The following is a 69,158-nucleotide window of genomic DNA, read 5'->3' as shown; positions in this document are numbered from 1 at the left end:
GTACCCATTTAAGCACTCCCTTATGTGCCTAGTGTTTTACTGTGGCTACTGTTTTACTGTGGGGAAATGCACGGAGCCAGACAGTCTCCCAGCCTGCTCCTGCGCATCCTCCCTAGCTTTCGTCAGGCCCTGCAGAGGCTCGTCTGCACAGCCTGCCCGGCTCCGTGAAAGACCGCCTCCCCGCCAAACGGCGCTCAGGAGAAGCACGGCCTACAACAAACAGCCGGTGGCACTGAGGTCACACCTGTGCAGGGTGACTGGGAAGGAGCTGGCAGGCCGCGCGCACGCTCAGCGGCCCATTGTGAGGAGCTCCTGACACCTTCACAAGGTCTGCACGCCCGCCGGCGATGTCACAGCACCGCCAGGGCAACCCAGGGCCCCGTTGCCGGGCAGGCCTCATTTGCGCACACAGCTTTGGGAGTACCAGCAGACATGGCTGGCTGCTCTGCCTTGGTGTGCCTTCTCCTGTGTACTCTCCTTGTACACGGGGTCCCCATACCTGGGGAAAGAGAGGCTTCGGTGCTGTCTGAAGGTACATACTCCGACGCAAGACCTCCTCTCCCCCACTAACATTGTCTAAGGGTGAATCTCCAGGGGCAAGGCAGCGCTCCCACGGGCCCCTACCAGCACCTGGGGGCACAGGCAGAATAGGGGGCTCCCTTCCAAAGCTGAGAACACTTGAGGAGGAGCTCTTCTGCAGAGACGCGGCTTTCCACAGCCTTCTGCGCCGCCCTCCTGCGCTGCCCGCCCTGGGCACACACAAGCATCTGCCGAGCCTCGGCCCAGCACAAGAGTGGGTCTCGCTCGTGACAGCAGGCTCCTGCTTCCCTTTCTCCCAGCGCAGGAAGGAGGGGGTGTGAGAGGAGGAGCAACACCACCAAAAGCAACAGGGGGGAGAAGAGAAGAATGGGGCGTTTTCTCAATGCACGGCACCAAACTAGGATACCACATGGCATCCCGCACGTGCTGGGACGCCACGTCCCCACGGCCGTAACGCGTGTGCTGCTGCGCTTGGGCTCTTCACGCTTCAGCCCTCCCCTTCCTACCTTTCACCTACCACAGCATGCACGTTTTTATTAAACGCTGATCTCTGGCCACTGTTTTGCAGTACTCTCCCCCAAGGGTCCTGCAGAGGCTGACCCCAGCCCTCCAAAACACAAAATCGTCATCATCGTTGCCAACACTTTAACGCTCGTCGTTTTGATCATCTTCTTCGCATTTTGTGTTTGGCTTTACTACCGACTCAAGACCAGGAAAGAAAGGTAACGTTTAAAATTCACATCCCTTACAAAGCGATACCTTGCAAAGCAGCTCCCAGTGCGGGCACGGCCCTAGCTTTAGCCTCTCGCAGGAGGAGTCAGGGTCCACCCAGAGCAACTCCCTTCTAGCCCTGACCCACAGCCCTCCAACCCTCCTGCTCCACAGCTGGCAGACAGCAGAAAGATGGGCAGAAAGCGACAGCCAAGTGCTGACCTGAGCCCAGGACTCGGACACCACTTGCGCGGGCAGGGAAATCTACAGCTGCACTCCACAGGCTGCCAAGACAGATGCTGAAGGACTTCTGGGCATCACTTCTAAATGGGTTAAATCCAACTAACCAGCCCCCTTCTTGGGGGTCCTCTCTTGCCAATCTGCTCTCAGGGCCAGGCAGAAGGAACAGCACACCTGCAAGGCAGCCATTACACAGCTGCACAAAGTGCTTACCTGAAGCCCACAGGTACTCTCAAGGCTTCCCAGAAAGCTCCCAGGCCAGCATTTTAACCCTTTCCAAAGGCGGCAGACCTGACCAAAGACGCAGAGCCCTGCTAGTCTCCGAGGGGCTTTCCCTGGCAAATGGAACAGAGCACAAGTTCCCTACTAGGCAGCGCGCTTCCTTTCAAAAGGACAACTAAAAATCCTTTACCATACCTCTCGGTACGATTCCTAGGTCTCCAGAGGACGATGCCGAGGCATCCGCTTGCCAGACCCGCTGCCACTCTGGAGAGGTGAGTTCTGTCCTGCCTCCAGGACAAAAAGCTCCATCCGAGCAAGTCCCTTCAAACCTTCCCCTCTTCAAACTCGCACCAACACAAAGTTCATCTGCTAATGCATTATTTCCAGCATCCCGCCAGCCTGCAGTGTACCTGCTCCAGGTGTGCTTCTCCAAGCGCTGCAAGCTTAGAGTTCGGCAGCAACACAAGCAACGGAGACGAATATCTCTATGGCGGCCTCCTTCTTCCACCCTGGCCTCCCACACCAGGCTTGGGAGGGTTCAGCAGAAGCTCTTCCAGGGACAGGTAATCACCACCACAGAAGCAGAAGACACCTTGCTCAGGCTACGCTGCGCCCCTTTCAAGGGCGGGCTTGCTTTGGGGCGGCTTAAGGGCATATTCTCCTGCTCCCTTTCCCTTGGGGCTGGCCAGTGTGCCCTTCAGAGAGTTACTGCACACAACCCCGGCTTCCATTTCAGTGCCACCACGCAGGAGGAGAACACTGCAGATGCAGGTGCGCCTGGCACGGGCAGGCTCGAAGCACTGACCAGCGACGAGGCCTGAGCAGGCAGCACGCTGGGCTAGGCACACCGACACCGAGCCAGACTGGGGCCGTGCGGTGGGAGACGGGCACCGGGGCCACTGAGGCACGACGAGAGCGACGCCGATGCTCGGACACGTCAGCCAGAGCCCAGCAGAGCCCTGGCGAAGCACCGGCCCGTGCGCCCACAAACTCACCTCCCCGCGTGCCCACAACTCTGTTGCCCAAAGCGCAGAGAGTCTGCGGCCGCTGCCCCAGGCCTGCGCCTGCTCCAGAGCGTGCCCGCAAAGCCACAGCCGGCCCCGACACCAGGCCACGGCACCGTCCCTCCGCCCAGCCTGCCCGCACCGTGCTCCTCCGTCTCGGGCCGGCGCCATCATTGCGCACGGCCACCCGCACGAGGAGGCCCCTGGGCAATAAAGACAGAGAGGAGGCAGAGCTCACGCAATGCCAGAGTGGTGTTTCCTTAGAGCAGCTCGCGGGGGCCGGGGGTGGGGGGGATCTCTCCCACCCACAGGCCTTGGGGCACAGAGCTCCTCCACTCGCACGCGCTCCAGCACCAACACGGCTGGGCCTGAGGGCTTTGGCCAGGAGCGCTCCCGTGCGAGAGGGAGCGTGGGGGACGCCAGCTACAAGAGCCAGACACAGGGCCGTGGGCCCGCAGCCCCGCGTTCGCTCCCCGCGCTTTCGCGCCGGCTCCCGGCCACAACTCACTCGTGCCCACCCAGCAGGGCCGGGAAGCGCCACAACCCTGCTGGCGGCTCATGGCCTGTCTGTGCTCCGCACTGCCCGCGGCTGCGCCGGCGGCACTCTTGAATGGGTTAAATCCAACTAACTAGGATTTCTAAATCCAGCTAACTAGGATTTCTAAATCCAAGTAATGGGGCTTTCCAACGCGGGGCTGCAGAGCGTCCCGGTGGCCAGGCCTCGGGGCCTCGGCAGCAGCCGTGCGGGCACAGCCGGAGCCCGGCCGCGGCGCCGGGGCTGGAGGCGGCGGGCGCTCTGTCCCACTGCCCCGTGCAGCAAAGCCCCCTCCCCGCCACAGCCACCACCTGCGCCCTAGCGGCGCCCGGCGCTCGGGCAGCCTGCTGCCCTCCTCTGCCGCTCCGCGCGCCCTGACACGCGCACGCAGCTCCCACAGGCGCCCCAGCTCCACCACCCCACGCCCACGACCCCTTCCCAGCGCTCCTCCGCCATGCCCGTGGGGCAACTGCTCCAAAGCCCCTTTCCCGCACAGCAGCCTGCGGCAAGGCGCAAACCGCGCCGACAGCCCTGGCGACACCCCCCGCGACGCGCTGGGCTGCTCCTGCTCTGAGAAGCGCGGTCTCATCACCTCCTGCAGAAACCTCGGCCCGCCAGCTCTTCACAGCCACACGATGGCAGAATAACCACAGACCGCTGCAGAGTGCTTCAAAAAGAGCTGCTGCACGCGCACAGGGCCCCTGCATCTCCTGCGGAGAACCGCCGCCGTTCTCACGTGACTCTCGCAGGCGCTTCGGGAGCCGGGCCCCTTCGAGACGAGCGGGACAAAGCCGCACGGCTCGTCAGCGCCTCCGGGGCTTCTCCACCAGGAGCTCGCGGCTTCGCTGCTCCCTGTGCCAGCTCGCGCATCACACCAGCAAAGAGGCCAAACCGCACACCACAGCCCACACGGTCTCCACACAGTCCAGTGACCGCAAGGCCACAAAGAGGAAATGCCAGCTTTTCCCAGACCTGGGCAGTTGGAGACACGACTGCACGAGGCCCCGAGCTGCCCGGGTGAATTAGACCCGCTTTGGGCATGCCAGCGCATTCAGGGGCCTCCAGGCAGCCCTTCCAACCTCAACTGCTCCTGGGTTTGAGGTCTTCCAGCACAACCTTCATGGGCACTTCTGCTCCAGCAGCTCCGCACCCTCTTCCTTGCGGCAACCAGGCCTCACACAAGCTGCTCCACAAACAACACAGCTACTCAGCCTGCATCGCAGCCCCAGTGCGACTGAGGGGCTCAGGGTAGCTGCTTATGACACAAACCAGCTGAAAAGCCCGAGCGCGGCACTCACAGGCTGCAAGAACATCTCTCTTCCCTCAAGCAGCTCACCTCCAGCCAGCAGCAACTCCACAAGCAGCAAACCAACTACTGCCCAGGTCTTCACAAGACACCACCTCCAACCCAGAGCTGCAAGCGCTCAGACTAACAAGACCGCCTTCAGGCCACCGAGACATGAACAATAACCCACCGCTGCCCACCACCAGGCAGCACAGATCCCAGGAGGAGGACACAAATGCATCTACACCCACTTCCTACACCCCAAACGCCACCACATCCACAAAAGCGTGCCTTAACCACATCCCGGTTCAGTTGCACCTTGCTCCAGAGACAACGGGCTCGACCCTCAGCCCCCGCCGGACACACCATGGCACAAGCAGCATCAGCCTGTGGCCCCAGGCACCGTGGTGCAGCTGATCCTTTCTCTTCTGCTGTGCCACTGCCACTTCTCTTGAGGCACAGCAAGCACTGCCTGCACGCACCGCTCTTCCTCAAAAGCCTGCCTAACTGCCAACACCACAAGCACAGGTGCAGGACAGCGACGCCATGCTTGAAAGGCACCCAGCAGACTCCCCGGACTTCAGAAGACTTCCTACCAGTGAAGGTGCCTCCCGACGTAGCTCTCACTCACCCTCCGTTAGCAATCCCCGCTTACAGGGCAGCGGACCCCATGGAAAAATGGCCTTCAGACCCCAGCAGAAGGGATTCTGGGCCACGCTCGAGCCCTGCGGGTACCATTCTCTCCAGAGACGCTCCCCGTCTCTGCCCACCCCTGCCAGAGACACGGCTCTGAGCGCACAACCGCACTCACTGCCGACTCTACAGGGCACACGCAGCTCCTTCCCGCTTGGGCCACATGTGGGACACAAACAGGGGAAGCTGCGTTTTAAGGACAAGCTCCTTCAGAAAGCACAGTCCCCCCTACAGCACCCGCGAGCTGCTTCAGCTCCCACCAAACCCAGACTCGAAGCCTACCAGCTCCCTCACAACCTAGGAAGCTCCAGTCAGACTTGCTTTGCTTCCTCTCTGTGGGGCCGGGCCTGGCTGAGACGGGGCTTCCGCTGCCTTGCCGGGGCAGCGTGTCAGCCCAAGAAGCAAGGGGAGGGTCACAGCCACCTCCCTTTCTTCGGGGAAAGGAAAGCCTCTGCCTGTCGTGGGGTCTAAAGCAGACGTACCCATTTAAGCACTCCCTTATGTGCCTAGTGTTTTACTGTGGCTACTGTTTTACTGTGGGGAAATGCACGGAGCCAGACAGTCTCCCAGCCTGCTCCTGCGCATCCTCCCTAGCTTTCGTCAGGCCCTGCAGAGGCTCGTCTGCACAGCCTGCCCGGCTCCGTGAAAGACCGCCTCCCCGCCAAACGGCGCTCAGGAGAAGCACGGCCTACAACAAACAGCCGGTGGCACTGAGGTCACGCCTGTGCAGGGTGACTGGGAAGGAGCTGGCAGGCCGCGCGCACGCTCAGCGGCCCATTGTGAGGAGCTCCTGACACCTTCACAAGGTCTGCACGCCCGCCGGCGATGTCACAGCACCGCCAGGGCAACCCAGGGCCCCGTTGCCGGGCAGGCCTCATTTGCGCACACAGCTTTGGGAGTACCAGCAGACATGGCTGGCTGCTCTGCCTTGGTGTGCCTTCTCCTGTGTACTCTCCTTGTACACGGGGTCCCCATACCTGGGGAAAGAGAGGCTTCGGTGCTGTCTGAAGGTACATACTCCGACGCAAGACCTCCTCTCCCCCACTAACATTGTCTAAGGGTGAATCTCCAGGGGCAAGGCAGCGCTCCCACGGGCCCCTACCAGCACCTGGGGGCACAGGCAGAATAGGGGGCTCCCTTCCAAAGCTGAGAACACTTGAGGAGGAGCTCTTCTGCAGAGACGCGGCTTTCCACAGCCTTCTGCGCCGCCCTCCTGCGCTGCCCGCCCTGGGCACACACAAGCATCTGCCGAGCCTCGGCCCAGCACAAGAGTGGGTCTCGCTCGTGACAGCAGGCTCCTGCTTCCCTTTCTCCCAGCGCAGGAAGGAGGGGGTGTGAGAGGAGGAGCAACACCACCAAAAGCAACAGGGGGGAGAAGAGAAGAATGGGGCGTTTTCTCAATGCACGGCACCAAACTAGGATACCACATGGCATCCCGCACGTGCTGGGACGCCACGTCCCCACGGCCGTAACGCGTGTGCTGCTGCGCTTGGGCTCTTCACGCTTCAGCCCTCCCCTTCCTACCTTTCACCTACCACAGCATGCACGTTTTTATTAAACGCTGATCTCTGGCCACTGTTTTGCAGTACTCTCCCCCAAGGGTCCTGCAGAGGCTGACCCCAGCCCTCCAAAACACAAAATCGTCATCATCGTTGCCAACACTTTAACGCTCGTCGTTTTGATCATCTTCTTCGCATTTTGTGTTTGGCTTTACTACCGACTCAAGACCAGGAAAGAAAGGTAACGTTTAAAATTCACATCCCTTACAAAGCGATACCTTGCAAAGCAGCTCCCAGTGCGGGCACGGCCCTAGCTTTAGCCTCTCGCAGGAGGAGTCAGGGTCCACCCAGAGCAACTCCCTTCTAGCCCTGACCCACAGCCCTCCAACCCTCCTGCTCCACAGCTGGCAGACAGCAGAAAGATGGGCAGAAAGCGACAGCCAAGTGCTGACCTGAGCCCAGGACTCGGACACCACTTGCGCGGGCAGGGAAATCTACAGCTGCACTCCACAGGCTGCCAAGACAGATGCTGAAGGACTTCTGGGCATCACTTCTAAATGGGTTAAATCCAACTAACCAGCCCCCTTCTTGGGGGTCCTCTCTTGCCAATCTGCTCTCAGGGCCAGGCAGAAGGAACAGCACACCTGCAAGGCAGCCATTACACAGCTGCACAAAGTGCTTACCTGAAGCCCACAGGTACTCTCAAGGCTTCCCAGAAAGCTCCCAGGCCGGCATTTTAACCCTTTCCAAAGGCGGCAGACCTGACCAAAGACGCAGAGCCCTGCTAGTCTCCGAGGGGCTTTCCCTGGCAAATGGAACAGAGCACAAGTTCCCTACTAGGCAGCGCGCTTCCTTTCAAAAGGACAACTAAAAATCCTTTACCATACCTCTCGGTACGATTCCTAGGTCTCCAGAGGACGATGCCGAGGCATCCGCTTGCCAGACCCGCTGCCACTCTGGAGAGGTGAGTTCTGTCCTGCCTCCAGGACAAAAAGCTCCATCCGAGCAAGTCCCTTCAAACCTTCCCCTCTTCAAACTCGCACCAACACAAAGTTCATCTGCTAATGCATTATTTCCAGCATCCCGCCAGCCTGCAGTGTACCTGCTCCAGGTGTGCTTCTCCAAGCGCTGCAAGCTTAGAGTTCGGCAGCAACACAAGCAACGGAGACGAATATCTCTATGGCGGCCTCCTTCTTCCACCCTGGCCTCCCACACCAGGCTTGGGAGGGTTCAGCAGAAGCTCTTCCAGGGACAGGTAATCACCACCACAGAAGCAGAAGACACCTTGCTCAGGCTACGCTGCGCCCCTTTCAAGGGCGGGCTTGCTTTGGGGCGGCTTAAGGGCATATTCTCCTGCTCCCTTTCCCTTGGGGCTGGCCAGTGTGCCCTTCAGAGAGTTACTGCACACAACCCCGGCTTCCATTTCAGTGCCACCACGCAGGAGGAGAACACTGCAGATGCAGGTGCGCCTGGCACGGGCAGGCTCGAAGCACTGACCAGCGACGAGGCCTGAGCGGGCAGCACGCTGGGCTAGGCACACCGACACCGAGCCAGACTGGGGCCGTGCGGTGGGAGACGGGCACCGGGGCCACTGAGGCACGACGAGAGCGACGCCGATGCTCGGACACGTCAGCCAGAGCCCAGCAGAGCCCTGGCGAAGCACCGGCCCGTGCGCCCACAAACTCACCTCCCCGCGTGCCCACAACTCTGTTGCCCAAAGCGCAGAGAGTCTGCGGCCGCTGCCCCAGGCCTGCGCCTGCTCCAGAGCGTGCCCGCAAAGCCACAGCCGGCCCCGACACCAGGCCACGGCACCGTCCCTCCGCCCAGCCTGCCCGCACCGTGCTCCTCCATCTCGGGCCGGCGCCATCATTGCGCACGGCCACCCGCACGAGGAGGCCCCTGGGCAATAAAGACAGAGAGGAGGCAGAGCTCACGCAATGCCAGAGTGGTGTTTCCTTAGAGCAGCTCGCGGGGGCCGGGGGTGGGGGGGATCTCTCCCACCCACAGGCCTTGGGGCACAGAGCTCCTCCACTCGCACGCGCTCCAGCACCAACACGGCTGGGCCTGAGGGCTTTGGCCAGGAGCGCTCCCGTGCGAGAGGGAGCGTGGGGGACGCCAGCTACAAGAGCCAGACACAGGGCCGTGGGCCCGCAGCCCCGCGTTCGCTCCCCGCGCTTTCGCGCCGGCTCCCGGCCACAACTCACTCGTGCCCACCCAGCAGGGCCGGGAAGCGCCACAACCCTGCTGGCGGCTCATGGCCTGTCTGTGCTCCGCACTGCCCGCGGCTGCGCCGGCGGCACTCTTGAATGGGTTAAATCCAACTAACTAGGATTTCTAAATCCAGCTAACTAGGATTTCTAAATCCAAGTAATGGGGCTTTCCAACGCGGGGCTGCAGAGCGTCCCGGTGGCCAGGCCTCGGGGCCTCGGCAGCAGCCGTGCGGGCACAGCCGGAGCCCGGCCACGGCGCCGGGGCTGGAGGCGGCGGGCGCTCTGTCCCACTGCCCCGTGCAGCAAAGCCCCCTCCCCGCCACAGCCACCACCTGCGCCCTAGCGGCGCCCGGCGCTCGGGCAGCCTGCTGCCCTCCTCTGCCGCTCCGCGCGCCCTGACACGCGCACGCAGCTCCCACAGGCGCCCCAGCTCCACCACCCCACGCCCACGACCCCTTCCCAGCGCTCCTCCGCCATGCCCGTGGGGCAACTGCTCCAAAGCCCCTTTCCCGCACAGCAGCCTGCGGCAAGGCGCAAACCGCGCCGACAGCCCTGGCGACACCCCCCGCGACGCGCTGGGCTGCTCCTGCTCTGAGAAGCGCGGTCTCATCACCTCCTGCAGAAACCTCGGCCCGCCAGCTCTTCACAGCCACACGATGGCAGAATAACCACAGACCGCTGCAGAGTGCTTCAAAAAGAGCTGCTGCACGCGCACAGGGCCCCTGCATCTCCTGCGGAGAACCGCCGCCGTTCTCACGTGACTCTCGCAGGCGCTTCGGGAGCCGGGCCCCTTCGAGACGAGCGGGACAAAGCCGCACGGCTCGTCAGCGCCTCCGGGGCTTCTCCACCAGGAGCTCGCGGCTTCGCTGCTCCCTGTGCCAGCTCGCGCATCACACCAGCAAAGAGGCCAAACCGCACACCACAGCCCACACGGTCTCCACACAGTCCAGTGACCGCAAGGCCACAAAGAGGAAATGCCAGCTTTTCCCAGACCTGGGCAGTTGGAGACACGACTGCACGAGGCCCCGAGCTGCCCGGGTGAATTAGACCCGCTTTGGGCATGCCAGCGCATTCAGGGGCCTCCAGGCAGCCCTTCCAACCTCAACTGCTCCTGGGTTTGAGGTCTTCCAGCACAACCTTCATGGGCACTTCTGCTCCAGCAGCTCCGCACCCTCTTCCTTGCGGCAACCAGGCCTCACACAAGCTGCTCCACAAACAACACAGCTACTCAGCCTGCATCGCAGCCCCAGTGCGACTGAGGGGCTCAGGGTAGCTGCTTATGACACAAACCAGCTGAAAAGCCCGAGCGCGGCACTCACAGGCTGCAAGAACATCTCTCTTCCCTCAAGCAGCTCACCTCCAGCCAGCAGCAACTCCACAAGCAGCAAACCAACTACTGCCCAGGTCTTCACAAGACACCACCTCCAACCCAGAGCTGCAAGCGCTCAGACTAACAAGACCGCCTTCAGGCCACCGAGACATGAACAATAACCCACCGCTGCCCACCACCAGGCAGCACAGATCCCAGGAGGAGGACACAAATGCATCTACACCCACTTCCTACACCCCAAACGCCACCACATCCACAAAAGCGTGCCTTAACCACATCCCGGTTCAGTTGCACCTTGCTCCAGAGACAACGGGCTCGACCCTCAGCCCCCGCCGGACACACCATGGCACAAGCAGCATCAGCCTGTGGCCCCAGGCACCGTGGTGCAGCTGATCCTTTCTCTTCTGCTGTGCCACTGCCACTTCTCTTGAGGCACAGCAAGCACTGCCTGCACGCACCGCTCTTCCTCAAAAGCCTGCCTAACTGCCAACACCACAAGCACAGGTGCAGGACAGCGACGCCATGCTTGAAAGGCACCCAGCAGACTCCCCGGACTTCAGAAGACTTCCTACCAGTGAAGGTGCCTCCCGACGTAGCTCTCACTCGCCCTCCGTTAGCAATCCCCGCTTACAGGGCAGCGGACCCCATGGAAAAATGGCCTTCAGACCCCAGCAGAAGGGATTCTGGGCCACGCTCGAGCCCTGCGGGTACCATTCTCTCCAGAGACGCTCCCCGTCTCTGCCCACCCCTGCCAGAGACACGGCTCTGAGCGCACAACCGCACTCACTGCCGACTCTACAGGGCACACGCAGCTCCTTCCCGCTTGGGCCACATGTGGGACACAAACAGGGGAAGCTGCGTTTTAAGGACAAGCTCCTTCAGAAAGCACAGTCCCCCCTACAGCACCCGCGAGCTGCTTCAGCTCCCACCAAACCCAGACTCGAAGCCTACCAGCTCCCTCACAACCTAGGAAGCTCCAGTCAGACTTGCTTTGCTTCCTCTCTGTGGGGCCGGGCCTGGCTGAGACGGGGCTTCCGCTGCCTTGCCGGGGCAGCGTGTCAGCCCAAGAAGCAAGGGGAGGGTCACAGCCACCTCCCTTTCTTCGGGGAAAGGAAAGCCTCTGCCTGTCGTGGGGTCTAAAGCAGACGTACCCATTTAAGCACTCCCTTATGTGCCTAGTGTTTTACTGTGGCTACTGTTTTACTGTGGGGAAATGCACGGAGCCAGACAGTCTCCCAGCCTGCTCCTGCGCATCCTCCCTAGCTTTCGTCAGGCCCTGCAGAGGCTCGTCTGCACAGCCTGCCCGGCTCCGTGAAAGACCGCCTCCCCGCCAAACGGCGCTCAGGAGAAGCACGGCCTACAACAAACAGCCGGTGGCACTGAGGTCACGCCTGTGCAGGGTGACTGGGAAGGAGCTGGCAGGCCGCGCGCACGCTCAGCGGCCCATTGTGAGGAGCTCCTGACACCTTCACAAGGTCTGCACGCCCGCCGGCGATGTCACAGCACCGCCAGGGCAACCCAGGGCCCCGTTGCCGGGCAGGCCTCATTTGCGCACACAGCTTTGGGAGTACCAGCAGACATGGCTGGCTGCTCTGCCTTGGTGTGCCTTCTCCTGTGTACTCTCCTTGTACACGGGGTCCCCATACCTGGGGAAAGAGAGGCTTCGGTGCTGTCTGAAGGTACGTACTCCGACGCAAGACCTCCTCTCCCCCACTAACATTGTCTAAGGGTGAATCTCCAGGGGCAAGGCAGCGCTCCCACGGGCCCCTACCAGCACCTGGGGGCACAGGCAGAATAGGGGGCTCCCTTCCAAAGCTGAGAACACTTGAGGAGGAGCTCTTCTGCAGAGACGCGGCTTTCCACAGCCTTCTGCGCCGCCCTCCTGCGCTGCCCGCCCTGGGCACACACAAGCATCTGCCGAGCCTCGGCCCAGCACAAGAGTGGGTCTCGCTCGTGACAGCAGGCTCCTGCTTCCCTTTCTCCCAGCGCAGGAAGGAGGGGGTGTGAGAGGAGGAGCAACACCACCAAAAGCAACAGGGGGGAGAAGAGAAGAATGGGGCGTTTTCTCAATGCACGGCACCAAACTAGGATACCACATGGCATCCCGCACGTGCTGGGACGCCACGTCCCCACGGCCGTAACGCGTGTGCTGCTGCGCTTGGGCTCTTCACGCTTCAGCCCTCCCCTTCCTACCTTTCACCTACCACAGCATGCACGTTTTTATTAAACGCTGATCTCTGGCCACTGTTTTGCAGTACTCTCCCCCAAGGGTCCTGCAGAGGCTGACCCCAGCCCTCCAAAACACAAAATCGTCATCATCGTTGCCAACACTTTAACGCTCGTCGTTTTGATCATCTTCTTCGCATTTTGTGTTTGGCTTTACTACCGACTCAAGACCAGGAAAGAAAGGTAACGTTTAAAATTCACATCCCTTACAAAGCGATACCTTGCAAAGCAGCTCCCAGTGCGGGCACGGCCCTAGCTTTAGCCTCTCGCAGGAGGAGTCAGGGTCCACCCAGAGCAACTCCCTTCTAGCCCTGACCCACAGCCCTCCAACCCTCCTGCTCCACAGCTGGCAGACAGCAGAAAGATGGGCAGAAAGCGACAGCCAAGTGCTGACCTGAGCCCAGGACTCGGACACCACTTGCGCGGGCAGGGAAATCTACAGCTGCACTCCACAGGCTGCCAAGACAGATGCTGAAGGACTTCTGGGCATCACTTCTAAATGGGTTAAATCCAACTAACCAGCCCCCTTCTTGGGGGTCCTCTCTTGCCAATCTGCTCTCAGGGCCAGGCAGAAGGAACAGCACACCTGCAAGGCAGCCATTACACAGCTGCACAAAGTGCTTACCTGAAGCCCACAGGTACTCTCAAGGCTTCCCAGAAAGCTCCCAGGCCAGCATTTTAACCCTTTCCAAAGGCGGCAGACCTGACCAAAGACGCAGAGCCCTGCTAGTCTCCGAGGGGCTTTCCCTGGCAAATGGAACAGAGCACAAGTTCCCTACTAGGCAGCGCGCTTCCTTTCAAAAGGACAACTAAAAATCCTTTACCATACCTCTCGGTACGATTCCTAGGTCTCCAGAGGACGATGCCGAGGCATCCGCTTGCCAGACCCGCTGCCACTCTGGAGAGGTGAGTTCTGTCCTGCCTCCAGGACAAAAAGCTCCATCCGAGCAAGTCCCTTCAAACCTTCCCCTCTTCAAACTCGCACCAACACAAAGTTCATCTGCTAATGCATTATTTCCAGCATCCCGCCAGCCTGCAGTGTACCTGCTCCAGGTGTGCTTCTCCAAGCGCTGCAAGCTTAGAGTTCGGCAGCAACACAAGCAACGGAGACGAATATCTCTATGGCGGCCTCCTTCTTCCACCCTGGCCTCCCACACCAGGCTTGGGAGGGTTCAGCAGAAGCTCTTCCAGGGACAGGTAATCACCACCACAGAAGCAGAAGACACCTTGCTCAGGCTACGCTGCGCCCCTTTCAAGGGCGGGCTTGCTTTGGGGCGGCTTAAGGGCATATTCTCCTGCTCCCTTTCCCTTGGGGCTGGCCAGTGTGCCCTTCAGAGAGTTACTGCACACAACCCCGGCTTCCATTTCAGTGCCACCACGCAGGAGGAGAACACTGCAGATGCAGGTGCGCCTGGCACGGGCAGGCTCGAAGCACTGACCAGCGACGAGGCCTGAGCGGGCAGCACGCTGGGCTAGGCACACCGACACCGAGCCAGACTGGGGCCGTGCGGTGGGAGACGGGCACCGGGGCCACTGAGGCACGACGAGAGCGACGCCGATGCTCGGACACGTCAGCCAGAGCCCAGCAGAGCCCTGGCGAAGCACCGGCCCGTGCGCCCACAAACTCACCTCCCCGCGTGCCCACAACTCTGTTGCCCAAAGCGCAGAGAGTCTGCGGCCGCTGCCCCAGGCCTGCGCCTGCTCCAGAGCGTGCCCGCAAAGCCACAGCCGGCCCCGACACCAGGCCACGGCACCGTCCCTCCGCCCAGCCTGCCCGCACCGTGCTCCTCCGTCTCGGGCCGGCGCCATCATTGCGCACGGCCACCCGCACGAGGAGGCCCCTGGGCAATAAAGACAGAGAGGAGGCAGAGCTCACGCAATGCCAGAGTGGTGTTTCCTTAGAGCAGCTCGCGGGGGCCGGGGGTGGGGGGGGATCTCTCCCACCCACAGGCCTTGGGGCACAGAGCTCCTCCACTCGCACGCGCTCCAGCACCAACACGGCTGGGCCTGAGGGCTTTGGCCAGGAGCGCTCCCGTGCGAGAGGGAGCGTGGGGGACGCCAGCTACAAGAGCCAGACACAGGGCCGTGGGCCCGCAGCCCCGCGTTCGCTCCCCGCGCTTTCGCGCCGGCTCCCGGCCACAACTCACTCGTGCCCACCCAGCAGGGCCGGGAAGCGCCACAACCCTGCTGGCGGCTCATGGCCTGTCTGTGCTCCGCACTGCCCGCGGCTGCGCCGGCGGCACTCTTGAATGGGTTAAATCCAACTAACTAGGATTTCTAAATCCAGCTAACTAGGATTTCTAAATCCAAGTAATGGGGCTTTCCAACGCGGGGCTGCAGAGCGTCCCGGTGGCCAGGCCTCGGGGCCTCGGCAGCAGCCGTGCGGGCACAGCCGGAGCCCGGCCGCGGCGCCGGGGCTGGAGGCGGCGGGCGCTCTGTCCCACTGCCCCGTGCAGCAAAGCCCCCTCCCCGCCACAGCCACCACCTGCGCCCTAGCGGCGCCCGGCGCTCGGGCAGCCTGCTGCCCTCCTCTGCCGCTCCGCGCGCCCTGACACGCGCACGCAGCTCCCACAGGCGCCCCAGCTCCACCACCCCACGCCCACGACCCCTTCCCAGCGCTCCTCCGCCATGCCCGTGGGGCAACTGCTCCAAAGCCCCTTTCCCGCACAGCAGCCTGCGGCAAGGCGCAAACCGCGCCGACAGCCCTGGCGACACCCCCCGCGACGCGCTGGGCTGCTCCTGCTCTGAGAAGCGCGGTCTCATCACCTCCTGCAGAAACCTCGGCCCGCCAGCTCTTCACAGCCACACGATGGCAGAATAACCACAGACCGCTGCAGAGTGCTTCAAAAAGAGCTGCTGCACGCGCACAGGGCCCCTGCATCTCCTGCGGAGAACCGCCGCCGTTCTCACGTGACTCTCGCAGGCGCTTCGGGAGCCGGGCCCCTTCGAGACGAGCGGGACAAAGCCGCACGGCTCGTCAGCGCCTCCGGGGCTTCTCCACCAGGAGCTCGCGGCTTCGCTGCTCCCTGTGCCAGCTCGCGCATCACACCAGCAAAGAGGCCAAACCGCACACCACAGCCCACACGGTCTCCACACAGTCCAGTGACCGCAAGGCCACAAAGAGGAAATGCCAGCTTTTCCCAGACCTGGGCAGTTGGAGACACGACTGCACGAGGCCCCGAGCTGCCCGGGTGAATTAGACCCGCTTTGGGCATGCCAGCGCATTCAGGGGCCTCCAGGCAGCCCTTCCAACCTCAACTGCTCCTGGGTTTGAGGTCTTCCAGCACAACCTTCATGGGCACTTCTGCTCCAGCAGCTCCGCACCCTCTTCCTTGCGGCAACCAGGCCTCACACAAGCTGCTCCACAAACAACACAGCTACTCAGCCTGCATCGCAGCCCCAGTGCGACTGAGGGGCTCAGGGTAGCTGCTTATGACACAAACCAGCTGAAAAGCCCGAGCGCGGCACTCACAGGCTGCAAGAACATCTCTCTTCCCTCAAGCAGCTCACCTCCAGCCAGCAGCAACTCCACAAGCAGCAAACCAACTACTGCCCAGGTCTTCACAAGACACCACCTCCAACCCAGAGCTGCAAGCGCTCAGACTAACAAGACCGCCTTCAGGCCACCGAGACATGAACGATAACCCACCGCTGCCCACCACCAGGCAGCACAGATCCCAGGAGGAGGACACAAATGCATCTACACCCACTTCCTACACCCCAAACGCCACCACATCCACAAAAGCGTGCCTTAACCACATCCCGGTTCAGTTGCACCTTGCTCCAGAGACAACGGGCTCGACCCTCAGCCCCCGCCGGACACACCATGGCACAAGCAGCATCAGCCTGTGGCCCCAGGCACCGTGGTGCAGCTGATCCTTTCTCTTCTGCTGTGCCACTGCCACTTCTCTTGAGGCACAGCAAGCACTGCCTGCACGCACCGCTCTTCCTCAAAAGCCTGCCTAACTGCCAACACCACAAGCACAGGTGCAGGACAGCGACGCCATGCTTGAAAGGCACCCAGCAGACTCCCCGGACTTCAGAAGACTTCCTACCAGTGAAGGTGCCTCCCGACGTAGCTCTCACTCACCCTCCGTTAGCAATCCCCGCTTACAGGGCAGCGGACCCCATGGAAAAATGGCCTTCAGACCCCAGCAGAAGGGATTCTGGGCCACGCTCGAGCCCTGCGGGTACCATTCTCTCCAGAGACGCTCCCCGTCTCTGCCCACCCCTGCCAGAGACACGGCTCTGAGCGCACAACCGCACTCACTGCCGACTCTACAGGGCACACGCAGCTCCTTCCCGCTTGGGCCACATGTGGGACACAAACAGGGGAAGCTGCGTTTTAAGGACAAGCTCCTTCAGAAAGCACAGTCCCCCCTACAGCACCCGCGAGCTGCTTCAGCTCCCACCAAACCCAGACTCGAAGCCTACCAGCTCCCTCACAACCTAGGAAGCTCCAGTCAGACTTGCTTTGCTTCCTCTCTGTGGGGCCGGGCCTGGCTGAGACGGGGCTTCCGCTGCCTTGCCGGGGCAGCGTGTCAGCCCAAGAAGCAAGGGGAGGGTCACAGCCACCTCCCTTTCTTCGGGGAAAGGAAAGCCTCTGCCTGTCGTGGGGTCTAAAGCAGACGTACCCATTTAAGCACTCCCTTATGTGCCTAGTGTTTTACTGTGGCTACTGTTTTACTGTGGGGAAATGCACGGAGCCAGACAGTCTCCCAGCCTGCTCCTGCGCATCCTCCCTAGCTTTCGTCAGGCCCTGCAGAGGCTCGTCTGCACAGCCTGCCCGGCTCCGTGAAAGACCGCCTCCCCGCCAAACGGCGCTCAGGAGAAGCACGGCCTACAACAAACAGCCGGTGGCACTGAGGTCACGCCTGTGCAGGGTGACTGGGAAGGAGCTGGCAGGCCGCGCGCACGCTCAGCGGCCCATTGTGAGGAGCTCCTGACACCTTCACAAGGTCTGCACGCCCGCCGGCGATGTCACAGCACCGCCAGGGCAACCCAGGGCCCCGTTGCCGGGCAGGCCTCATTTGCGCACACAGCTTTGGGAGTACCAGCAGACATGGCTGGCTGCTCTGCCTTGGTGTGCCTTCTCCTGTGTACTCTCCTTGTACACGGGGTCCCCATACCTGGGGAAAGAGAGGCTTCGGTGCTGTCTGAAGGTACATACTCCGACGCAAGACCTCCTCTCCCCCACTAACATTGTCTAAGGGTGAATCTCCAGGGGCAAGGCAGCGCTCCCACGGGCCCCTACCAGCACCTGGGGGCACAGGCAGAATAGGGGGCTCCCTTCCAAAGCTGAGAACACTTGAGGAGGAGCTCTTCTGCAGAGACGCGGCTTTCCACAGCCTTCTGCGCCGCCCTCCTGCGCTGCCCGCCCTGGGCACACACAAGCATCTGCCGAGCCTCGGCCCAGCACAAGAGTGGGTCTCGCTCGTGACAGCAGGCTCCTGCTTCCCTTTCTCCCAGCGCAGGAAGGAGGGGGTGTGAGAGGAGGAGCAACACCACCAAAAGCAACAGGGGGGAGAAGAGAAGAATGGGGCGTTTTCTCAATGCACGGCACCAAACTAGGATACCACATGGCATCCCGCACGTGCTGGGACGCCACGTCCCCACGGCCGTAACGCGTGTGCTGCTGCGCTTGGGCTCTTCACGCTTCAGCCCTCCCCTTCCTACCTTTCACCTACCACAGCATGCACGTTTTTATTAAACGCTGATCTCTGGCCACTGTTTTGCAGTACTCTCCCCCAAGGGTCCTGCAGAGGCTGACCCCAGCCCTCCAAAACACAAAATCGTCATCATCGTTGCCAACACTTTAACGCTCGTCGTTTTGATCATCTTCTTCGCATTTTGTGTTTGGCTTTACTACCGACTCAAGACCAGGAAAGAAAGGTAACGTTTAAAATTCACATCCCTTACAAAGCGATACCTTGCAAAGCAGCTCCCAGTGCGGGCACGGCCCTAGCTTTAGCCTCTCGCAGGAGGAGTCAGGGTCCACCCAGAGCAACTCCCTTCTAGCCCTGACCCACAGCCCTCCAACCCTCCTGCTCCACAGCTGGCAGACAGCAGAAAGATGGGCAGAAAGCGACAGCCAAGTGCTGACCTGAGCCCAGGACTCGGACACCACTTGCGCGGGCAGGGAAATCTACAGCTGCACTCCACAGGCTGCCAAGACAGATGCTGAAGGACTTCTGGGCATCACTTCTAAATGGGTTAAATCCAACTAACCAGCCCCCTTCTTGGGGGTCCTCTCTTGCCAATCTGCTCTCAGGGCCAGGCAGAAGGAACAGCACACCTGCAAGGCAGCCATTACACAGCTGCACAAAGTGCTTACCTGAAGCCCACAGGTACTCTCAAGGCTTCCCAGAAAGCTCCCAGGCCAGCATTTTAACCCTTTCCAAAGGCGGCAGACCTGACCAAAGACGCAGAGCCCTGCTAGTCTCCGAGGGGCTTTCCCTGGCAAATGGAACAGAGCACAAGTTCCCTACTAGGCAGCGCGCTTCCTTTCAAAAGGACAACTAAAAATCCTTTACCATACCTCTCGGTACGATTCCTAGGTCTCCAGAGGACGATGCCGAGGCATCCGCTTGCCAGACCCGCTGCCACTCTGGAGAGGTGAGTTCTGTCCTGCCTCCAGGACAAAAAGCTCCATCCGAGCAAGTCCCTTCAAACCTTCCCCTCTTCAAACTCGCACCAACACAAAGTTCATCTGCTAATGCATTATTTCCAGCATCCCGCCAGCCTGCAGTGTACCTGCTCCAGGTGTGCTTCTCCAAGCGCTGCAAGCTTAGAGTTCGGCAGCAACACAAGCAACGGAGACGAATATCTCTATGGCGGCCTCCTTCTTCCACCCTGGCCTCCCACACCAGGCTTGGGAGGGTTCAGCAGAAGCTCTTCCAGGGACAGGTAATCACCACCACAGAAGCAGAAGACACCTTGCTCAGGCTACGCTGCGCCCCTTTCAAGGGCGGGCTTGCTTTGGGGCGGCTTAAGGGCATATTCTCCTGCTCCCTTTCCCTTGGGGCTGGCCAGTGTGCCCTTCAGAGAGTTACTGCACACAACCCCGGCTTCCATTTCAGTGCCACCACGCAGGAGGAGAACACTGCAGATGCAGGTGCGCCTGGCACGGGCAGGCTCGAAGCACTGACCAGCGACGAGGCCTGAGCGGGCAGCACGCTGGGCTAGGCACACCGACACCGAGCCAGACTGGGGCCGTGCGGTGGGAGACGGGCACCGGGGCCACTGAGGCACGACGAGAGCGACGCCGATGCTCGGACACGTCAGCCAGAGCCCAGCAGAGCCCTGGCGAAGCACCGGCCCGTGCGCCCACAAACTCACCTCCCCGCGTGCCCACAACTCTGTTGCCCAAAGCGCAGAGAGTCTGCGGCCGCTGCCCCAGGCCTGCGCCTGCTCCAGAGCGTGCCCGCAAAGCCACAGCCGGCCCCGACACCAGGCCACGGCACCGTCCCTCCGCCCAGCCTGCCCGCACCGTGCTCCTCCGTCTCGGGCCGGCGCCATCATTGCGCACGGCCACCCGCACGAGGAGGCCCCTGGGCAATAAAGACAGAGAGGAGGCAGAGCTCACGCAATGCCAGAGTGGTGTTTCCTTAGAGCAGCTCGCGGGGGCCGGGGGTGGGGGGGATCTCTCCCACCCACAGGCCTTGGGGCACAGAGCTCCTCCACTCGCACGCGCTCCAGCACCAACACGGCTGGGCCTGAGGGCTTTGGCCAGGAGCGCTCCCGTGCGAGAGGGAGCGTGGGGGACGCCAGCTACAAGAGCCAGACACAGGGCCGTGGGCCCGCAGCCCCGCGTTCGCTCCCCGCGCTTTCGCGCCGGCTCCCGGCCACAACTCACTCGTGCCCACCCAGCAGGGCCGGGAAGCGCCACAACCCTGCTGGCGGCTCATGGCCTGTCTGTGCTCCGCACTGCCCGCGGCTGCGCCGGCGGCACTCTTGAATGGGTTAAATCCAACTAACTAGGATTTCTAAATCCAGCTAACTAGGATTTCTAAATCCAAGTAATGGGGCTTTCCAACGCGGGGCTGCAGAGCGTCCCGGTGGCCAGGCCTCGGGGCCTCGGCAGCAGCCGTGCGGGCACAGCCGGAGCCCGGCCGCGGCGCCGGGGCTGGAGGCGGCGGGCGCTCTGTCCCACTGCCCCGTGCAGCAAAGCCCCCTCCCCGCCACAGCCACCACCTGCGCCCTAGCGGCGCCCGGCGCTCGGGCAGCCTGCTGCCCTCCTCTGCCGCTCCGCGCGCCCTGACACGCGCACGCAGCTCCCACAGGCGCCCCAGCTCCACCACCCCACGCCCACGACCCCTTCCCAGCGCTCCTCCGCCATGCCCGTGGGGCAACTGCTCCAAAGCCCCTTTCCCGCACAGCAGCCTGCGGCAAGGCGCAAACCGCGCCGACAGCCCTGGCGACACCCCCCGCGACGCGCTGGGCTGCTCCTGCTCTGAGAAGCGCGGTCTCATCACCTCCTGCAGAAACCTCGGCCCGCCAGCTCTTCACAGCCACACGATGGCAGAATAACCACAGACCGCTGCAGAGTGCTTCAAAAAGAGCTGCTGCACGCGCACAGGGCCCCTGCATCTCCTGCGGAGAACCGCCGCCGTTCTCACGTGACTCTCGCAGGCGCTTCGGGAGCCGGGCCCCTTCGAGACGAGCGGGACAAAGCCGCACGGCTCGTCAGCGCCTCCGGGGCTTCTCCACCAGGAGCTCGCGGCTTCGCTGCTCCCTGTGCCAGCTCGCGCATCACACCAGCAAAGAGGCCAAACCGCACACCACAGCCCACACGGTCTCCACACAGTCCAGTGACCGCAAGGCCACAAAGAGGAAATGCCAGCTTTTCCCAGACCTGGGCAGTTGGAGACACGACTGCACGAGGCCCCGAGCTGCCCGGGTGAATTAGACCCGCTTTGGGCATGCCAGCGCATTCAGGGGCCTCCAGGCAGCCCTTCCAACCTCAACTGCTCCTGGGTTTGAGGTCTTCCAGCACAACCTTCATGGGCACTTCTGCTCCAGCAGCTCCGCACCCTCTTCCTTGCGGCAACCAGGCCTCACACAAGCTGCTCCACAAACAACACAGCTACTCAGCCTGCATCGCAGCCCCAGTGCGACTGAGGGGCTCAGGGTAGCTGCTTATGACACAAACCAGCTGAAAAGCCCGAGCGCGGCACTCACAGGCTGCAAGAACATCTCTCTTCCCTCAAGCAGCTCACCTCCAGCCAGCAGCAACTCCACAAGCAGCAAACCAACTACTGCCCAGGTCTTCACAAGACACCACCTCCAACCCAGAGCTGCAAGCGCTCAGACTAACAAGACCGCCTTCAGGCCACCGAGACATGAACGATAACCCACCGCTGCCCACCACCAGGCAGCACAGATCCCAGGAGGAGGACACAAATGCATCTACACCCACTTCCTACACCCCAAACGCCACCACATCCACAAAAGCGTGCCTTAACCACATCCCGGTTCAGTTGCACCTTGCTCCAGAGACAACGGGCTCGACCCTCAGCCCCCGCCGGACACACCATGGCACAAGCAGCATCAGCCTGTGGCCCCAGGCACCGTGGTGCAGCTGATCCTTTCTCTTCTGCTGTGCCACTGCCACTTCTCTTGAGGCACAGCAAGCACTGCCTGCACGCACCGCTCTTCCTCAAAAGCCTGCCTAACTGCCAACACCACAAGCACAGGTGCAGGACAGCGACGCCATGCTTGAAAGGCACCCAGCAGACTCCCCGGACTTCAGAAGACTTCCTACCAGTGAAGGTGCCTCCCGACGTAGCTCTCACTCGCCCTCCGTTAGCAATCCCCGCTTACAGGGCAGCGGACCCCATGGAAAAATGGCCTTCAGACCCCAGCAGAAGGGATTCTGGGCCACGCTCGAGCCCTGCGGGTACCATTCTCTCCAGAGACGCTCCCCGTCTCTGCCCACCCCTGCCAGAGACACGGCTCTGAGCGCACAACCGCACTCACTGCCGACTCTACAGGGCACACGCAGCTCCTTCCCGCTTGGGCCACATGTGGGACACAAACAGGGGAAGCTGCGTTTTAAGGACAAGCTCCTTCAGAAAGCACAGTCCCCCCTACAGCACCCGCGAGCTGCTTCAGCTCCCACCAAACCCAGACTCGAAGCCTACCAGCTCCCTCACAACCTAGGAAGCTCCAGTCAGACTTGCTTTGCTTCCTCTCTGTGGGGCCGGGCCTGGCTGAGACGGGGCTTCCGCTGCCTTGCCGGGGCAGCGTGTCAGCCCAAGAAGCAAGGGGAGGGTCACAGCCACCTCCCTTTCTTCGGGGAAAGGAAAGCCTCTGCCTGTCGTGGGGTCTAAAGCAGACGTACCCATTTAAGCACTCCCTTATGTGCCTAGTGTTTTACTGTGGCTACTGTTTTACTGTGGGGAAATGCACGGAGCCAGACAGTCTCCCAGCCTGCTCCTGCGCATCCTCCCTAGCTTTCGTCAGGCCCTGCAGAGGCTCGTCTGCACAGCCTGCCCGGCTCCGTGAAAGACCGCCTCCCCGCCAAACGGCGCTCAGGAGAAGCACGGCCTACAACAAACAGCCGGTGGCACTGAGGTCACGCCTGTGCAGGGTGACTGGGAAGGAGCTGGCAGGCCGCGCGCACGCTCAGCGGCCCATTGTGAGGAGCTCCTGACACCTTCACAAGGTCTGCACGCCCGCCGGCGATGTCACAGCACCGCCAGGGCAACCCAGGGCCCCGTTGCCGGGCAGGCCTCATTTGCGCACACAGCTTTGGGAGTACCAGCAGACATGGCTGGCTGCTCTGCCTTGGTGTGCCTTCTCCTGTGTACTCTCCTTGTACACGGGGTCCCCATACCTGGGGAAAGAGAGGCTTCGGTGCTGTCTGAAGGTACATACTCCGACGCAAGACCTCCTCTCCCCCACTAACATTGTCTAAGGGTGAATCTCCAGGGGCAAGGCAGCGCTCCCACGGGCCCCTACCAGCACCTGGGGGCACAGGCAGAATAGGGGGCTCCCTTCCAAAGCTGAGAACACTTGAGGAGGAGCTCTTCTGCAGAGACGCGGCTTTCCACAGCCTTCTGCGCCGCCCTCCTGCGCTGCCCGCCCTGGGCACACACAAGCATCTGCCGAGCCTCGGCCCAGCACAAGAGTGGGTCTCGCTCGTGACAGCAGGCTCCTGCTTCCCTTTCTCCCAGCGCAGGAAGGAGGGGGTGTGAGAGGAGGAGCAACACCACCAAAAGCAACAGGGGGGAGAAGAGAAGAATGGGGCGTTTTCTCAATGCACGGCACCAAACTAGGATACCACATGGCATCCCGCACGTGCTGGGACGCCACGTCCCCACGGCCGTAACGCGTGTGCTGCTGCGCTTGGGCTCTTCACGCTTCAGCCCTCCCCTTCCTACCTTTCACCTACCACAGCATGCACGTTTTTATTAAACGCTGATCTCTGGCCACTGTTTTGCAGTACTCTCCCCCAAGGGTCCTGCAGAGGCTGACCCCAGCCCTCCAAAACACAAAATCGTCATCATCGTTGCCAACACTTTAACGCTCGTCGTTTTGATCATCTTCTTCGCATTTTGTGTTTGGCTTTACTACCGACTCAAGACCAGGAAAGAAAGGTAACGTTTAAAATTCACATCCCTTACAAAGCGATACCTTGCAAAGCAGCTCCCAGTGCGGGCACGGCCCTAGCTTTAGCCTCTCGCAGGAGGAGTCAGGGTCCACCCAGAGCAACTCCCTTCTAGCCCTGACCCACAGCCCTCCAACCCTCCTGCTCCACAGCTGGCAGACAGCAGAAAGATGGGCAGAAAGCGACAGCCAAGTGCTGACCTGAGCCCAGGACTCGGACACCACTTGCGCGGGCAGGGAAATCTACAGCTGCACTCCACAGGCTGCCAAGACAGATGCTGAAGGACTTCTGGGCATCACTTCTAAATGGGTTAAATCCAACTAACCAGCCCCCTTCTTGGGGGTCCTCTCTTGCCAATCTGCTCTCAGGGCCAGGCAGAAGGAACAGCACACCTGCAAGGCAGCCATTACACAGCTGCACAAAGTGCTTACCTGAAGCCCACAGGTACTCTCAAGGCTTCCCAGAAAGCTCCCAGGCCAGCATTTTAACCCTTTCCAAAGGCGGCAGACCTGACCAAAGACGCAGAGCCCTGCTAGTCTCCGAGGGGCTTTCCCTGGCAAATGGAACAGAGCACAAGTTCCCTACTAGGCAGCGCGCTTCCTTTCAAAAGGACAACTAAAAATCCTTTACCATACCTCTCGGTACGATTCCTAGGTCTCCAGAGGACGATGCCGAGGCATCCGCTTGCCAGACCCGCTGCCACTCTGGAGAGGTGAGTTCTGTCCTGCCTCCAGGACAAAAAGCTCCATCCGAGCAAGTCCCTTCAAACCTTCCCCTCTTCAAACTCGCACCAACACAAAGTTCATCTGCTAATGCATTATTTCCAGCATCCCGCCAGCCTGCAGTGTACCTGCTCCAGGTGTGCTTCTCCAAGCGCTGCAAGCTTAGAGTTCGGCAGCAACACAAGCAACGGAGACGAATATCTCTATGGCGGCCTCCTTCTTCCACCCTGGCCTCCCACACCAGGCTTGGGAGGGTTCAGCAGAAGCTCTTCCAGGGACAGGTAATCACCACCACAGAAGCAGAAGACACCTTGCTCAGGCTACGCTGCGCCCCTTTCAAGGGCGGGCTTGCTTTGGGGCGGCTTAAGGGCATATTCTCCTGCTCCCTTTCCCTTGGGGCTGGCCAGTGTGCCCTTCAGAGAGTTACTGCACACAACCCCGGCTTCCATTTCAGTGCCACCACGCAGGAGGAGAACACTGCAGATGCAGGTGCGCCTGGCACGGGCAGGCTCGAAGCACTGACCAGCGACGAGGCCTGAGCGGGCAGCACGCTGGGCTAGGCACACCGACACCGAGCCAGACTGGGGCCGTGCGGTGGGAGACGGGCACCGGGGCCACTGAGGCACGACGAGAGCGACGCCGATGCTCGGACACGTCAGCCAGAGCCCAGCAGAGCCCTGGCGAAGCACCGGCCCGTGCGCCCACAAACTCACCTCCCCGCGTGCCCACAACTCTGTTGCCCAAAGCGCAGAGAGTCTGCGGCCGCTGCCCCAGGCCTGCGCCTGCTCCAGAGCGTGCCCGCAAAGCCACAGCCGGCCCCGACACCAGGCCACGGCACCGTCCCTCCGCCCAGCCTGCCCGCACCGTGCTCCTCCGTCTCGGGCCGGCGCCATCATTGCGCACGGCCACCCGCACGAGGAGGCCCCTGGGCAATAAAGACAGAGAGGAGGCAGAGCTCACGCAATGCCAGAGTGGTGTTTCCTTAGAGCAGCTCGCGGGGGCCGGGGGTGGGGGGGATCTCTCCCACCCACAGGCCTTGGGGCACAGAGCTCCTCCACTCGCACGCGCTCCAGCACCAACACGGCTGGGCCTGAGGGCTTTGGCCAGGAGCGCTCCCGTGCGAGAGGGAGCGTGGGGGACGCCAGCTACAAGAGCCAGACACAGGGCCGTGGGCCCGCAGCCCCGCGTTCGCTCCCCGCGCTTTCGCGCCGGCTCCCGGCCACAACTCACTCGTGCCCACCCAGCAGGGCCGGGAAGCGCCACAACCCTGCTGGCGGCTCATGGCCTGTCTGTGCTCCGCACTGCCCGCGGCTGCGCCGGCGGCACTCTTGAATGGGTTAAATCCAACTAACTAGGATTTCTAAATCCAGCTAACTAGGATTTCTAAATCCAAGTAATGGGGCTTTCCAACGCGGGGCTGCAGAGCGTCCCGGTGGCCAGGCCTCGGGGCCTCGGCAGCAGCCGTGCGGGCACAGCCGGAGCCCGGCCGCGGCGCCGGGGCTGGAGGCGGCGGGCGCTCTGTCCCACTGCCCCGTGCAGCAAAGCCCCCTCCCCGCCACAGCCACCACCTGCGCCCTAGCGGCGCCCGGCGCTCGGGCAGCCTGCTGCCCTCCTCTGCCGCTCCGCGCGCCCTGACACGCGCACGCAGCTCCCACAGGCGCCCCAGCTCCACCACCCCACGCCCACGACCCCTTCCCAGCGCTCCTCCGCCATGCCCGTGGGGCAACTGCTCCAAAGCCCCTTTCCCGCACAGCAGCCTGCGGCAAGGCGCAAACCGCGCCGACAGCCCTGGCGACACCCCCCGCGACGCGCTGGGCTGCTCCTGCTCTGAGAAGCGCGGTCTCATCACCTCCTGCAGAAACCTCGGCCCGCCAGCTCTTCACAGCCACACGATGGCAGAATAACCACAGACCGCTGCAGAGTGCTTCAAAAAGAGCTGCTGCACGCGCACAGGGCCCCTGCATCTCCTGCGGAGAACCGCCGCCGTTCTCACGTGACTCTCGCAGGCGCTTCGGGAGCCGGGCCCCTTCGAGACGAGCGGGGCAAAGCCGCACGGCTCGTCAGCGCCTCCGGGGCTTCTCCACCAGGAGCTCGCGGCTTCGCTGCTCCCTGTGCCAGCTCGCGCATCACACCAGCAAAGAGGCCAAACCGCACACCACAGCCCACACGGTCTCCACACAGTCCAGTGACCGCAAGGCCACAAAGAGGAAATGCCAGCTTTTCCCAGACCTGGGCAGTTGGAGACACGACTGCACGAGGCCCCGAGCTGCCCGGGTGAATTAGACCCGCTTTGGGCATGCCAGCGCATTCAGGGGCCTCCAGGCAGCCCTTCCAACCTCAACTGCTCCTGGGTTTGAGGTCTTCCAGCACAACCTTCATGGGCACTTCTGCTCCAGCAGCTCCGCACCCTCTTCCTTGCGGCAACCAGGCCTCACACAAGCTGCTCCACAAACAACACAGCTACTCAGCCTGCATCGCAGCCCCAGTGCGACTGAGGGGCTCAGGGTAGCTGCTTATGACACAAACCAGCTGAAAAGCCCGAGCGCGGCACTCACAGGCTGCAAGAACATCTCTCTTCCCTCAAGCAGCTCACCTCCAGCCAGCAGCAACTCCACAAGCAGCAAACCAACTACTGCCCAGGTCTTCACAAGACACCACCTCCAACCCAGAGCTGCAAGCGCTCAGACTAACAAGACCGCCTTCAGGCCACCGAGACATGAACAATAACCCACCGCTGCCCACCACCAGGCAGCACAGATCCCAGGAGGAGGACACAAATGCATCTACACCCACTTCCTACACCCCAAACGCCACCACATCCACAAAAGCGTGCCTTAACCACATCCCGGTTCAGTTGCACCTTGCTCCAGAGACAACGGGCTCGACCCTCAGCCCCCGCCGGACACACCATGGCACAAGCAGCATCAGCCTGTGGCCCCAGGCACCGTGGTGCAGCTGATCCTTTCTCTTCTGCTGTGCCACTGCCACTTCTCTTGAGGCACAGCAAGCACTGCCTGCACGCACCGCTCTTCCTCAAAAGCCTGCCTAACTGCCAACACCACAAGCACAGGTGCAGGACAGCGACGCCATGCTTGAAAGGCACCCAGCAGACTCCCCGGACTTCAGAAGACTTCCTACCAGTGAAGGTGCCTCCCGACGTAGCTCTCACTCGCCCTCCGTTAGCAATCCCCGCTTACAGGGCAGCGGACCCCATGGAAAAATGGCCTTCAGACCCCAGCAGAAGGGATTCTGGGCCACGCTCGAGCCCTGCGGGTACCATTCTCTCCAGAGACGCTCCCCGTCTCTGCCCACCCCTGCCAGAGACACGGCTCTGAGCGCACAACCGCACTCACTGCCGACTCTACAGGGCACACGCAGCTCCTTCCCGCTTGGGCCACATGTGGGACACAAACAGGGGAAGCTGCGTTTTAAGGACAAGCTCCTTCAGAAAGCACAGTCCCCCCTACAGCACCCGCGAGCTGCTTCAGCTCCCACCAAACCCAGACTCGAAGCCTACCAGCTCCCTCACAACCTAGGAAGCTCCAGTCAGACTTGCTTTGCTTCCTCTCTGTGGGGCCGGGCCTGGCTGAGACGGGGCTTCCGCTGCCTTGCCGGGGCAGCGTGTCAGCCCAAGAAGCAAGGGGAGGGTCACAGCCACCTCCCTTTCTTCGGGGAAAGGAAAGCCTCTGCCTGTCGTGGGGTCTAAAGCAGACGTACCCATTTAAGCACTCCCTTATGTGCCTAGTGTTTTACTGTGGCTACTGTTTTACTGTGGGGAAATGCACGGAGCCAGACAGTCTCCCAGCCTGCTCCTGCGCATCCTCCCTAGCTTTCGTCAGGCCCTGCAGAGGCTCGTCTGCACAGCCTGCCCGGCTCCGTGAAAGACCGCCTCCCCGCCAAACGGCGCTCAGGAGAAGCACGGCCTACAACAAACAGCCGGTGGCACTGAGGTCACGCCTGTGCAGGGTGACTGGGAAGGAGCTGGCAGGCCGCGCGCACGCTCAGCGGCCCATTGTGAGGAGCTCCTGACACCTTCACAAGGTCTGCACGCCCGCCGGCGATGTCACAGCACCGCCAGGGCAACCCAGGGCCCCGTTGCCGGGCAGGCCTCATTTGCGCACACAGCTTTGGGAGTACCAGCAGACATGGCTGGCTGCTCTGCCTTGGTGTGCCTTCTCCTGTGTACTCTCCTTGTACACGGGGTCCCCATACCTGGGGAAAGAGAGGCTTCGGTGCTGTCTGAAGGTACGTACTCCGACGCAAGACCTCCTCTCCCCCACTAACATTGTCTAAGGGTGAATCTCCAGGGGCAAGGCAGCGCTCCCACGGGCCCCTGCCAGCACCTGGGGGCACAGGCAGAACAGGGGGCTCCCTTCCAAAGCTGAGAACACTTGAGGAGGAGCTCTTCTGCAGAGACGCGGCTTTCCACAGCCTTCTGCGCCGCCCTCCTGCGCTGCCCGCCCTGGGCACACACAAGCATCTGCCGAGCCTCGGCCCAGCACAAGAGTGGGTCTCGCTCGTGACAGCAGGCTCCTGCTTCCCTTTCTCCCAGTGCAGGAAGGAGGGGGTGTGAGAGGAGGAGCAACACCACCAAAAGCAACAGGGGGGAGAAGAGAAGAATGGGGCATTTTCTCAATGCACGGCACCAAACTAGTATGTCACGTGGCATCCCGCACGTGCTGGGACGCCACGTCCCCACGGCCGTAACGCGTGTGCTGCTGCGCTTGGGCTCTTCACGCTTCAGCCCTCCCCTTCCTACCTTTCACCTACCACAGCATGCACGTTTTTATTAAACGCTGATCTCTGGCCACTGTTTTGCAGTACTCTCCCCCAAGGGTCCTGCAGAGGCTGACCCCAGCCCTCCAAAACACAAAATCGTCATCATCGTTGCCAACACTTTAACGCTCGTCGTTTTGATCATCTTCTTCGCATTTTGTGTTTGGCTTTACTACCGACTCAAGACCAGGAAAGAAAGGTAACGTTTAAAATTCACATCCCTTACAAAGCGATACCTTGCAAAGCAGCTCCCAGTGCGGGCACGGCCCTAGCTTTAGCCTCTCGCAGGAGGAGTCAGGGTCCACCCAGAGCAACTCCCTTCTAGCCCTGACCCACAGCCCTCCAACCCTCCTGCTCCACAGCTGGCAGACAGCAGAAAGATGGGCAGAAAGCGACAGCCAAGTGCTGACCTGAGCCCAGGACTCGGCCACCACTTGCGCGGGCAGGGAAATCTACAGCTGCACTCCACAGGCTGCCAAGACAGATGCTGAAGGACTTCTGGGCATCACTTCTAAATGGGTTAAATCCAACTAACCAGCCCCCTTCTTGGGGGTCCTCTCTTGCCAATCTGCTCTCAGGGCCAGGCAGAAGGAACAGCACACCTGCAAGGCAGCCATTACACAGCTGCACAAAGTGCTTACCTGAAGCCCACAGGTACTCTCAAGGCTTCCCAGAAAGCTCCCAGGCCGGCATTTTAACCCTTTCCAAAGGCGGCAGACCTGACCAAAGACGCAGAGCCCTGCTAGTCTCCGAGGGGCTTTCCCTGGCAAATGGAACAGAGCACAAGTTCCCTACTAGGCAGCGCGCTTCCTTTCAAAAGGACAACTAAAAATCCTTTACCATACCTCTCGGTACGATTCCTAGGTCTCCAGAGGACGATGCCGAGGCATCCGCTTGCCAGACCCGCTGCCACTCTGGAGAGGTGAGTTCTGTCCTGCCTCCAGGACAAAAAGCTCCATCCGAGCAAGTCCCTTCAAACCTTCCCCTCTTCAAACTCGCACCAACACAAAGTTCATCTGCTAATGCGTTATTTCCAGCATCCCGCCAGCCTGCAGTGTACCTGCTCCAGGTGTGCTTCTCCAAGCGCTGCAAGCTTAGAGTTCGGCAGCAACACAAGCAACGGAGACGAATATCTCTATGGCGGCCTCCTTCTTCCACCCTGGCCTCCCACACCAGGCTTGGGAGGGTTCAGCAGAAGCTCTTCCAGGGACAGGTAATCACCACCACAGAAGCAGAAGACACCTTGCTCAGGCTACGCTGCGCCCCTTTCAAGGGCGGGCTTGCTTTGGGGCGGCTTAAGGGCATATTCTCCTGCTCCCTTTCCCTTGGGGCTGGCCAGTGTGCCCTTCAGAGAGTTACTGCACACAACCCCGGCTTCCATTTCAGTGCCACCACGCAGGAGGAGAACACTGCAGATGCAGGTGCGCCTGGCACGGGCAGGCTCGAAGCACTGACCAGCGACGAGGCCTGAGCGGGCAGCACGCTGGGCTAGGCACACCGACACCGAGCCAGACTGGGGCCGTGCGGTGGGAGACGGGCACCGGGGCCACTGAGGCACGACGAGAGCGACGCCGATGCTCGGACACGTCAGCCAGAGCCCAGCAGAGCCCTGGCGAAGCACCGGCCCGTGCGCCCACAAACTCACCTCCCCGCGTGCCCACAACTCTGTTGCCCAAAGCGCAGAGAGTCTGCGGCCGCTGCCCCAGGCCTGCGCCTGCTCCAGAGCGTGCCCGCAAAGCCACAGCCGGCCCCGACACCAGGCCACGGCACCGTCCCTCCGCCCAGCCTGCCCGCACCGTGCTCCTCCGTCTCGGGCCGGCGCCATCATTGCGCACGGCCACCCGCACGAGGAGGCCCCTGGGCAATAAAGACAGAGAGGAGGCAGAGCTCACGCAATGCCAGAGTGGTGTTTCCTTAGAGCAGCTCGCGGGGGCCGGGGGTGGGGGGGATCTCTCCCACCCACAGGCCTTGGGGCACAGAGCTCCTCCACTCGCACGCGCTCCAGCACCAACACGGCTGGGCCTGAGGGCTTTGGCCAGGAGCGCTCCCGTGCGAGAGGGAGCGTGGGGGACGCCAGCTACAAGAGCCAGACACAGGGCCGTGGGCCCGCAGCCCCGCGTTCGCTCCCCGCGCTTTCGCGCCGGCTCCCGGCCACAACTCACTCGTGCCCACCCAGCAGGGCCGGGAAGCGCCACAACCCTGCTGGCGGCTCATGGCCTGTCTGTGCTCCGCACTGCCCGCGGCTGCGCCGGCGGCACTCTTGAATGGGTTAAATCCAACTAACTAGGATTTCTAAATCCAGCTAACTAGGATTTCTAAATCCAAGTAATGGGGCTTTCCAACGCGGGGCTGCAGAGCGTCCCGGTGGCCAGGCCTCGGGGCCTCGGCAGCAGCCGTGCGGGCACAGCCGGAGCCCGGCCGCGGCGCCGGGGCTGGAGGCGGCGGGCGCTCTGTCCCACTGCCCCGTGCAGCAAAGCCCCCTCCCCGCCACAGCCACCACCTGCGCCCTAGCGGCGCCCGGCGCTCGGGCAGCCTGCTGCCCTCCTCTGCCGCTCCGCGCGCCCTGACACGCGCACGCAGCTCCCACAGGCGCCCCAGCTCCACCACCCCACGCCCACGACCCCTTCCCAGCGCTCCTCCGCCATGCCCGTGGGGCAACTGCTCCAAAGCCCCTTTCCCGCACAGCAGCCTGCGGCAAGGCGCAAACCGCGCCGACAGCCCTGGCGACACCCCCCGCGACGCGCTGGGCTGCTCCTGCTCTGAGAAGCGCGGTCTCATCACCTCCTGCAGAAACCTCGGCCCGCCAGCTCTTCACAGCCACACGATGGCAGAATAACCACAGACCGCTGCAGAGTGCTTCAAAAAGAGCTGCTGCACGCGCACAGGGCCCCTGCATCTCCTGCGGAGAACCGCCGCCGTTCTCACGTGACTCTCGCAGGCGCTTCGGGAGCCGGGCCCCTTCGAGACGAGCGGGGCAAAGCCGCACGGCTCGTCAGCGCCTCCGGGGCTTCTCCACCAGGAGCTCGCGGCTTCGCTGCTCCCTGTGCCAGCTCGCGCATCACACCAGCAAAGAGGCCAAACCGCACACCACAGCCCACACGGTCTCCACACAGTCCAGTGACCGCAAGGCCACAAAGAGGAAATGCCAGCTTTTCCCAGACCTGGGCAGTTGGAGACACGACTGCACGAGGCCCCGAGCTGCCCGGGTGAATTAGACCCGCTTTGGGCATGCCAGCGCATTCAGGGGCCTCCAGGCAGCCCTTCCAACCTCAACTGCTCCTGGGTTTGAGGTCTTCCAGCACAACCTTCATGGGCACTTCTGCTCCAGCAGCTCCGCACCCTCTTCCTTGCGGCAACCAGGCCTCACACAAGCTGCTCCACAAACAACACAGCTACTCAGCCTGCATCGCAGCCCCAGTGCGACTGAGGGGCTCAGGGTAGCTGCTTATGACACAAACCAGCTGAAAAGCCCGAGCGCGGCACTCACAGGCTGCAAGAACATCTCTCTTCCCTCAAGCAGCTCACCTCCAGCCAGCAGCAACTCCACAAGCAGCAAACCAACTACTGCCCAGGTCTTCACAAGACACCACCTCCAACCCAGAGCTGCAAGCGCTCAGACTAACAAGACCGCCTTCAGGCCACCGAGACATGAACAATAACCCACCGCTGCCCACCACCAGGCAGCACAGATCCCAGGAGGAGGACACAAATGCATCTACACCCACTTCCTACACCCCAAACGCCACCACATCCACAAAAGCGTGCCTTAACCACATCCCGGTTCAGTTGCACCTTGCTCCAGAGACAACGGGCTCGACCCTCAGCCCCCGCCGGACACACCATGGCACAAGCAGCATCAGCCTGTGGCCCCAGGCACCGTGGTGCAGCTGATCCTTTCTCTTCTGCTGTGCCACTGCCACTTCTCTTGAGGCACAGCAAGCACTGCCTGCACGCACCGCTCTTCCTCAAAAGCCTGCCTAACTGCCAACACCACAAGCACAGGTGCAGGACAGCGACGCCATGCTTGAAAGGCACCCAGCAGACTCCCCGGACTTCAGAAGACTTCCTACCAGTGAAGGTGCCTCCCGACGTAGCTCTCACTCGCCCTCCGTTAGCAATCCCCGCTTACAGGGCAGCGGACCCCATGGAAAAATGGCCTTCAGACCCCAGCAGAAGGGATTCTGGGCCACGCTCGAGCCCTGCGGGTACCATTCTCTCCAGAGACGCTCCCCGTCTCTGCCCACCCCTGCCAGAGACACGGCTCTGAGCGCACAACCGCACTCACTGCCGACTCTACAGGGCACACGCAGCTCCTTCCCGCTTGGGCCACATGTGGGACACAAACAGGGGAAGCTGCGTTTTAAGGACAAGCTCCTTCAGAAAGCACAGTCCCCCCTACAGCACCCGCGAGCTGCTTCAGCTCCCACCAAACCCAGACTCGAAGCCTACCAGCTCCCTCACAACCTAGGAAGCTCCAGTCAGACTTGCTTTGCTTCCTCTCTGTGGGGCCGGGCCTGGCTGAGACGGGGCTTCCGCTGCCTTGCCGGGGCAGCGTGTCAGCCCAAGAAGCAAGGGGAGGGTCACAGCCACCTCCCTTTCTTCGGGGAAAGGAAAGCCTCTGCCTGTCGTGGGGTCTAAAGCAGACGTACCCATTTAAGCACTCCCTTATGTGCCTAGTGTTTTACTCTGGCTACTGTTTTACTGTGGGGAAATGCACGGAGCCAGACAGTCTCCCAGCCTGCTCCTGCGCATCCTCCCTAGCTTTCGTCAGGCCCTGCAGAGGCTCGTCTGCACAGCCTGCCCGGCTCCGTGAAAGACCGCCTCCCCGCCAAACGGCGCTCAGGAGAAGCACGGCCTACAACAAACAGCCGGTGGCACTGAGGTCACGCCTGTGCAGGGTGACTGGGAAGGAGCTGGCAGGCCGCGCGCACGCTCAGCGGCCCATTGTGAGGAGCTCCTGACACCTTCACAAGGTCTGCACGCCCGCCGGCGATGTCACAGCACCGCCAGGGCAACCCAGGGCCCCGTTGCCGGGCAGGCCTCATTTGCGCACACAGCTTTGGGAGTACCAGCAGACATGGCTGGCTGCTCTGCCTTGGTGTGCCTTCTCCTGTGTACTCTCCTTGTACACGGGGTCCCCATACCTGGGGAAAGAGAGGCTTCGGTGCTGTCTGAAGGTACGTACTCCGACGCAAGACCTCCTCTCCCCCACTAACATTGTCTAAGGGTGAATCTCCAGGGGCAAGGCAGCGCTCCCACGGGCCCCTGCCAGCACCTGGGGGCACAGGCAGAACAGGGGGCTCCCTTCCAAAGCTGAGAACACTTGAGGAGGAGCTCTTCTGCAGAGACGCGGCTTTCCACAGCCTTCTGCGCCGCCCTCCTGCGCTGCCCGCCCTGGGCACACACAAGCATCTGCCGAGCCTCGGCCCAGCACAAGAGTGGGTCTCGCTCGTGACAGCAGGCTCCTGCTTCCCTTTCTCCCAGTGCAGGAAGGAGGGGGTGTGAGAGGAGGAGCAACACCACCAAAAGCAACAGGGGGGAGAAGAGAAGAATGGGGCATTTTCTCAATGCACGGCACCAAACTAGTATGTCACGTGGCATCCCGCACGTGCTGGGACGCCACGTCCCCACGGCCGTAACGCGTGTGCTGCTGCGCTTGGGCTCTTCACGCTTCAGCCCTCCCCTTCCTACCTTTCACCTACCACAGCATGCACGTTTTTATTAAACGCTGATCTCTGGCCACTGTTTTGCAGTACTCTCCCCCAAGGGTCCTGCAGAGGCTGACCCCAGCCCTCCAAAACACAAAATCGTCATCATCGTTGCCAACACTTTAACGCTCGTCGTTTTGATCATCTTCTTCGCATTTTGTGTTTGGCTTTACTACCGACTCAAGACCAGGAAAGAAAGGTAACGTTTAAAATTCACATCCCTTACAAAGCGATACCTTGCAAAGCAGCTCCCAGTGCGGGCACGGCCCTAGCTTTAGCCTCTCGCAGGAGGAGTCAGGGTCCACCCAGAGCAACTCCCTTCTAGCCCTGACCCACAGCCCTCCAACCCTCCTGCTCCACAGCTGGCAGACAGCAGAAAGATGGGCAGAAAGCGACAGCCAAGTGCTGACCTGAGCCCAGGACTCGGACACCACTTGCGCGGGCAGGGAAATCTACAGCTGCACTCCACAGGCTGCCAAGACAGATGCTGAAGGACTTCTGGGCATCACTTCTAAATGGGTTAAATCCAACTAACCAGCCCCCTTCTTGGGGGTCCTCTCTTGCCAATCTGCTCTCAGGGCCAGGCAGAAGGAACAGCACACCTGCAAGGCAGCCATTACACAGCTGCACAAAGTGCTTACCTGAAGCCCACAGGTACTCTCAAGGCTTCCCAGAAAGCTCCCAGGCCGGCATTTTAACCCTTTCCAAAGGCGGCAGACCTGACCAAAGACGCAGAGCCCTGCTAGTCTCCGAGGGGCTTTCCCTGGCAAATGGAACAGAGCACAAGTTCCCTACTAGGCAGCGCGCTTCCTTTCAAAAGGACAACTAAAAATCCTTTACCATACCTCTCGGTACGATTCCTAGGTCTCCAGAGGACGATGCCGAGGCATCCGCTTGCCAGACCCGCTGCCACTCTGGAGAGGTGAGTTCTGTCCTGCCTCCAGGACAAAAAGCTCCATCCGAGCAAGTCCCTTCAAACCTTCCCCTCTTCAAACTCGCACCAACACAAAGTTCATCTGCTAATGCGTTATTTCCAGCATCCCGCCAGCCTGCAGTGTACCTGCTCCAGGTGTGCTTCTCCAAGCGCTGCAAGCTTAGAGTTCGGCAGCAACACAAGCAACGGAGACGAATATCTCTATGGCGGCCTCCTTCTTCCACCCTGGCCTCCCACACCAGGCTTGGGAGGGTTCAGCAGAAGCTCTTCCAGGGACAGGTAATCACCACCACAGAAGCAGAAGACACCTTGCTCAGGCTACGCTGCGCCCCTTTCAAGGGCGGGCTTGCTTTGGGGCGGCTTAAGGGCATATTCTCCTGCTCCCTTTCCCTTGGGGCTGGCCAGTGTGCCCTTCAGAGAGTTACTGCACACAACCCCGGCTTCCATTTCAGTGCCACCACGCAGGAGGAGAACACTGCAGATGCAGGTGCGCCTGGCACGGGCAGGCTCGAAGCACTGACCAGCGACGAGGCCTGAGCGGGCAGCACGCTGGGCTAGGCACACCGACACCGAGCCAGACTGGGGCCGTGCGGTGGGAGACGGGCACCGGGGCCACTGAGGCACGACGAGAGCGACGCCGATGCTCGGACACGTCAGCCAGAGCCCAGCAGAGCCCTGGCGAAGCACCGGCCCGTGCGCCCACAAACTCACCTCCCCGCGTGCCCACAACTCTGTTGCCCAAAGCGCAGAGAGTCTGCGGCCGCTGCCCCAGGCCTGCGCCTGCTCCAGAGCGTGCCCGCAAAGCCACAGCCGGCCCCGACACCAGGCCACGGCACCGTCCCTCCGCCCAGCCTGCCCGCACCGTGCTCCTCCGTCTCGGGCCGGCGCCATCATTGCGCACGGCCACCCGCACGAGGAGGCCCCTGGGCAATAAAGACAGAGAGGAGGCAGAGCTCACGCAATGCCAGAGTGGTGTTTCCTTAGAGCAGCTCGCGGGGGCCGGGGGTGGGGGGGATCTCTCCCACCCACAGGCCTTGGGGCACAGAGCTCCTCCACTCGCACGCGCTCCAGCACCAACACGGCTGGGCCTGAGGGCTTTGGCCAGGAGCGCTCCCGTGCGAGAGGGAGCGTGGGGGACGCCAGCTACAAGAGCCAGACACAGGGCCGTGGGCCCGCAGCCCCGCGTTCGCTCCCCGCGCTTTCGCGCCGGCTCCCGGGCACAACTCACTCGTGCCCACCCAGCAGGGCCGGGAAGCGCCACAACCCTGCTGGCGGCTCATGGCCTGTCTGTGCTCCGCACTGCCCGCGGCTGCGCCGGCGGCACTCTTGAATGGGTTAAATCCAACTAACTAGGATTTCTAAATCCAGCTAACTAGGATTTCTAAATCCAAGTAATGGGGCTTTCCAACGCGGGGCTGCAGAGCGTCCCGGTGGCCAGGCCTCGGGGCCTCGGCAGCAGCCGTGCGGGCACAGCCGGAGCCCGGCCGCGGCGCCGGGGCTGGAGGCGGCGGGCGCTCTGTCCCACTGCCCCGTGCAGCAAAGCCCCCTCCCCGCCACAGCCACCACCTGCGCCCTAGCGGCGCCCGGCGCTCGGGCAGCCTGCTGCCCTCCTCTGCCGCTCCGCGCGCCCTGACACGCGCACGCAGCTCCCACAGGCGCCCCAGCTCCACCACCCCACGCCCACGACCCCTTCCCAGCGCTCCTCCGCCATGCCCGTGGGGCAACTGCTCCAAAGCCCCTTTCCCGCACAGCAGCCTGCGGCAAGGCGCAAACCGCGCCGACAGCCCTGGCGACACCCCCCGCGACGCGCTGGGCTGCTCCTGCTCTGAGAAGCGCGGTCTCATCACCTCCTGCAGAAACCTCGGCCCGCCAGCTCTTCACAGCCACACGATGGCAGAATAACCACAGACCGCTGCAGAGTGCTTCAAAAAGAGCTGCTGCACGCGCACAGGGCCCCTGCATCTCCTGCGGAGAACCGCCGCCGTTCTCACGTGACTCTCGCAGGCGCTTCGGGAGCCGGGCCCCTTCGAGACGAGCGGGGCAAAGCCGCACGGCTCGTCAGCGCCTCCGGGGCTTCTCCACCAGGAGCTCGCGGCTTCGCTGCTCCCTGTGCCAGCTCGCGCATCACACCAGCAAAGAGGCCAAACCGCACACCACAGCCCACACGGTCTCCACACAGTCCAGTGACCGCAAGGCCACAAAGAGGAAATGCCAGCTTTTCCCAGACCTGGGCAGTTGGAGACACGACTGCACGAGGCCCCGAGCTGCCCGGGTGAATTAGACCCGCTTTGGGCATGCCAGCGCATTCAGGGGCCTCCAGGCAGCCCTTCCAACCTCAACTGCTCCTGGGTTTGAGGTCTTCCAGCACAACCTTCATGGGCACTTCTGCTCCAGCAGCTCCGCACCCTCTTCCTTGCGGCAACCAGGCCTCACACAAGCTGCTCCACAAACAACACAGCTACTCAGCCTGCATCGCAGCCCCAGTGCGACTGAGGGGCTCAGGGTAGCTGCTTATGACACAAACCAGCTGAAAAGCCCGAGCGCGGCACTCACAGGCTGCAAGAACATCTCTCTTCCCTCAAGCAGCTCACCTCCAGCCAGCAGCAACTCCACAAGCAGCAAACCAACTACTGCCCAGGTCTTCACAAGACACCACCTCCAACCCAGAGCTGCAAGCGCTCAGACTAACAAGACCGCCTTCAGGCCACCGAGACATGAACAATAACCCACCGCTGCCCACCACCAGGCAGCACAGATCCCAGGAGGAGGACACAAATGCATCTACACCCACTTCCTACACCCCAAACGCCACCACATCCACAAAAGCGTGCCTTAACCACATCCCGGTTCAGTTGCACCTTGCTCCAGAGACAACGGGCTCGACCCTCAGCCCCCGCCGGACACACCATGGCACAAGCAGCATCAGCCTGTGGCCCCAGGCACCGTGGTGCAGCTGATCCTTTCTCTTCTGCTGTGCCACTGCCACTTCTCTTGAGGCACAGCAAGCACTGCCTGCACGCACCGCTCTTCCTCAAAAGCCTGCCTAACTGCCAACACCACAAGCACAGGTGCAGGACAGCGACGCCATGCTTGAAAGGCACCCAGCAGACTCCCCGGACTTCAGAAGACTTCCTACCAGTGAAGGTGCCTCCCGACGTAGCTCTCACTCGCCCTCCGTTAGCAATCCCCGCTTACAGGGCAGCGGACCCCATGGAAAAATGGCCTTCAGACCCCAGCAGAAGGGATTCTGGGCCACGCTCGAGCCCTGCGGGTACCATTCTCTCCAGAGACGCTCCCCGTCTCTGCCCACCCCTGCCAGAGACACGGCTCTGAGCGCACAACCGCACTCACTGCCGACTCTACAGGGCACACGCAGCTCCTTCCCGCTTGGGCCACATGTGGGACACAAACAGGGGAAGCTGCGTTTTAAGGACAAGCTCCTTCAGAAAGCACAGTCCCCCCTACAGCACCCGCGAGCTGCTTCAGCTCCCACCAAACCCAGACTCGAAGCCTACCAGCTCCCTCACAACCTAGGAAGCTCCAGTCAGACTTGCTTTGCTTCCTCTCTGTGGGGCCGGGCCTGGCTGAGACGGGGCTTCCGCTGCCTTGCCGGGGCAGCGTGTCAGCCCAAGAAGCAAGGGGAGGGTCACAGCCACCTCCCTTTCTTCGGGGAAAGGAAAGCCTCTGCCTGTCGTGGGGTCTAAAGCAGACGTACCCATTTAAGCACTCCCTTATGTGCCTAGTGTTTTACTGTGGCTACTGTTTTACTGTGGGGAAATGCACGGAGCCAGACAGTCTCCCAGCCTGCTCCTGCGCATCCTCCCTAGCTTTCGTCAGGCCCTGCAGAGGCTCGTCTGCACAGCCTGCCCGGCTCCGTGAAAGACCGCCTCCCCGCCAAACGGCGCTCAGGAGAAGCACGGCCTACAACAAACAGCCGGTGGCACTGAGGTCACGCCTGTGCAGGGTGACTGGGAAGGAGCTGGCAGGCCGCGCGCACGCTCAGCGGCCCATTGTGAGGAGCTCCTGACACCTTCACAAGGTCTGCACGCCCGCCGGCGATGTCACAGCACCGCCAGGGCAACCCAGGGCCCCGTTGCCGGGCAGGCCTCATTTGCGCACACAGCTTTGGGAGTACCAGCAGACATGGCTGGCTGCTCTGCCTTGGTGTGCCTTCTCCTGTGTACTCTCCTTGTACACGGGGTCCCCATACCTGGGGAAAGAGAGGCTTCGGTGCTGTCTGAAGGTACGTACTCCGACGCAAGACCTCCTCTCCCCCACTAACATTGTCTAAGGGTGAATCTCCAGGGGCAAGGCAGCGCTCCCACGGGCCCCTGCCAGCACCTGGGGGCACAGGCAGAACAGGGGGCTCCCTTCCAAAGCTGAGAACACTTGAGGAGGAGCTCTTCTGCAGAGACGCGGCTTTCCACAGCCTTCTGCGCCGCCCTCCTGGGCACACACAAGCATCTGCCGAGCCTCGGCCCAGCACAAGAGTGGGTCTCGCTCGTGACAGCAGGCTCCTGCTTCCCTTTCTCCCAGTGCAGGAAGGAGGGGGTGTGAGAGGAGGAGCAACACCACCAAAAGCAACAGGGGGGAGAAGAGAAGAATGGGGCATTTTCTCAATGCACGGCACCAAACTAGTATGTCACGTGGCATCCCGCACGTGCTGGGACGCCACGTCCCCACGGCCGTAACGCGTGTGCTGCTGCGCTTGGGCTCTTCACGCTTCAGCCCTCCCCTTCCTTCCTTTCACCTACCACAGCATGCACGTTTTTATTAAACGCTGATCTCTGGCCACTGTTTTGCAGTACTCTCCCCCAAGGGTCCTGCAGAGGCTGACCCCAGCCCTCCAAAACACAAAATCGTCATCATCGTTGCCAACACTTTAACGCTCGTCGTTTTGATCATCTTCTTCGCATTTTGTGTTTGGCTTTACTACCGACTCAAGACCAGGAAAGAAAGGTAACGTTTAAAATTCACATCCCTTACAAAGCGATACCTTGCAAAGCAGCTCCCAGTGCGGGCACGGCCCTAGCTTTAGCCTCTCGCAGGAGGAGTCAGGGTCCACCCAGAGCAACTCCCTTCTAGCCCTGACCCACAGCCCTCCAACCCTCCTGCTCCACAGCTGGCAGACAGCAGAAAGATGGGCAGAAAGCGACAGCCAAGTGCTGACCTGAGCCCAGGACTCGGCCACCACTTGCGCGGGCAGGGAAATCTACAGCTGCACTCCACAGGCTGCCAAGACAGATGCTGAAGGACTTCTGGGCATCACTTCTAAATGGGTTAAATCCAACTAACCAGCCCCCTTCTTGGGGGTCCTCTCTTGCCAATCTGCTCTCAGGGCCAGGCAGAAGGAACAGCACACCTGCAAGGCAGCCATTACACAGCTGCACAAAGTGCTTACCTGAAGCCCACAGGTACTCTCAAGGCTTCCCAGAAAGCTCCCAGGCCGGCATTTTAACCCTTTCCAAAGGCGGCAGACCTGACCAAAGACGCAGAGCCCTGCTAGTCTCCGAGGGGCTTTCCCTGGCAAATGGAACAGAGCACAAGTTCCCTACTAGGCAGCGCGCTTCCTTTCAAAAGGACAACTAAAAATCCTTTACCATACCTCTCGGTACGATTCCTAGGTCTCCAGAGGACGATGCCGAGGCATCCGCTTGCCAGACCCGCTGCCACTCTGGAGAGGTGAGTTCTGTCCTGCCTCCAGGACAAAAAGCTCCATCCGAGCAAGTCCCTTCAAACCTTCCCCTCTTCAAACTCGCACCAACACAAAGTTCATCTGCTAATGCGTTATTTCCAGCATCCCGCCAGCCTGCAGTGTACCTGCTCCAGGTGTGCTTCTCCAAGCGCTGCAAGCTTAGAGTTCGGCAGCAACACAAGCAACGGAGACGAATATCTCTATGGCGGCCTCCTTCTTCCACCCTGGCCTCCCACACCAGGCTTGGGAGGGTTCAGCAGAAGCTCTTCCAGGGACAGGTAATCACCACCACAGAAGCAGAAGACACCTTGCTCAGGCTACGCTGCGCCCCTTTCAAGGGCGGGCTTGCTTTGGGGCGGCTTAAGGGCATATTCTCCTGCTCCCTTTCCCTTGGGGCTGGCCAGTGTGCCCTTCAGAGAGTTACTGCACACAACCCCGGCTTCCATTTCAGTGCCACCACGCAGGAGGAGAACACTGCAGATGCAGGTGCGCCTGGCACGGGCAGGCTCGAAGCACTGACCAGCGACGAGGCCTGAGCGGGCAGCACGCTGGGCTAGGCACACCGACACCGAGCCAGACTGGGGCCGTGCGGTGGGAGACGGGCACCGGGGCCACTGAGGCACGACGAGAGCGACGCCGATGCTCGGACACGTCAGCCAGAGCCCAGCAGAGCCCTGGCGAAGCACCGGCCCGTGCGCCCACAAACTCACCTCCCCGCGTGCCCACAACTCTGTTGCCCAAAGCGCAGAGAGTCTGCGGCCGCTGCCCCAGGCCTGCGCCTGCTCCAGAGCGTGCCCGCAAAGCCACAGCCGGCCCCGACACCAGGCCACGGCACCGTCCCTCCGCCCAGCCTGCCCGCACCGTGCTCCTCCGTCTCGGGCCGGCGCCATCATTGCGCACGGCCACCCGCACGAGGAGGCCCCTGGGCAATAAAGACAGAGAGGAGGCAGAGCTCACGCAATGCCAGAGTGGTGTTTCCTTAGAGCAGCTCGCGGGGGCCGGGGGTGGGGGGGATCTCTCCCACCCACAGGCCTTGGGGCACAGAGCTCCTCCACTCGCACGCGCTCCAGCACCAACACGGCTGGGCCTGAGGGCTTTGGCCAGGAGCGCTCCCGTGCGAGAGGGAGCGTGGGGGACGCCAGCTACAAGAGCCAGACACAGGGCCGTGGGCCCGCAGCCCCGCGTTCGCTCCCCGCGCTTTCGCGCCGGCTCCCGGCCACAACTCACTCGTGCCCACCCAGCAGGGCCGGGAAGCGCCACAACCCTGCTGGCGGCTCATGGCCTGTCTGTGCTCCGCACTGCCCGCGGCTGCGCCGGCGGCACTCTTGAATGGGTTAAATCCAACTAACTAGGATTTCTAAATCCAGCTAACTAGGATTTCTAAATCCAAGTAATGGGGCTTTCCAACGCGGGGCTGCAGAGCGTCCCGGTGGCCAGGCCTCGGGGCCTCGGCAGCAGCCGTGCGGGCACAGCCGGAGCCCGGCCGCGGCGCCGGGGCTGGAGGCGGCGGGCGCTCTGTCCCACTGCCCCGTGCAGCAAAGCCCCCTCCCCGCCACAGCCACCACCTGCGCCCTAGCGGCGCCCGGCGCTCGGGCAGCCTGCTGCCCTCCTCTGCCGCTCCGCGCGCCCTGACACGCGCACGCAGCTCCCACAGGCGCCCCAGCTCCACCACCCCACGCCCACGACCCCTTCCCAGCGCTCCTCCGCCATGCCCGTGGGGCAACTGCTCCAAAGCCCCTTTCCCGCACAGCAGCCTGCGGCAAGGCGCAAACCGCGCCGACAGCCCTGGCGACACCCCCCGCGACGCGCTGGGCTGCTCCTGCTCTGAGAAGCGCGGTCTCATCACCTCCTGCAGAAACCTCGGCCCGCCAGCTCTTCACAGCCACACGATGGCAGAATAACCACAGACCGCTGCAGAGTGCTTCAAAAAGAGCTGCTGCACGCGCACAGGGCCCCTGCATCTCCTGCGGAGAACCGCCGCCGTTCTCACGTGACTCTCGCAGGCGCTTCGGGAGCCGGGCCCCTTCGAGACGAGCGGGACAAAGCCGCACGGCTCGTCAGCGCCTCCGGGGCTTCTCCACCAGGAGCTCGCGGCTTCGCTGCTCCCTGTGCCAGCTCGCGCATCACACCAGCAAAGAGGCCAAACCGCACACCACAGCCCACACGGTCTCCACACAGTCCAGTGACCGCAAGGCCACAAAGAGGAAATGCCAGCTTTTCCCAGACCTGGGCAGTTGGAGACACGACTGCACGAGGCCCCGAGCTGCCCGGGTGAATTAGACCCGCTTTGGGCATGCCAGCGCATTCAGGGGCCTCCAGGCAGCCCTTCCAACCTCAACTGCTCCTGGGTTTGAGGTCTTCCAGCACAACCTTCATGGGCACTTCTGCTCCAGCAGCTCCGCACCCTCTTCCTTGCGGCAACCAGGCCTCACACAAGCTGCTCCACAAACAACACAGCTACTCAGCCTGCATCGCAGCCCCAGTGCGACTGAGGGGCTCAGGGTAGCTGCTTATGACACAAACCAGCTGAAAAGCCCGAGCGCGGCACTCACAGGCTGCAAGAACATCTCTCTTCCCTCAAGCAGCTCACCTCCAGCCAGCAGCAACTCCACAAGCAGCAAACCAACTACTGCCCAGGTCTTCACAAGACACCACCTCCAACCCAGAGCTGCAAGCGCTCAGACTAACAAGACCGCCTTCAGGCCACCGAGACATGAACAATAACCCACCGCTGCCCACCACCAGGCAGCACAGATCCCAGGAGGAGGACACAAATGCATCTACACCCACTTCCTACACCCCAAACGCCACCACATCCACAAAAGCGTGCCTTAACCACATCCCGGTTCAGTTGCACCTTGCTCCAGAGACAACGGGCTCGACCCTCAGCCCCCGCCGGACACACCATGGCACAAGCAGCATCAGCCTGTGGCCCCAGGCACCGTGGTGCAGCTGATCCTTTCTCTTCTGCTGTGCCACTGCCACTTCTCTTGAGGCACAGCAAGCACTGCCTGCACGCACCGCTCTTCCTCAAAAGCCTGCCTAACTGCCAACACCACAAGCACAGGTGCAGGACAGCGACGCCATGCTTGAAAGGCACCCAGCAGACTCCCCGGACTTCAGAAGACTTCCTACCAGTGAAGGTGCCTCCCGACGTAGCTCTCACTCGCCCTCCGTTAGCAATCCCCGCTTACAGGGCAGCGGACCCCATGGAAAAATGGCCTTCAGACCCCAGCAGAAGGGATTCTGGGCCACGCTCGAGCCCTGCGGGTACCATTCTCTCCAGAGACGCTCCCCGTCTCTGCCCACCCCTGCCAGAGACACGGCTCTGAGCGCACAACCGCACTCACTGCCGACTCTACAGGGCACACGCAGCTCCTTCCCGCTTGGGCCACATGTGGGACACAAACAGGGGAAGCTGCGTTTTAAGGACAAGCTCCTTCAGAAAGCACAGTCCCCCCTACAGCACCCGCGAGCTGCTTCAGCTCCCACCAAACCCAGACTCGAAGCCTACCAGCTCCCTCACAACCTAGGAAGCTCCAGTCAGACTTGCTTTGCTTCCTCTCTGTGGGGCCGGGCCTGGCTGAGACGGGGCTTCCGCTGCCTTGCCGGGGCAGCGTGTCAGCCCAAGAAGCAAGGGGAGGGTCACAGCCACCTCCCTTTCTTCGGGGAAAGGAAAGCCTCTGCCTGTCGTGGGGTCTAAAGCAGACGTACCCATTTAAGCACTCCCTTATGTGCCTAGTGTTTTACTGTGGCTACTGTTTTACTGTGGGGAAATGCACGGAGCCAGACAGTCTCCCAGCCTGCTCCTGCGCATCCTCCCTAGCTTTCGTCAGGCCCTGCAGAGGCTCGTCTGCACAGCCTGCCCGGCTCCGTGAAAGACCGCCTCCCCGCCAAACGGCGCTCAGGAGAAGCACGGCCTACAACAAACAGCCGGTGGCACTGAGGTCACGCCTGTGCAGGGTGACTGGGAAGGAGCTGGCAGGCCGCGCGCACGCTCAGCGGCCCATTGTGAGGAGCTCCTGACACCTTCACAAGGTCTGCACGCCCGCCGGCGATGTCACAGCACCGCCAGGGCAACCCAGGGCCCCGTTGCCGGGCAGGCCTCATTTGCGCACACAGCTTTGGGAGTACCAGCAGACATGGCTGGCTGCTCTGCCTTGGTGTGCCTTCTCCTGTGTACTCTCCTTGTACACGGGGTCCCCATACCTGGGGAAAGAGAGGCTTCGGTGCTGTCTGAAGGTACGTACTCCGACGCAAGACCTCCTCTCCCCCACTAACATTGTCTAAGGGTGAATCTCCAGGGGCAAGGCAGCGCTCCCACGGGCCCCTGCCAGCACCTGGGGGCACAGGCAGAACAGGGGGCTCCCTTCCAAAGCTGAGAACACTTGAGGAGGAGCTCTTCTGCAGAGACGCGGCTTTCCACAGCCTTCTGCGCCGCCCTCCTGGGCACACACAAGCATCTGCCGAGCCTCGGCCCAGCACAAGAGTGGGTCTCGCTCGTGACAGCAGGCTCCTGCTTCCCTTTCTCCCAGTGCAGGAAGGAGGGGGTGTGAGAGGAGGAGCAACACCACCAAAAGCAACAGGGGGGAGAAGAGAAGAATGGGGCATTTTCTCAATGCACGGCACCAAACTAGTATGTCACGTGGCATCCCGCACGTGCTGGGACGCCACGTCCCCACGGCCGTAACGCGTGTGCTGCTGCGCTTGGGCTCTTCACGCTTCAGCCCTCCCCTTCCTTCCTTTCACCTACCACAGCATGCACGTTTTTATTAAACGCTGATCTCTGGCCACTGTTTTGCAGTACTCTCCCCCAAGGGTCCTGCAGAGGCTGACCCCAGCCCTCCAAAACACAAAATCGTCATCATCGTTGCCAACACTTTAACGCTCGTCGTTTTGATCATCTTCTTCGCATTTTGTGTTTGGCTTTACTACCGACTCAAGACCAGGAAAGAAAGGTAACGTTTAAAATTCACATCCCTTACAAAGCGATACCTTGCAAAGCAGCTCCCAGTGCGGGCACGGCCCTAGCTTTAGCCTCTCGCAGGAGGAGTCAGGGTCCACCCAGAGCAACTCCCTTCTAGCCCTGACCCACAGCCCTCCAACCCTCCTGCTCCACAGCTGGCAGACAGCAGAAAGATGGGCAGAAAGCGACAGCCAAGTGCTGACCTGAGCCCAGGACTCGGCCACCACTTGCGCGGGCAGGGAAATCTACAGCTGCACTCCACAGGCTGCCAAGACAGATGCTGAAGGACTTCTGGGCATCACTTCTAAATGGGTTAAATCCAACTAACCAGCCCCCTTCTTGGGGGTCCTCTCTTGCCAATCTGCTCTCAGGGCCAGGCAGAAGGAACAGCACACCTGCAAGGCAGCCATTACACAGCTGCACAAAGTGCTTACCTGAAGCCCACAGGTACTCTCAAGGCTTCCCAGAAAGCTCCCAGGCCGGCATTTTAACCCTTTCCAAAGGCGGCAGACCTGACCAAAGACGCAGAGCCCTGCTAGTCTCCGAGGGGCTTTCCCTGGCAAATGGAACAGAGCACAAGTTCCCTACTAGGCAGCGCGCTTCCTTTCAAAAGGACAACTAAAAATCCTTTACCATACCTCTCGGTACGATTCCTAGGTCTCCAGAGGACGATGCCGAGGCATCCGCTTGCCAGACCCGCTGCCACTCTGGAGAGGTGAGTTCTGTCCTGCCTCCAGGACAAAAAGCTCCATCCGAGCAAGTCCCTTCAAACCTTCCCCTCTTCAAACTCGCACCAACACAAAGTTCATCTGCTAATGCGTTATTTCCAGCATCCCGCCAGCCTGCAGTGTACCTGCTCCAGGTGTGCTTCTCCAAGCGCTGCAAGCTTAGAGTTCGGCAGCAACACAAGCAACGGAGACGAATATCTCTATGGCGGCCTCCTTCTTCCACCCTGGCCTCCCACACCAGGCTTGGGAGGGTTCAGCAGAAGCTCTTCCAGGGACAGGTAATCACCACCACAGAAGCAGAAGACACCTTGCTCAGGCTACGCTGCGCCCCTTTCAAGGGCGGGCTTGCTTTGGGGCGGCTTAAGGGCATATTCTCCTGCTCCCTTTCCCTTGGGGCTGGCCAGTGTGCCCTTCAGAGAGTTACTGCACACAACCCCGGCTTCCATTTCAGTGCCACCACGCAGGAGGAGAACACTGCAGATGCAGGTGCGCCTGGCACGGGCAGGCTCGAAGCACTGACCAGCGACGAGGCCTGAGCGGGCAGCACGCTGGGCTAGGCACACCGACACCGAGCCAGACTGGGGCCGTGCGGTGGGAGACGGGCACCGGGGCCACTGAGGCACGACGAGAGCGACGCCGATGCTCGGACACGTCAGCCAGAGCCCAGCAGAGCCCTGGCGAAGCACCGGCCCGTGCGCCCACAAACTCACCTCCCCGCGTGCCCACAACTCTGTTGCCCAAAGCGCAGAGAGTCTGCGGCCGCTGCCCCAGGCCTGCGCCTGCTCCAGAGCGTGCCCGCAAAGCCACAGCCGGCCCCGACACCAGGCCACGGCACCGTCCCTCCGCCCAGCCTGCCCGCACCGTGCTCCTCCGTCTCGGGCCGGCGCCATCATTGCGCACGGCCACCCGCACGAGGAGGCCCCTGGGCAATAAAGACAGAGAGGAGGCAGAGCTCACGCAATGCCAGAGTGGTGTTTCCTTAGAGCAGCTCGCGGGGGCCGGGGGTGGGGGGGATCTCTCCCACCCACAGGCCTTGGGGCACAGAGCTCCTCCACTCGCACGCGCTCCAGCACCAACACGGCTGGGCCTGAGGGCTTTGGCCAGGAGCGCTCCCGTGCGAGAGGGAGCGTGGGGGACGCCAGCTACAAGAGCCAGACACAGGGCCGTGGGCCCGCAGCCCCGCGTTCGCTCCCCGCGCTTTCGCGCCGGCTCCCGGCCACAACTCACTCGTGCCCACCCAGCAGGGCCGGGAAGCGCCACAACCCTGCTGGCGGCTCATGGCCTGTCTGTGCTCCGCACTGCCCGCGGCTGCGCCGGCGGCACTCTTGAATGGGTTAAATCCAACTAACTAGGATTTCTAAATCCAGCTAACTAGGATTTCTAAATCCAAGTAATGGGGCTTTCCAACGCGGGGCTGCAGAGCGTCCCGGTGGCCAGGCCTCGGGGCCTCGGCAGCAGCCGTGCGGGCACAGCCGGAGCCCGGCCGCGGCGCCGGGGCTGGAGGCGGCGGGCGCTCTGTCCCACTGCCCCGTGCAGCAAAGCCCCCTCCCCGCCACAGCCACCACCTGCGCCCTAGCGGCGCCCGGCGCTCGGGCAGCCTGCTGCCCTCCTCTGCCGCTCCGCGCGCCCTGACACGCGCACGCAGCTCCCACAGGCGCCCCAGCTCCACCACCCCACGCCCACGACCCCTTCCCAGCGCTCCTCCGCCATGCCCGTGGGGCAACTGCTCCAAAGCCCCTTTCCCGCACAGCAGCCTGCGGCAAGGCGCAAACCGCGCCGACAGCCCTGGCGACACCCCCCGCGACGCGCTGGGCTGCTCCTGCTCTGAGAAGCGCGGTCTCATCACCTCCTGCAGAAACCTCGGCCCGCCAGCTCTTCACAGCCACACGATGGCAGAATAACCACAGACCGCTGCAGAGTGCTTCAAAAAGAGCTGCTGCACGCGCACAGGGCCCCTGCATCTCCTGCGGAGAACCGCCGCCGTTCTCACGTGACTCTCGCAGGCGCTTCGGGAGCCGGGCCCCTTCGAGACGAGCGGGGCAAAGCCGCACGGCTCGTCAGCGCCTCCGGGGCTTCTCCACCAGGAGCTCGCGGCTTCGCTGCTCCCTGTGCCAGCTCGCGCATCACACCAGCAAAGAGGCCAAACCGCACACCACAGCCCACACGGTCTCCACACAGTCCAGTGACCGCAAGGCCACAAAGAGGAAATGCCGGCTTTTCCCAGACCTGGGCAGTTGGAGACACGACTGCACGAGGCCCCGAGCTGCCCGGGTGAATTAGACCCGCTTTGGGCATGCCAGCGCATTCAGGGGCCTCCAGGCAGCCCTTCCAACCTCAACTGCTCCTGGGTTTGAGGTCTTCCAGCACAACCTTCATGGGCACTTCTGCTCCAGCAGCTCCGCACCCTCTTCCTTGCGGCAACCAGGCCTCACACAAGCTGCTCCACAAACAACACAGCTACTCAGCCTGCATCGCAGCCCCAGTGCGACTGAGGGGCTCAGGGTAGCTGCTTATGACACAAACCAGCTGAAAAGCCCGAGCGCGGCACTCACAGGCTGCAAGAACATCTCTCTTCCCTCAAGCAGCTCACCTCCAGCCAGCAGCAACTCCACAAGCAGCAAACCAACTACTGCCCAGGTCTTCACAAGACACCACCTCCAACCCAGAGCTGCAAGCGCTCAGACTAACAAGACCGCCTTCAGGCCACCGAGACATGAACAATAACCCACCGCTGCCCACCACCAGGCAGCACAGATCCCAGGAGGAGGACACAAATGCATCTACACCCACTTCCTACACCCCAAACGCCACCACATCCACAAAAGCGTGCCTTAACCACATCCTGGTTCAGTTGCACCTTGCTCCAGAGACAACGGGCTCGACCCTCAGCCCCCGCCGGACACACCATGGCACAAGCAGCATCAGCCTGTGGCCCCAGGCACCGTGGTGCAGCTGATCCTTTCTCTTCTGCTGTGCCACTGCCACTTCTCTTGAGGCACAGCAAGCACGGCCTGCACGCACCGCTCTTCCTCAAAAGCCTGCCTAACTGCCAACACCACAAGCACAGGTGCAGGACAGCGACGCCATGCTTGAAAGGCACCCAGCAGACTCCCTGGACTTCAGAAGACTTCCTACCAGTGAAGGTGCCTCCCGACGTAGCTCTCACTCGCCCTCCGTTAGCAATCCCCGCTTACAGGGCAGCGGACCCCATGGAAAAATGGCCTTCAGACCCCAGCAGAAGGGATTCTGGGCCACGCTCGAGCCCTGCGGGTACCATTCTCTCCAGAGACGCTCCCCGTCTCTGCCCACCCCTGCCAGAGACACGGCTCTGAGCGCACAACCGCACTCACTGCCGACTCTACAGGGCACACGCAGCTCCTTCCCGCTTGGGCCACATGTGGGACACGAACAGGGGAAGCTGCGTTTTAAGGACAAGCTCCTTCAGAAAGCACAGTCCCCCCTACAGCACCCGCGAGCTGCTTCAGCTCCCACCAAACCCAGACTCGAAGCCTACCAGCTCCCTCACAACCTAGGAAGCTCCAGTCAGACTTGCTTTGCTTCCTCTCTGTGGGGCCGGGCCTGGCTGAGACGGGGCTTCCGCTGCCTTGCCGGGGCAGCGTGTCAGCCCAAGAAGCAAGGGGAGGGTCACAGCCACCTCCCTTTCTTCGGGGAAAGGAAAGCCTCTGCCTGTCGTGGGGTCTAAAGCAGACGTACCCATTTAAGCACTCCCTTATGTGCCTAGTGTTTTACTGTGGCTACTGTTTTACTGTGGGGAAATGCACGGAGCCAGACAGTCTCCCAGCCTGCTCCTGCGCATCCTCCCTAGCTTTCGTCAGGCCCTGCAGAGGCTCGTCTGCACAGCCTGCCCGGCTCCGTGAAAGACCGCCTCCCCGCCAAACGGCGCTCAGGAGAAGCACGGCCTACAACAAACAGCCGGTGGCACTGAGGTCACGCCTGTGCAGGGTGACTGGGAAGGAGCTGGCAGGCCGCGCGCACGCTCAGCGGCCCATTGTGAGGAGCTCCTGACACCTTCACAAGGTCTGCACGCCCGCCGGCGATGTCACAGCACCGCCAGGGCAACCCAGGGCCCCGTTGCCGGGCAGGCCTCATTTGCGCACACAGCTTTGGGAGTACCAGCAGACATGGCTGGCTGCTCTGCCTTGGTGTGCCTTCTCCTGTGTACTCTCCTTGTACACGGGGTCCCCATACCTGGGGAAAGAGAGGCTTCGGTGCTGTCTGAAGGTACGTACTCCGACGCAAGACCTCCTCTCCCCCACTAACATTGTCTAAGGGTGAATCTCCAGGGGCAAGGCAGCGCTCCCACGGGCCCCTGCCAGCACCTGGGGGCACAGGCAGAACAGGGGGCTCCCTTCCAAAGCTGAGAACACTTGAGGAGGAGCTCTTCTGCAGAGACGCGGCTTTCCACAGCCTTCTGCGCCGCCCTCCTGCGCTGCCCGCCCTGGGCACACACAAGCATCTGCCGAGCCTCGGCCCAGCACAAGAGTGGGTCTCGCTCGTGACAGCAGGCTCCTGCTTCCCTTTCTCCCAGTGCAGGAAGGAGGGGGTGTGAGAGGAGGAGCAACACCACCAAAAGCAACAGGGGGGAGAAGAGAAGAATGGGGCGTTTTCTCAATGCACGGCACCAAACTAGGATACCACATGGCATCCCGCACGTGCTGGGACGCCACGTCCCCACGGCCGTAACGCGTGTGCTGCTGTGCTTGGGCTCTTCACGCTTCAGCCCTCCCCTTCCTACCTTTCACCTACCACAGCATGCACGTTTTTATTAAACGCTGATCTCTGGCCACTGTTTTGCAGTACTCTCCCCCAAGGGTCCTGCAGAGGCTGACCCCAGCCCTCCAAAACACAAAATCGTCATCATCGTTGCCAACACTTTAACGCTCGTCGTTTTGATCATCTTCTTCGCATTTTGTGTTTGGCTTTACTACCGACTCAAGACCAGGAAAGAAAGGTAACGTTTAAAATTCACATCCCTTACAAAGCGATACCTTGCAAAGCAGCTCCCAGTGCGGGCACGGCCCTAGCTTTAGCCTCTCGCAGGAGGAGTCAGGGTCCACCCAGAGCAACTCCCTTCTAGCCCTGACCCACAGCCCTCCAACCCTCCTGCTCCACAGCTGGCAGACAGCAGAAAGATGGGCAGAAAGCGACAGCCAAGTGCTGACCTGAGCCCAGGACTCGGACACCACTTGCGCGGGCAGGGAAATCTACAGCTGCACTCCACAGGCTGCCAAGACAGATGCTGAAGGACTTCTGGGCATCACTTCTAAATGGGTTAAATCCAACTAACCAGCCCCCTTCTTGGGGGTCCTCTCTTGCCAATCTGCTCTCAGGGCCAGGCAGAAGGAACAGCACACCTGCAAGGCAGCCATTACACAGCTGCACAAAGTGCTTACCTGAAGCCCACAGGTACTCTCAAGGCTTCCCAGAAAGCTCCCAGGCCAGCATTTTAACCCTTTCCAAAGGCGGCAGACCTGACCAAAGACGCAGAGCCCTGCTAGTCTCCGAGGGGCTTTCCCTGGCAAATGGAACAGAGCACAAGTTCCCTACTAGGCAGCGCGCTTCCTTTCAAAAGGACAACTAAAAATCCTTTACCATACCTCTCGGTACGATTCCTAGGTCTCCAGAGGACGATGCCGAGGCATCCGCTTGCCAGACCCGCTGCCACTCTGGAGAAGTGAGTTCTGTCCTGCCTCCAGGACAAAAAGCTCCATCCGAGCAAGTCCCTTCAAACCTTCCCCTCTTCAAACTCGCACCAACACAAAGTTCATCTGCTAATGCGTTATTTCCAGCATCCCGCCAGCCTGCAGTGTACCTGCTCCAGGTGTGCTTCTCCAAGCGCTGCAAGCTTAGAGTTCGGCAGCAACACAAGCAACGGAGACGAATATCTCTATGGCGGCCTCCTTCTTCCACCCTGGCCTCCCACACCAGGCTTGGGAGGGTTCAGCAGAAGCTCTTCCAGGGACAGGTAATCACCACCACAGAAGCAGAAGACACCTTGCTCAGGCTACGCTGCGCCCCTTTCAAGGGCGGGCTTGCTTTGGGGCGGCTTAAGGGCATATTCTCCTGCTCCCTTTCCCTTGGGGCTGGCCAGTGTGCCCTTCAGAGAGTTACTGCACACAACCCCGGCTTCCATTTCAGTGCCACCACGCAGGAGGAGAACACTGCAGATGCAGGTGCGCCTGGCACGGGCAGGCTCGAAGCACTGACCAGCGACGAGGCCTGAGCGGGCAGCACGCTGGGCTAGGCACACCGACACCGAGCCAGACTGGGGCCGTGCGGTGGGAGACGGGCACCGGGGCCACTGAGGCACGACGAGAGCGACGCCGATGCTCGGACACGTCAGCCAGAGCCCAGCAGAGCCCTGGCGAAGCACCGGCCCGTGCGCCCACAAACTCACCTCCCCGCGTGCCCACAACTCTGTTGCCCAAAGCGCAGAGAGTCTGCGGCCGCTGCCCCAGGCCTGCGCCTGCTCCAGAGCGTGCCCGCAAAGCCACAGCCGGCCCCGACACCAGGCCACGGCACCGTCCCTCCGCCCAGCCTGCCCGCACCGTGCTCCTCCGTCTCGGGCCGGCGCCATCATTGCGCACGGCCACCCGCACGAGGAGGCCCCTGGGCAATAAAGACAGAGAGGAGGCAGAGCTCACGCAATGCCAGAGTGGTGTTTCCTTAGAGCAGCTCGCGGGGGCCGGGGGTGGGGGGGGATCTCTCCCACCCACAGGCCTTGGGGCACAGAGCTCCTCCACTCGCACGCGCTCCAGCACCAACACGGCTGGGCCTGAGGGCTTTGGCCAGGAGCGCTCCCGTGCGAGAGGGAGCGTGGGGGACGCCAGCTACAAGAGCCAGACACAGGGCCGTGGGCCCGCAGCCCCGCGTTCGCTCCCCGCGCTTTCGCGCCGGCTCCCGGCCACAACTCACTCGTGCCCACCCAGCAGGGCCGGGAAGCGCCACAACCCTGCTGGCGGCTCATGGCCTGTCTGTGCTCCGCACTGCCCGCGGCTGCGCCGGCGGCACTCTTGAATGGGTTAAATCCAACTAACTAGGATTTCTAAATCCAGCTAACTAGGATTTCTAAATCCAAGTAATGGGGCTTTCCAACGCGGGGCTGCAGAGCGTCCCGGTGGCCAGGCCTCGGGGCCTCGGCAGCAGCCGTGCGGGCACAGCCGGAGCCCGGCCGCGGCGCCGGGGCTGGAGGCGGCGGGCGCTCTGTCCCACTGCCCCGTGCAGCAAAGCCCCCTCCCCGCCACAGCCACCACCTGCGCCCTAGCGGCGCCCGGCGCTCGGGCAGCCTGCTGCCCTCCTCTGCCGCTCCGCGCGCCCTGACACGCGCACGCAGCTCCCACAGGCGCCCCAGCTCCACCACCCCACGCCCACGACCCCTTCCCAGCGCTCCTCCGCCATGCCCGTGGGGCAACTGCTCCAAAGCCCCTTTCCCGCACAGCAGCCTGCGGCAAGGCGCAAACCGCGCCGACAGCCCTGGCGACACCCCCCGCGACGCGCTGGGCTGCTCCTGCTCTGAGAAGCGCGGTCTCATCACCTCCTGCAGAAACCTCGGCCCGCCAGCTCTTCACAGCCACACGATGGCAGAATAACCACAGACCGCTGCAGAGTGCTTCAAAAAGAGCTGCTGCACGCGCACAGGGCCCCTGCATCTCCTGCGGAGAACCGCCGCCGTTCTCACGTGACTCTCGCAGGCGCTTCGGGAGCCGGGCCCCTTCGAGACGAGCGGGACAAAGCCGCACGGCTCGTCAGCGCCTCCGGGGCTTCTCCACCAGGAGCTCGCGGCTTCGCTGCTCCCTGTGCCAGCTCGCGCATCACACCAGCAAAGAGGCCAAACCGCACACCACAGCCCACACGGTCTCCACACAGTCCAGTGACCGCAAGGCCACAAAGAGGAAATGCCGGCTTTTCCCAGACCTGGGCAGTTGGAGACACGACTGCACGAGGCCCCGAGCTGCCCGGGTGAATTAGACCCGCTTTGGGCATGCCAGCGCATTCAGGGGCCTCCAGGCAGCCCTTCCAACCTCAACTGCTCCTGGGTTTGAGGTCTTCCAGCACAACCTTCATGGGCACTTCTGCTCCAGCAGCTCCGCACCCTCTTCCTTGCGGCAACCAGGCCTCACACAAGCTGCTCCACAAACAACACAGCTACTCAGCCTGCATCGCAGCCCCAGTGCGACTGAGGGGCTCAGGGTAGCTGCTTATGACACAAACCAGCTGAAAAGCCCGAGCGCGGCACTCACAGGCTGCAAGAACATCTCTCTTCCCTCAAGCAGCTCACCTCCAGCCAGCAGCAACTCCACAAGCAGCAAACCAACTACTGCCCAGGTCTTCACAAGACACCACCTCCAACCCAGAGCTGCAAGCGCTCAGACTAACAAGACCACCTTCAGGCCACCGAGACATGAACAATAACCCACCGCTGCCCACCACCAGGCAGCACAGATCCCAGGAGGAGGACACAAATGCATCTACACCCACTTCCTACACCCCAAACGCCACCACATCCACAAAAGCGTGCCTTAACCACATCCCGGTTCAGTTGCACCTTGCTCCAGAGACAACGGGCTCGACCCTCAGCCCCCGCCGGACACACCATGGCACAAGCAGCATCAGCCTGTGGCCCCAGGCACCGTGGTGCAGCTGATCCTTTCTCTTCTGCTGTGCCACTGCCACTTCTCTTGAGGCACAGCAAGCACTGCCTGCACGCACCGCTCTTCCTCAAAAGCCTGCCTAACTGCCAACACCACAAGCACAGGTGCAGGACAGCGACGCCATGCTTGAAAGGCACCCAGCAGACTCCCCGGACTTCAGAAGACTTCCTACCAGTGAAGGTGCCTCCCGACGTAGCTCTCACTCGCCCTCCGTTAGCAATCCCCGCTTACAGGGCAGCGGACCCCATGGAAAAATGGCCTTCAGACCCCAGCAGAAGGGATTCTGGGCCACGCTCGAGCCCTGCGGGTACCATTCTCTCCAGAGACGCTCCCCGTCTCTGCCCACCCCTGCCAGAGACACGGCTCTGAGCGCACAACCGCACTCACTGCCGACTCTACAGGGCACACGCAGCTCCTTCCCGCTTGGGCCACATGTGGGACACGAACAGGGGAAGCTGCGTTTTAAGGACAAGCTCCTTCAGAAAGCACAGTCCCCCCTACAGCACCCGCGAGCTGCTTCAGCTCCCACCAAACCCAGACTCGAAGCCTACCAGCTCCCTCACAACCTAGGAAGCTCCAGTCAGACTTGCTTTGCTTCCTCTCTGTGGGGCCGGGCCTGGCTGAGACGGGGCTTCCGCTGCCTTGCCGGGGCAGCGTGTCAGCCCAAGAAGCAAGGGGAGGGTCACAGCCACCTCCCTTTCTTCGGGGAAAGGAAAGCCTCTGCCTGTCGTGGGGTCTAAAGCAGACGTACCCATTTAAGCACTCCCTTATGTGCCTAGTGTTTTACTGTGGCTACTGTTTTACTGTGGGGAAATGCACGGAGCCAGACAGTCTCCCAGCCTGCTCCTGCGCATCCTCCCTAGCTTTCGTCAGGCCCTGCAGAGGCTCGTCTGCACAGCCTGCCCGGCTCCGTGAAAGACCGCCTCCCCGCCAAACGGCGCTCAGGAGAAGCACGGCCTACAACAAACAGCCGGTGGCACTGAGGTCACACCTGTGCAGGGTGACTGGGAAGGAGCTGGCAGGCCGCACGCACGCTCAGCGGCCCATTGTGAGGAGCTCCTGACACCTTCACAAGGTCTGCACGCCCGCCGGCGATGTCACAGCACCGCCAGGGCAACCCAGGGCCCCGTTGCCGGGCAGGCCTCATTTGCGCACACAGCTTTGGGAGTACCAGCAGACATGGCTGGCTGCTCTGCCTTGGTGTGCCTTCTCCTGTGTACTCTCCTTGTACACGGGGTCCCCATACCTGGGGAAAGAGAGGCTTCGGTGCTGTCTGAAGGTACGTACTCCGACGCAAGACCTCCTCTCCCCCACTAACATTGTCTAAGGGTGAATCTCCAGGGGCAAGGCAGCGCTCCCACGGGCCCCTGCCAGCACCTGGGGGCACAGGCAGAACAGGGGGCTCCCTTCCAAAGCTGAGAACACTTGAGGAGGAGCTCTTCTGCAGAGACGCGGCTTTCCACAGCCTTCTGCGCCGCCCTCCTGGGCACACACAAGCATCTGCCGAGCCTCGGCCCAGCACAAGAGCGGGTCTCGCTCGTGACAGCAGGCTCCTGCTTCCCTTTCTCCCAGTGCAGGAAGGAGGGGGTGTGAGAGGAGGAGCAACACCACCAAAAGCAACAGGGGGGAGAAGAGAAGAATGGGGCATTTTCTCAATGCACGGCACCAAACTAGTATGTCACGTGGCATCCCGCACGTGCTGGGACGCCACGTCCCCACGGCCGTAACGCGTGTGCTGCTGCGCTTGGGCTCTTCACGCTTCAGCCCTCCCCTTCCTACCTTTCACCTACCACAGCATGCACGTTTTTATTAAACGCTGATCTCTGGCCACTGTTTTGCAGTACTCTCCCCCAAGGGTCCTGCAGAGGCTGACCCCAGCCCTCCAAAACACAAAATCGTCATCATCGTTGCCAACACTTTAACGCTCGTCGTTTTGATCATCTTCTTCGCATTTTGTGTTTGGCTTTACTACCGACTCAAGACCAGGAAAGAAAGGTAACGTTTAAAATTCACATCCCTTACAAAGCGATACCTTGCAAAGCAGCTCCCAGTGCGGGCACAGCCCTAGCTTTAGCCTCTCGCAGGAGGAGTCAGGGTCCACCCAGAGCAACTCCCTTCTAGCCCTGACCCACAGCCCTCCAACCCTCCTGCTCCACAGCTGGCAGACAGCAGAAAGATGGGCAGAAAGCGACAGCCAAGTGCTGACCTGAGCCCAGGACTCGGACACCACTTGCGCGGGCAGGGAAATCTACAGCTGCACTCCACAGGCTGCCAAGACAGATGCTGAAGGACTTCTGGGCATCACTTCTAAATGGGTTAAATCCAACTAACCAGCCCCCTTCTTGGGGGTCCTCTCTTGCCAATCTGCTCTCAGGGCCAGGCAGAAGGAACAGCACACCTGCAAGGCAGCCATTACACAGCTGCACAAAGTGCTTACCTGAAGCCCACAGGTACTCTCAAGGCTTCCCAGAAAGCTCCCAGGCCGGCATTTTAACCCTTTCCAAAGGCGGCAGACCTGACCAAAGACGCAGAGCCCTGCTAGTCTCCGAGGGGCTTTCCCTGGCAAATGGAACAGAGCACAAGTTCCCTACTAGGCAGCGCGCTTCCTTTCAAAAGGACAACTAAAAATCCTTTACCATACCTCTCGGTACGATTCCTAGGTCTCCAGAGGACGATGCCGAGGCATCCGCTTGCCAGACCCGCTGCCACTCTGGAGAGGTGAGTTCTGTCCTGCCTCCAGGACAAAAAGCTCCATCCGAGCAAGTCCCTTCAAACCTTGCCCTCTTCAAACTCGCACCAACACAAAGTTCATCTGCTAATGCGTTATTTCCAGCATCCCGCCAGCCTGCAGTGTACCTGCTCCAGGTGTGCTTCTCCAAGCGCTGCAAGCTTAGAGTTCGGCAGCAACACAAGCAACGGAGACGAATATCTCTATGGCGGCCTCCTTCTTCCACCCTGGCCTCCCACACCAGGCTTGGGAGGGTTCAGCAGAAGCTCTTCCAGGGACAGGTAATCACCACCACAGAAGCAGAAGACACCTTGCTCAGGCTACGCTGCGCCCCTTTCAAGGGCGGGCTTGCTTTGGGGCGGCTTAAGGGCATATTCTCCTGCTCCCTTTCCCTTGGGGCTGGCCAGTGTGCCCTTCAGAGAGTTACTGCACACAACCCCGGCTTCCATTTCAGTGCCACCACGCAGGAGGAGAACACTGCAGATGCAGGTGCGCCTGGCACGGGCAGGCTCGAAGCACTGACCAGCGACGAGGCCTGAGCGGGCAGCACGCTGGGCTAGGCACACCGACACCGAGCCAGACTGGGGCCGTGCGGTGGGAGACGGGCACCGGGGCCACTGAGGCACGACGAGAGCGACGCCGATGCTCGGACACGTCAGCCAGAGCCCAGCAGAGCCCTGGCGAAGCACCGGCCCGTGCGCCCACAAACTCACCTCCCCGCGTGCCCACAACTCTGTTGCCCAAAGCGCAGAGAGTCTGCGGCCGCTGCCCCAGGCCTGCGCCTGCTCCAGAGCGTGCCCGCAAAGCCACAGCCGGCCCCGACACCAGGCCACGGCACCGTCCCTCCGCCCAGCCTGCCCGCACCGTGCTCCTCCGTCTCGGGCCGGCGCCATCATTGCGCACGGCCACCCGCACGAGGAGGCCCCTGGGCAATAAAGACAGAGAGGAGGCAGAGCTCACGCAATGCCAGAGTGGTGTTTCCTTAGAGCAGCTCGCGGGGGCCGGGGGTGGGGGGGATCTCTCCCACCCACAGGCCTTGGGGCACAGAGCTCCTCCACTCGCACGCGCTCCAGCACCAACACGGCTGGGCCTGAGGGCTTTGGCCAGGAGCGCTCCCGTGCGAGAGGGAGCGTGGGGGACGCCAGCTACAAGAGCCAGACACAGGGCCGTGGGCCCGCAGCCCCGCGTTCGCTCCCCGCGCTTTCGCGCCGGCTCCCGGCCACAACTCACTCGTGCCCACCCAGCAGGGCCGGGAAGCGCCACAACCCTGCTGGCGGCTCATGGCCTGTCTGTGCTCCGCACTGCCCGTGGCTGCGCCGGCGGCACTCTTGAATGGGTTAAATCCAACTAACTAGGATTTCTAAATCCAGCTAACTAGGATTTCTAAATCCAAGTAATGGGGCTTTCCAACGCGGGGCTGCAGAGCGTCCCGGTGGCCAGGCCTCGGGGCCTCGGCAGCAGCCGTGCGGGCACAGCCGGAGCCCGGCTGCGGCGCCGGGGCTGGAGGCGGCGGGCGCTCTGTCCCACTGCCCCGTGCAGCAAAGCCCCCTCCCCGCCACAGCCACCACCTGCGCCCTAGCGGCGCCCGGCGCTCGGGCAGCCTGCTGCCCTCCTCTGCCGCTCCGCGCGCCCTGACACGCGCACGCAGCTCCCACAGGCGCCCCAGCTCCACCACCCCACGCCCACGACCCCTTCCCAGCGCTCCTCCGCCATGCCCGTGGGGCAACTGCTCCAAAGCCCCTTTCCCGCACAGCAGCCTGCGGCAAGGCGCAAACCGCGCCGACAGCCCTGGCGACACCCCCCGCGACGCGCTGGGCTGCTCCTGCTCTGAGAAGCGCGGTCTCATCACCTCCTGCAGAAACCTCGGCCCGCCAGCTCTTCACAGCCACACGATGGCAGAATAACCACAGACCGCTGCAGAGTGCTTCAAAAAGAGCTGCTGCACGCGCACAGGGCCCCTGCATCTCCTGCGGAGAACCGCCGCCGTTCTCACGTGACTCTCGCAGGCGCTTCGGGAGCCGGGCCCCTTCGAGACGAGCGGGGCAAAGCCGCACGGCTCGTCAGCGCCTCCGGGGCTTCTCCACCAGGAGCTCGCGGCTTCGCTGCTCCCTGTGCCAGCTCGCGCATCACACCAGCAAAGAGGCCAAACCGCACACCACAGCCCACACGGTCTCCACACAGTCCAGTGACCGCAAGGCCACAAAGAGGAAATGCCGGCTTTTCCCAGACCTGGGCAGTTGGAGACACGACTGCACGAGGCCCCGAGCTGCCCGGGTGAATTAGACCCGCTTTGGGCATGCCAGCGCATTCAGGGGCCTCCAGGCAGCCCTTCCAACCTCAACTGCTCCTGGGTTTGAGGTCTTCCAGCACAACCTTCATGGGCACTTCTGCTCCAGCAGCTCCGCACCCTCTTCCTTGCGGCAACCAGGCCTCACACAAGCTGCTCCACAAACAACACAGCTACTCAGCCTGCATCGCAGCCCCAGTGCGACTGAGGGGCTCAGGGTAGCTGCTTATGACACAAACCAGCTGAAAAGCCCGAGCGCGGCACTCACAGGCTGCAAGAACATCTCTCTTCCCTCAAGCAGCTCACCTCCAGCCAGCAGCAACTCCACAAGCAGCAAACCAACTACTGCCCAGGTCTTCACAAGACACCACCTCCAACCCAGAGCTGCAAGCGCTCAGACTAACAAGACCACCTTCAGGCCACCGAGACATGAACAATAACCCACCGCTGCCCACCACCAGGCAGCACAGATCCCAGGAGGAGGACACAAATGCATCTACACCCACTTCCTACACCCCAAACGCCACCACATCCACAAAAGCGTGCCTTAACCACATCCCGGTTCAGTTGCACCTTGCTCCAGAGACAACGGGCTCGACCCTCAGCCCCCGCCGGACACACCATGGCACAAGCAGCATCAGCCTGTGGCCCCAGGCACCGTGGTGCAGCTGATCCTTTCTCTTCTGCTGTGCCACTGCCACTTCTCTTGAGGCACAGCAAGCACTGCCTGCACGCACCGCTCTTCCTCAAAAGCCTGCCTAACTGCCAACACCACAAGCACAGGTGCAGGACAGCGACGCCATGCTTGAAAGGCACCCAGCAGACTCCCCGGACTTCAGAAGACTTCCTACCAGTGAAGGTGCCTCCCGACGTAGCTCTCACTCACCCTCCGTTAGCAATCCCCGCTTACAGGGCAGCGGACCCCATGGAAAAATGGCCTTCAGACCCCAGCAGAAGGGATTCTGGGCCACGCTCGAGCCCTGCGGGTACCATTCTCTCCAGAGACGCTCCCCGTCTCTGCCCACCCCTGCCAGAGACACGGCTCTGAGCGCACAACCGCACTCACTGCCGACTCTACAGGGCACACGCAGCTCCTTCCCGCTTGGGCCACATGTGGGACACGAACAGGGGAAGCTGCGTTTTAAGGACAAGCTCCTTCAGAAAGCACAGTCCCCCCTACAGCACCCGCGAGCTGCTTCAGCTCCCACCAAACCCAGACTCGAAGCCTACCAGCTCCCTCACAACCTAGGAAGCTCCAGTCAGACTTGCTTTGCTTCCTCTCTGTGGGGCCGGGCCTGGCTGAGACGGGGCTTCCGCTGCCTTGCCGGGGCAGCGTGTCAGCCCAAGAAGCAAGGGGAGGGTCACAGCCACCTCCCTTTCTTCGGGGAAAGGAAAGCCTCTGCCTGTCGTGGGGTCTAAAGCAGACGTACCCATTTAAGCACTCCCTTATGTGCCTAGTGTTTTACTGTGGCTACTGTTTTACTGTGGGGAAATGCACGGAGCCAGACAGTCTCCCAGCCTGCTCCTGCGCATCCTCCCTAGCTTTCGTCAGGCCCTGCAGAGGCTCGTCTGCACAGCCTGCCCGGCTCCGTGAAAGACCGCCTCCCCGCCAAACGGCGCTCAGGAGAAGCACGGCCTACAACAAACAGCCGGTGGCACTGAGGTCACGCCTGTGCAGGGTGACTGGGAAGGAGCTGGCAGGCCGCGCGCACGCTCAGCGGCCCATTGTGAGGAGCTCCTGACACCTTCACAAGGTCTGCACGCCCGCCGGCGATGTCACAGCACCGCCAGGGCAACCCAGGGCCCCGTTGCCGGGCAGGCCTCATTTGCGCACACAGCTTTGGGAGTACCAGCAGACATGGCTGGCTGCTCTGCCTTGGTGTGCCTTCTCCTGTGTACTCTCCTTGTACACGGGGTCCCCATACCTGGGGAAAGAGAGGCTTCGGTGCTGTCTGAAGGTACGTACTCCGACGCAAGACCTCCTCTCCCCCACTAACATTGTCTAAGGGTGAATCTCCAGGGGCAAGGCAGCGCTCCCACGGGCCCCTGCCAGCACCTGGGGGCACAGGCAGAACAGGGGGCTCCCTTCCAAAGCTGAGAACACTTGAGGAGGAGCTCTTCTGCAGAGACGCGGCTTTCCACAGCCTTCTGCGCCGCCCTCCGGCGCTGCCCGCCCTGGGCACACACAAGCATCTGCCGAGCCTCGGCCCAGCACAAGAGTGGGTCTCGCTCGTGACAGCAGGCTCCTGCTTCCCTTTCTCCCAGTGCAGGAAGGAGGGGGTGTGAGAGGAGGAGCAACACCACCAAAAGCAACAGGGGGGAGAAGAGAAGAATGGGGCGTTTTCTCAATGCACGGCACCAAACTAGGATACCACATGGCATCCCGCACGTGCTGGGACGCCACGTCCCCACGGCCGTAACGCGTGTGCTGCTGCGCTTGGGCTCTTCACGCTTCAGCCCTCCCCTTCCTACCTTTCACCTACCACAGCATGCACGTTTTTATTAAACGCTGATCTCTGGCCACTGTTTTGCAGTACTCTCCCCCAAGGGTCCTGCAGAGGCTGACCCCAGCCCTCCAAAACACAAAATCGTCATCATCGTTGCCAACACTTTAACGCTCGTCGTTTTGATCATCTTCTTCGCATTTTGTGTTTGGCTTTACTACCGACTCAAGACCAGGAAAGAAAGGTAACGTTTAAAATTCACATCCCTTACAAAGCGATACCTTGCAAAGCAGCTCCCAGTGCGGGCACGGCCCTAGCTTTAGCCTCTCGCAGGAGGAGTCAGGGTCCACCCAGAGCAACTCCCTTCTAGCCCTGACCCACAGCCCTCCAACCCTCCTGCTCCACAGCTGGCAGACAGCAGAAAGATGGGCAGAAAGCGACAGCCAAGTGCTGACCTGAGCCCAGGACTCGGCCACCACTTGCGCGGGCAGGGAAATCTACAGCTGCACTCCACAGGCTGCCAAGACAGATGCTGAAGGACTTCTGGGCATCACTTCTAAATGGGTTAAATCCAACTAACCAGCCCCCTTCTTGGGGGTCCTCTCTTGCCAATCTGCTCTCAGGGCCAGGCAGAAGGAACAGCACACCTGCAAGGCAGCCATTACACAGCTGCACAAAGTGCTTACCTGAAGCCCACAGGTACTCTCAAGGCTTCCCAGAAAGCTCCCAGGCCGGCATTTTAACCCTTTCCAAAGGCGGCAGACCTGACCAAAGACGCAGAGCCCTGCTAGTCTCCGAGGGGCTTTCCCTGGCAAATGGAACAGAGCACAAGTTCCCTACTAGGCAGCGCGCTTCCTTTCAAAAGGACAACTAAAAATCCTTTACCATACCTCTCGGTACGATTCCTAGGTCTCCAGAGGACGATGCCGAGGCATCCGCTTGCCAGACCCGCTGCCACTCTGGAGAGGTGAGTTCTGTCCTGCCTCCAGGACAAAAAGCTCCATCCGAGCAAGTCCCTTCAAACCTTGCCCTCTTCAAACTCGCACCAACACAAAGTTCATCTGCTAATGCGTTATTTCCAGCATCCCGCCAGCCTGCAGTGTACCTGCTCCAGGTGTGCTTCTCCAAGCGCTGCAAGCTTAGAGTTCGGCAGCAACACAAGCAACGGAGACGAATATCTCTATGGCGGCCTCCTTCTTCCACCCTGGCCTCCCACACCAGGCTTGGGAGGGTTCAGCAGAAGCTCTTCCAGGGACAGGTAATCACCACCACAGAAGCAGAAGACACCTTGCTCAGGCTACGCTGCGCCCCTTTCAAGGGCGGGCTTGCTTTGGGGCGGCTTAAGGGCATATTCTCCTGCTCCCTTTCCCTTGGGGCTGGCCAGTGTGCCCTTCAGAGAGTTACTGCACACAACCCCAGCTTCCATTTCAGTGCCACCACGCAGGAGGAGAACACTGCAGATGCAGGTGCGCCTGGCACGGGCAGGCTCGAAGCACTGACCAGCGACGAGGCCTGAGCGGGCAGCACGCTGGGCTAGGCACACCGACACCGAGCCAGACTGGGGCCGTGCGGTGGGAGACGGGCACCGGGGCCACTGAGGCACGACGAGAGCGACGCCGATGCTCGGACACGTCAGCCAGAGCCCAGCAGAGCCCTGGCGAAGCACCGGCCCGTGTGCCCACAAACTCACCTCCCCGCGTGCCCACAACTCTGTTGCCCAAAGCGCAGAGAGTCTGCGGCCGCTGCCCCAGGCCTGCGCCTGCTCCAGAGCGTGCCCGCAAAGCCACAGCCGGCCCCGACACCAGGCCACGGCACCGTCCCTCCACCCAGCCTGCCTGCACCGTGCTCCTCCGTCTCGGGCCGGCGCCATCATTGCGCACGGCCACCCGCACGAGGAGGCCCCTGGGCAATAAAGACAGAGAGGAGGCAGAGCTCACGCAATGCCAGAGTGGTGTTTCCTTAGAGCAGCTCGCGGGGGCCGGGGGTGGGGGGGATCTCTCCCACCCACAGGCCTTGGGGCACAGAGCTCCTCCACTCGCACGCGCTCCAGTGCCAACACGGCCGGGTCTGAGGGCTTTGGCCAGGAGCGCTCCTGGGCGAGCGGCAGCGCGGGGGACGCTGGCTACGAGAGCCCCTCACAGCCCTGCGGGCCGGCAGCCCCGCGTTCACTCCCCGCTTCTTCAGCGCTCACCACCTCCGTTTCTTTGGGGAAAGGAAAATGCAAGAGGGACAACCTAGGACACCCGCTACGAGACCTTGTCAGATCCCTGCAGGTTAGGAGACGCCTTTTTGATTAGAGACAACAAGCTAATTTTTGGACAATTGTTTTTTAGCCTTAGTTCTCACCCTGCTTGGTCACACTGTAGCCAGCTGTCTCTTTTACCTCTTCTGCAATGTAGTGTTGGCATGGATGTCTGGAGTCTGTTTCCAGCTTGGGCAAACAGGAAAGTGAATGGCATGTGATATGCTGCAACCTGGACCAATCCTCCCGGTGTGAGCACGGACAGTCTTCTTCTGCCAAGTTGTCTGTGCTGGGGTCTTATTCAAGTAAAGCCTGAAGTTTTGGGCTACCTGTGGCAATGTCTGAGGAAAGATCTTTGGGAGAAATACCCTGAGCCTTCTGGGAAAAAGACCTGCAGTGTTAAAAATACACTGACCAGATTTCAAAAAATTAGGTGGAGCAGTGAAACACAGGTAGTGCTGCCCTTCCTGGTTCCATGTGATTGTCAATAAGGGACAGTTTTCAAAAGACATCCCATTTCTGTGACTGCTGGTAGTAACATCACCTAGGGGAATGGACTGAGCAAAGTGCAATGGGGAAATGGGCATTGCAGCTCCTGAGGCATAAGTATAGGGAAATTGACTCTGAAAAGCACTTCAGGGCACACTTCCTTTGAAGGACATGCTTAAGCCTCTCAGAGGGTTGAGGGGACTCCCCTGCAAGAGGGTTGGGAGGCACGCTGTGACAGTAGAAGAGAAATGGGCACTAAACACAGTACAGTATGCAGGAGCTTACAGACCCACCAGGCTATTTATACTGCAGAGAGGCCCAGGACCTCTGGCAGGCACCCAAAAGCATCGCTGCTGGGTGGCTCAGGAGGAGAGGGGTAGGGAGCAGAGTGGAACACACACACAACCCTGTGCAGCCTGGCCACAGATGCTGGGGGTGTGGTGTGGACCCACCTGTAGACAGTCATTGTGGAAGAGCAAGCATTCAAGCTCTCCAGGACAAGCCTGTTGCTTAGAAGGGCATCCCAGCAGGCCTGTGATAGTTTGGCAGCTAGTGGAGGGACCTGGAGCAAAAACTGCTGTCAAGGTTCCTCAGCCAGATTTACTGGACATTTGACATGGCCTTAGGATGTGTCTTCAGCATGTATGCTATTGTGCATCTCACTGGTGGGTGATACAGGACTGCAGAAGGATGCTTCAGGCTGTATTATGGCCCACAACAGTCATATCAAAATGTTGTTGTTTCAGATGCTTGCAGCAAACCCCTACCATACATTTAACACTCTGGTACAAAGAGCAAGGATGGGGTTTTCATGAGCTACAACAGCAAAATTCTGTCCTTCAAAAACATCTAAAGAGAAACTACAACAGCTGAGGCAAGGCAGCCTATTCTACAGTAGAGTTTCTTGCAGCCCCAGTTTCCTCATGTGGTGTACAGTTTTCTGCATACCTTCCTTACTTGCATTCCTAGCATGACAGAGGTATTTTTGCCAGTGATATGCAGAGGTTCTGGTTTGTACATTGCTCGCATTTCTATGGAAGTCTGATGAGCTTTGTTTTTCAGAAGTGTGGTGCAAAAATACTATTTCTCATTTTGTAGCACTGTCAGGACACCACAGTGGGAACAGAAGTAGAAAGTCACTATTGTTTATGCCACTTTTAAGAGATGCACACTTTCCTTAACACAAATACTGACATCATTCAGATAATACTGCTTTTCTGAATAGCGTAAGTCTTCCCTTCACTTTGACACAATTTCTAATGTCTTCTTGCTGAGGAATCAAAGAAAGTCAACAAGAATTTGGCTTGACATTCTTCACCTATGTATAGTTTCCATGAGATTTTTAGAAAAGGAGTGTTTGACTGGTGATTTATATGCTAGATGCAACACAGCCAGGCTTCTGAACTACTTTTCACCATCTCAGCAAATAACTCTTCCAACATGAAATTGGAGTAGACTGCTATAATGCTAACTATGGCCAAGCAGTATAGTTGTAAATATGCTGTCCACTAGTTTTCCCAGTACTTCTTGTCTCCTGATAAGATGTTAAAGACTTTCATAGTGTCACACTGACTGCTTAGAGATTTCACTGTAAACACCTTACTTGGTCTGAGCTTCATAACTGTTCACTTGTTCAGATTGTTTCTGTTCTGAAGCAACGTGGTTTTCCCAGCAAGTCTCCCCTTCTCATCACAAGTGACATAGCTCTATTATTTCTGCAGTGCACCCTAACTTGCAGGCTTTGCTGGGCAATGAAGACAACCCAAGGCTGCTGGTTTCCTCACCACAGCAGTGACTAAATTGCACCTCAGAAACACAATATCTTCTTTATGATTGAGAATACCACTACAAAAGAATGAATAGGCATTAGCTTTTATATTAAAACTGCATCACATCATCCTGCTCTCTACTGACATTCAATAGCATGTAACAGCCATAAACCAATACCTTTTAGTTCATCTGCCAGGTCACTGTCAGGGTCAGCTGCTCCTTCTGGGCTGGGGAGCTGAGGGCAGCACCAGCAGGGCCAGGGCCTCATCAGCCAGCCTGACCTGCCGTACCCAGGCCAGGGAGCAGAGCCAGCCCATAGGCAGCAGCCAGGTTCAGCTGAGGGTCCAGGCTGCCAGGCAAGCCCATGGCAATGAGGTGAGTCTGAGGTCGAGCTGGGAAGTTGATCCATAGAGCAAGGCTGGGACAAGGCCAGCCAAGGGTAACCATGTTCAGACCCAGCCCAGTCATCATGAGGCAGGTCCATAGGGACAGAAAAGGGCTGAGGTTAGCCTAGATATCAGGGGCTGACCTGGATCAGGGGGCTGTGGCCAAGCAGGGCTGCAGCTGAGCTGGAAACCAGCACCCCTACAACACAGCTCAGGAAGAGATTGCAGGCCCCAGGCTGAGCTTAAATAGAGCTCCAAGGCCTGAACAAGGCCTGGGGGAGGCCCCAGGTGAGGCTGGTCAGGGCTATTAAGACTTAGTAATGCCCTCAGCACCCTGACACTCATTGATCAATGTGATCTGCAAGATCATATACTTCTGAGAGGTCCCTGACTCCAAGACAGGACATTTTTAACAGACAGTTCTTGCCATTCAGCTTTTAAAACAGAAAAATTGTATCTGCAGTTGGTGTAAATCATGTTTTCCTTCTGGTTTGTAGTGGAGATA

General features: G+C 61.1%; 9 long non-coding RNA genes across 9 annotated transcripts; all 9 read left to right on the top strand.

Annotated features, from left to right (window-relative positions):
- Nucleotides 1-13,523: 13,523 nt before the first annotated feature.
- Nucleotides 13,524-14,370, top strand: LOC135329513 (uncharacterized). Its single transcript, XR_010390948.1, has 2 exons — nucleotides 13,524-13,692; nucleotides 13,866-14,370. It is a non-coding gene; the product is annotated as an uncharacterized LOC135329513 (long non-coding RNA).
- A 4,862-nt stretch (nucleotides 14,371-19,232) lies between these two features.
- LOC135329512 (uncharacterized) lies at nucleotides 19,233-20,079 on the top strand. Its single transcript, XR_010390947.1, has 2 exons — nucleotides 19,233-19,401; nucleotides 19,575-20,079. It is a non-coding gene; the product is annotated as an uncharacterized LOC135329512 (long non-coding RNA).
- Nucleotides 20,080-24,940: 4,861 nt separating this feature from the next.
- On the top strand, nucleotides 24,941-25,787 carry LOC135329511 (uncharacterized). Its single transcript, XR_010390946.1, has 2 exons — nucleotides 24,941-25,109; nucleotides 25,283-25,787. It is a non-coding gene; the product is annotated as an uncharacterized LOC135329511 (long non-coding RNA).
- Nucleotides 25,788-30,636: 4,849 nt separating this feature from the next.
- LOC135329510 (uncharacterized) lies at nucleotides 30,637-31,495 on the top strand. The gene is made up of 2 exons (XR_010390945.1): nucleotides 30,637-30,817; nucleotides 30,991-31,495. It is a non-coding gene; the product is annotated as an uncharacterized LOC135329510 (long non-coding RNA).
- A 4,849-nt stretch (nucleotides 31,496-36,344) lies between these two features.
- LOC135329509 (uncharacterized) lies at nucleotides 36,345-37,203 on the top strand. The gene is made up of 2 exons (XR_010390944.1): nucleotides 36,345-36,525; nucleotides 36,699-37,203. It is a non-coding gene; the product is annotated as an uncharacterized LOC135329509 (long non-coding RNA).
- A 4,835-nt stretch (nucleotides 37,204-42,038) lies between these two features.
- Nucleotides 42,039-42,897, top strand: LOC135329508 (uncharacterized). The gene is made up of 2 exons (XR_010390943.1): nucleotides 42,039-42,219; nucleotides 42,393-42,897. It is a non-coding gene; the product is annotated as an uncharacterized LOC135329508 (long non-coding RNA).
- Nucleotides 42,898-47,732: 4,835 nt separating this feature from the next.
- LOC135329507 (uncharacterized) lies at nucleotides 47,733-48,591 on the top strand. Its single transcript, XR_010390942.1, has 2 exons — nucleotides 47,733-47,913; nucleotides 48,087-48,591. It is a non-coding gene; the product is annotated as an uncharacterized LOC135329507 (long non-coding RNA).
- A 4,849-nt stretch (nucleotides 48,592-53,440) lies between these two features.
- LOC135329506 (uncharacterized) lies at nucleotides 53,441-54,299 on the top strand. The gene is made up of 2 exons (XR_010390941.1): nucleotides 53,441-53,621; nucleotides 53,795-54,299. It is a non-coding gene; the product is annotated as an uncharacterized LOC135329506 (long non-coding RNA).
- A 4,845-nt stretch (nucleotides 54,300-59,144) lies between these two features.
- LOC135329505 (uncharacterized) lies at nucleotides 59,145-59,994 on the top strand. Its single transcript, XR_010390940.1, has 2 exons — nucleotides 59,145-59,316; nucleotides 59,490-59,994. It is a non-coding gene; the product is annotated as an uncharacterized LOC135329505 (long non-coding RNA).
- Nucleotides 59,995-69,158: the final 9,164 nt, after the last annotated feature.

Source organism: Dromaius novaehollandiae, chromosome 11 (genome assembly GCF_036370855.1).
Source record: "Dromaius novaehollandiae isolate bDroNov1 chromosome 11, bDroNov1.hap1, whole genome shotgun sequence".
NCBI lineage: Eukaryota > Metazoa > Chordata > Aves > Casuariiformes > Dromaiidae > Dromaius > Dromaius novaehollandiae.
Note: the sequence above shows the minus strand (reverse complement) of the source record. Positions and strands in the feature narration are given on the sequence as shown.